At 34.8% G+C, this 65,878-nt stretch overlaps 3 protein-coding genes and 1 pseudogene across 5 annotated transcripts; 1 reads left to right on the plus strand and 3 right to left on the minus strand.

The window, feature by feature from the left end:
• The first annotated feature begins 44,804 nt into the window (after nt 1–44,804).
• LOC113298673 lies at nt 44,805–46,813 on the plus strand. Of its 2 annotated transcripts, none has more exons than XM_026547468.1 (8): nt 44,805–45,037; nt 45,266–45,339; nt 45,409–45,450; nt 45,553–45,594; nt 45,710–45,793; nt 45,942–46,029; nt 46,231–46,328; nt 46,424–46,813. In XM_026547468.1, the coding sequence occupies exons 1-8, from the start codon at nt 44,833–44,835 to the stop codon at nt 46,517–46,519; spliced, it is 729 nt and encodes a 242-aa protein (XP_026403253.1). In that variant the 5' UTR covers nt 44,805–44,832; the 3' UTR covers nt 46,520–46,813. The 2 variants fall into 2 exon arrangements, with proteins under 2 accessions (XP_026403253.1, XP_026403255.1); XM_026547470.1 differs by having other exon boundaries at nt 44,807–45,037; nt 46,429–46,605.
• On the minus strand, nt 46,811–48,968 carry LOC113298672 (annotated as a pseudogene).
• A 462-nt stretch (nt 48,969–49,430) lies between these two features.
• LOC113298674 (serine carboxypeptidase-like) lies at nt 49,431–53,232 on the minus strand. Its single transcript, XM_026547471.1, has 9 exons — nt 52,843–53,232; nt 52,158–52,329; nt 51,920–52,039; nt 51,249–51,392; nt 51,006–51,156; nt 50,721–50,809; nt 50,326–50,584; nt 50,070–50,203; nt 49,431–49,948 (listed from the first exon to the last, which is right to left on the minus strand). The coding sequence occupies exons 1-9, from the start codon at nt 53,175–53,177 to the stop codon at nt 49,832–49,834; spliced, it is 1,521 nt and encodes a 506-aa protein (XP_026403256.1). The 5' UTR covers nt 53,178–53,232; the 3' UTR covers nt 49,431–49,831.
• A 703-nt stretch (nt 53,233–53,935) lies between these two features.
• Nucleotides 53,936–56,856, minus strand: LOC113298675 (vacuolar protein sorting-associated protein 24 homolog 1-like). 2 transcript variants are annotated; one of them, XM_026547472.1, is made up of 6 exons: nt 56,502–56,856; nt 56,197–56,273; nt 55,393–55,495; nt 54,682–54,803; nt 54,422–54,607; nt 53,936–54,322 (listed from the first exon to the last, which is right to left on the minus strand). In XM_026547472.1, exons 1-6 carry the CDS (start codon nt 56,611–56,613, stop codon nt 54,242–54,244), a joined length of 681 nt encoding a protein of 226 aa, XP_026403257.1. In that variant the 5' UTR covers nt 56,614–56,856; the 3' UTR covers nt 53,936–54,241. The 2 variants fall into 2 exon arrangements, with proteins under 2 accessions (XP_026403257.1, XP_026403258.1); XM_026547473.1 differs by having other exon boundaries at nt 56,492–56,634.
• Between the last annotated feature and the right edge of the window lie 9,022 nt (nt 56,857–65,878).

A 65,878-nucleotide genomic window follows, 5' to 3' on the forward strand; every position in this document is an offset into this window, starting at 1 on the left:
GCAAATGGGTACGCATACTATAGCTCCCGGACTTCATCTGACTTCGCCAGTACGCATACGGGTACGCATACTATAGCTTCCGGACTTCAACTGACCATACGGGTACGCATACTATATTCCCGGTCTTTGAATAATCATGAAACAGTTAGCATACAAGTACACATAATGTGTTATATCCAATCATTGGTTAATCGTTCTAAGCTCCCATTTCAATCATTGAAACATTCTTAGAAGACGATAATAGCTGTCTCATATAAATTATAAGCTTTTAAACAATTTTCAAATGATCGAATGATCAATACGAAACATTCCGAGTCTACATCAAATGAATGTCTCACACAAATTATATAAGATGTTACCAGGTGATTTTCACATGATTATCTTTTGACTTTCGTCAAGGATCAAAGACGAACTTGGTTAAAATGAAAGCTTACCAACACATATTTCGAGAAATATGTAAGCGAGTTAAACTCAGCTCGAAATATCAAATGTATACAAATCGAATACTATATAGCTATACGACTTTTATGTCAAATAGGAGATAGAAAGATATAGAAATTTGTATGCTAAATGAGTTCAAGTCTCCACATACCTTTTGTTGATGAAGTTCCTCCAAGCTCACCTTAGCAGATCTTCGTCTCCAATTGATGAACGCCGTGAAGTCTGTGCTCAACTACACATTCTATCCTAGTCCCAGACATTGCTATAAGTATACTAGAAAGCAAGACTTATATTTTTGGCAACTAAACTTGACAAACAAGCTTGAGATAGCAACGCTTGCGAGTTCGACCGACCAATTTTCTAACATTTTCCATATTATCGTACAACAATTAGGGCCCTTCACCCAAGGTGCCACGCTATATAATGAGTGTCCAATCATTTATGTACGACAAATTTTGTTGATGAAGCTAAAGGAGAACCCGGAATTTTACAAGAAAATGTTGTGCGATGGGTATGCTAGTTTCAACGAGCAGTTTGTTAAGTATCAACGTCGTCTCCACGGGATAATCCAATCACAAGAGATCATTGGATGGGCATTCCGATATGTGCACACTTAATCGCCGACGCATTCAATTGTGTGGTTCACTATTTCTCAAATACATTTGATTCCTATACAACCATGGCAGCATTTTACTCCGCCGAAGATTTAGCAATCACCAAAGCGTGGTATGCGGAAAGTCGAGTTCTAGATCACACCTCGTTCGAGACCTTTTGGGCGAAGATACATACCAAATTTAGGCAAGATTATGGGAACCCGAAGAGAAGAAGTGTTCAACAAATCCATGATAGGCATCAAGTCGCCCTAGATGCGGTAGTTGCTTTTACCAAAATCCAACAACGGATTTTCAACGCTAGCCACTTAAGCTTGTCCCTTGAACAGTTTCTAAGTATTTTTTTTTTGTTGAAACAATCTATTTTTATCAATTTGTAACTAACAAAGTGAGTTTGTGTCGGTTTTTTGTATATCCTTACCACTCTTCCGTTGCCACAAGCTTCAATTACATCTTCCCATTTCTGAAAAACATGATAGCCATAGGTCTAAAGGACAATTATTTTTAAGTGAAGATTTAAACGGTGGGTTCTGGCCTAAAAAAATAAATTTGGTATTCGGAACACCTAATGGTTATAGGTGAAATATACTCCTTAAGATATGATAAAGTACATTAGTTGTAATTATAAAGGTGGAGAAATTGGGGGACACCCTCGAAAATTGAGGGATACTTTTATTGCGGTCGGTATGATTTTTCAATACCGACTGCAACAATCGTCATTGAAAAACAATGCTGACAGTAACAAAAAGTATCTTCCCGTTTGTGGAGGTATCTCCCAATTGTGGTTTTTTTATAAAAGGCTGTGACTAAATACAACCCAAGGATGAGTTAAATACAAGCTCACCTTAAAATTACAGTAAAACTTTTTAATATAATACTCGATAATACAATATTCTCGCTAAAATAATAAAATTCGATGGTCCTAACTCGGGTGCTTAGTAATAAAATAATAAAATCGATAATATTATGATATAATACATTGCAAAAATTCCCCTTAAATGTTAGTAGGTCCAAAATATTATATAAAATAATAATTCGATTAGAAAAATAAAAAATAATTTTCTTACATATCAAATTTCTCAAAATATGATTTAATATCGGTTTGATTCTCTTTAAAGTTCAAATCAAGTGGTGTTTCATTCTTGTATGTAGTACAATATTAATGTTTTTACAACTTCCAGTCATGAACTAGAAACTTCTATCAAGCTCGTCAATGGTTGCACATCGTAGGTATTTTGTATTGAACCACAATTGTTCAATTCAAAAAATATTAAAAATTATTCTTTTAAATTAATATATTATTAACATATTTATAAAATCATAAATTATCGATTATATAATATCTCTTTAAAATAATAGGATTAGGGTGGTCCCAAACATATTATTTTATTGAAGTTTTACTGTAAAATATTTTCTTATCCTAATTGGAGGAGGTAAAAACTACCCACTTTCTCCCTAATTTTTCACATTTTTTCTTTTCTTTTTTCTTTCAACTATCAACTACTTGGATCATAGTTACACCATTAGACCCACATGAATACATGATTATTTCATAATATTATTCTATCTTGTCCAATAAATATAAACAGACGTTAATAAGTTCTTTATCATGAAGTTTCAAACTTATCCACATAATAATTTTTAGGCTTTTGATTTACCCAAATATGATTATCAAATTAAAGCGTGTTTTAGATACTTCTAATCGAAGATGGGATTACAAGATGTTAAAGTTTATGATGAGTATATTATAAGATTTCTATCCAGAATCTAGAAAATAATGACCCTAATGGTGATTTTGTTAGAGATGAAAAGGGAAAAAAAGATGGTGTGAAGAAAAAATTAAGATGATGGTGGGCTTTCTCCACCCTTATGGAGGTAGTTAACAGATATTTTAATCTCAAATGAAGGTTATATTCAATCTTTATATGGGTTGTATTTAGTCACTATGGGGGTATGAATCGTGGGTTTCTTAATCTATGTGCATATATTGGTCGCTTATATATTTAATAAAGTAATGTTTTATCATATTTTTAATGCAAAATCTTAAAGATTTAAGAAAAGAACCACTCACAGTCACGTTGTCTTCGAATTTGAACAATTTAGCTTTTTCCTCCTGAAAATATGATACGAAGGAAAATGAATTTGCCAAATAGAAAAGAGATAACAATGATAGAAAATGAATTTGATAAAATAAAAGAAGTTGTTAGAGCATTAACCATCATGAATCAAGCAATATAGACCACAATGATCCAAGGAAAAAACGAAAAAAAAAAGAACCTAAAACCAAGAAAAAATATCGGACTCTCTCTTTCCCTCATTTTTTAATTGAGAGATCAAACTTATGAAAGCAAGAGGTGGTCCTAAAATTTTATTTGTCTAGACCTGTGAGAGGAGAGATACATAGATCTGACTTCTTAAAAGCACAACAAATCTTACTGGCACAAAAGAGACAAGCATTTACTCCCAATTTTATGGATTGTAACCATAACATATACACATATGCCAGTTAATCCATCTTACTTTCAATATTGTACAATAGTCATGTACAATAAAACTTCAATAAAATAATATGTTTAGGACCATCCTAATCCTATTATTTTAAAGAGATATTATATAACCGATAATCTAATAATTTATATTTTATAAATGTGTTGATAATATATTAATTTAAAAGAATAATTTTCTACTTTTTTTAATTGAACAATTGTGGTTTAATACAAAATACTACGATGTGCAACCATTGACTAGCTTGATAGAAGTTTCTAGATAATGACCGGAAGTTGTAAAAACATTAATATTGTACTACATACAAGAATGAAATACCACTTGATTTGAACTTTAAAGTGAAACAAACTAATATTGAATCATATTTTGAGAAATTTGATATGTAACAAAATTATTTTTTATTTTTCTAATCGAATTATTATTTTTTATAATATTTTGGACCTACTAACGTTTAAGGGGAACTTTTGGAATGTATTATATTATAATATTATCGATTTTATTATTTTAGCACTAAGCACCCGAGTTGGGACCATCGAATTTTATTATTTTAGCGACAGTATTGTATTATCGAGTGTTATATTAAAAAAGTTTTACTGTAGGCTTATTTTCAAATATTTCCTCAAGCTATTTGGAGTAGGTAAAAACTATCCACTTTCTTCCTAATTTTTCACGTTTTTGTTTGTTTGTTTTTTCTTTCAATTGTCAACCCCTTGGATCATAGTCACACCATTAGACCACATGAATACATGATTATTTCCGAATATTTTTCTATCTTGTCCATTAAATATAAACAGACGTTAATAAGTTCTCTATCATGAAGTTTCAAACTTATCCACGTAATAATTTTAGGCTTTTTATTTTACCCGAATATGATTATCAAATTAAAGCGTGTTTTAGATATTTCTAATTGAAGATGGGATTACAAGATGTTAAATTTTTGATGAGTATATTATAAGATTTCTATTCGGAATCTAGAAAACAATGAACCCTAATGGTGATTTTGTTAGAGATGAAAAGGAAAAAAAAAATGGTACGAAGAAAAAATTAAGATGACGGTGGGTTTTCTCCACCCTTATGGATCTCAAATGAAGGTTGTATTTAATCTTTATATGGGTAGTATTTAGTCACTATGGGGTATAAATTGTGGGTTTCTTAATCTATGTGCATATATTGGTCGCTTATATTTAATAAAGTAACATTTTATCATATTTCTATGCAAAATCTTAAAGATTTAAGAAAAGAACCACTCACAGTCACATTGTCTTCGAATTTGAACCGTTTAGTTTTTTCTTCCTGAAAATATGATATGAAGGAAAATGAATTTGTTAAATAAAAAAGAGATAACATTGATAGAAAATGAATTTGCTAAAATAAAAGAAGCCTAGTTTGTACTTACTTTACTTAGTTTGCGAAAGCGAAATTCTTTTGAAGCAGTGGAGTCGGGGGAGTTGAATGTCATCATCTCCAACTAAGCTTTCAATATTAATCACTAGGACACCACGAATACCAGATGATCCGACTGTTCTCGACAAAACAAAAAAATGAGGAGAGAGAGCGTCAGAGAGGGAGGAGAAAATTATGATCCAATCACTCATATTGATTCAAAAACTTTTGAATTTTCTACTCCAAAACTAGGAAATTAGGAAGGATACAAGATTGTGGAGGGGGGTTCTCATGGTTTAAATTTCAAAATTATCTTCTCAGCTGCCATTGGAGTATGGATTAGTGAAGTTATGAGAGAGATTATTCAGGCTCAAAATTGGAAAAAGAAATGGACAAACAGAGAAGGCAATTTTGCTTTTCTGATTGAAAAACTAAAAAACATCAGAGGAGAATTTCTCAAGATTGACAGAACAGATGAAAGTAAAGCTAGCGACAAAATTGGGTGGATAAGATTTAATGATCTAAACAAACTGATGGGTAGGAAATAATTTATTCCTCAAAGAATCCCGATGAGAGAAGCTCAGAGAGTTCATTCAAGAGATAGATCTGTCCGTACCTTTAGCTGTACTGCTTATGGAACCATTTCATGGATTTTGGTTGCAAAAGAAATTGAAACAAAGCTTAAATAGAACAACCATTTAAAGCTCACAGTCATAAACAGTTGACCAAGAATGGAATAGTTGTTGAAAACCAATTAAATGGTTCTGTAATGATACTAGCATTGAAATTAAAAGGTGGGTAGATGAAGACGTTACCATTAATGCTAGAATACTGAGTCTTGCTCAAAATTGGATCAAAATAAAAGGTCTTCCAGTACAATTATGGTCAAAGGAGACTTTTTATCATATTGGTGATGCAATGAGGGGATTAACAGAGGTAGACCATCATACGGTATGCAAAGGAATCCAACTTGTTGCAGACTCATAGTCAAAAGCACTGCAGAATTCATACCAGCAACTCTTAACATCATAATACAAGGGATTCAGTTGGTTATGGCCATTGAATGAGATTTCGCTTACTCACCGGAAAACAAGACGACGGTGCATTCTTACCGGAAAACTCTGCAATTACTAGATAACGTATAATTAATGCAAATTCAAATTCAAATTTTGAATGTTCTGGCACTCGTACAGTTGTAATATTTCAAAAAATAAATGGCCTAAAGTTAACCACAAGGAGAAGGGTACTCTTAATCCTCAAATAAAGGCGCCCATAATAATTACTGGCTTATACTTTACCCCCACTTCCCCAAACACGAAGCCACGAACTATCTAACTGCTAACAATTAAATAAAGGGTTTTTTAATAAAGCGGCCAACTTTTTAAACTATAATTAACAAAATGACTGTTTTTTGCAATTGTTATATAAAGTAACGGCAGTTAACTCAAACGTGTCAGTTGAAGAAGATTTAAAATCCTCTAAAACTTTGACTAACCTAAATACGTCTTCATATTTTCTTCCTTGACCTTCAATTCCTTCGGTTCATCTTAAAATTGAAACGAGACATATCTCCAAAAAACAGATATAAGTCTGATTTTTCCAGGATTACAATCATAGGCCCGTTTTTTTTAAAGATTACAAATCTAAGCTGGTTTTGACTGTTTTATTGAAAAGACGGCTAACGACAGTTATCTATCTTTTTAGCACCGTTAGGGTAGTTTAAAAATACCTTTAAGTCCTTCAACACATCAAGTTTCTTGTAACTCGGTTTTTACACATCACCATCAGTATACTCGCCAAAATATATACACATCTGAATAAGTCACCTGACTCACTGAGTCGACTTGCCTGAACCCGATTTTGGACAAATTATGACCGTTTTCTGGTAATTCGCAACCAGAATTAAAATGCCGAGCACACTAAAACAGCTCCAAATGTACGCCATAAAAATATGTTTACTATCTGATACATCAGCAGCTAAACGACAAGTTCTAGCATTAGAAGGATAAGAAATTGACAGTGCTGACTCCATTTTTGCTTTCTTAAATTAGAATTGAGAGCGCCATGCATACAGGAAAATAACTTGTCCTTTCAATTTTAGATTTAGTTCTGCATTGGATAAACTGCGAATGTTGTCATTTTGAATCCAAGAGCACCATCAACAGAATTAGTTCTAATTGCATAATCCAAGTCATCAATCAAATCATTTACATCCTCGATGCCCAAAGATATGCGAATAAATTCGGATTACAACACAGGCAAGAAATTTTAACGGAAATGGTAGCTAAGAAAAACTACTCCCTTATAATGCACCTGCTGCTTTTGAACACATAAAGCCATGTTTTTAATTCCTCGTAAGCAAACCCAGCAGTCAAACGGAGCTAAAACAACCCCTTCTTCCATTTGCAGGAAAGATTGTGATCTTTAACTCTCTCACTAATCTAAAAACTCTGACAGACTTCAAATGTACGCCATAAAAATATGCAAGAACCTGATTCCCTGAGAGATAAGTATTACCATTCATCACTGTGAAAATCGACGGAAGAAAAACAGTGCAGAAAACTTCACGACTCTCACCATTTTTACAATCCCTCTTTCTTAGCACCACACATCACCAGTTCTATTTAATTCTCACAGCAACATCATCACAATTCACCACCATTTCAACTCATCCCTATAATGCCAGTATCAAACATTCACTGAAATCATTACTATAATCCTACAATCACCATTACATCATTCATTCCACATCCATCACCACTTATAGTAATTCTTCAAGCAATTCAAATCACCAATACAGTTCAGGTCCATTAGTCACAGCTGCAATTTCACGCCATCTGCAACTACATATTCTAAGCATTCATCTAAGATTTCCATTCATTCAAAAACTCAGTAATATCACATCAACACCAGTTCAAAAACTCAATTCCATCCCTATCACCACTAACTCAATAACTATCTAAATCCACAGAAACAAACATAACAACATTTTCAAGAGCAAAATAAGCTTCAACCGTTCAATTAGATAAAAATAAAATAAAAATAGATTACCTCAAATCAGATGATCCTGATTCTTTTCTTTGCCTACAATGCAGGCGAACTAATGTTTTTCTTTGTCCTAGTGATGAATTCTGTTAAAATGTAAAGAATCTAAACCAAGCTACAGAAATCCCAATCCAAATATGTAAGTGTAAAGTGTATGTAGTACATTGAAGGAGTAAGGACAACCTAAACCTTGATTTTCCAGAGTGTCCTTGCAATATGATTTTACAAAATGTTTGACTAAATAATCAATTGAACAATTAGATTACAAAGTGCTCGACTAACCAATCAATTGAATCAATAAACTATAGGGTGCCCACTGAAAGTAAAAGTATCCCCTAAATTTGAATACAACATAAACCCTAGTTTAGAATTTCAAAAATTTACATTGCACATTAAACAAAATTAAAATCAGATACAAACCCAAGGTTTCCCTTTGATCACTGGAAAAAATCCCTATAACTCAATAAGCGAATTTAAATCTTCATCTCCATCTATCCGTCTTAGCTGGTGATTTTTGGAGAACAGAAAAAGGGAAAACGAAATCAAATGATCAGATGATTCCGATGGATAAGCTACTACTGCCTCTATAGTTTCATCATCGTGAATAAGATTACAATCGAGGCATCATGAAGCGGCTCGGGAAGAACATAGATGGAGAACAGAGAAGAATAACTGAAGGGATTCTGTATAATGTGTCATGTTAGATGCGGTATTATCAAGGGATATTAAATCCTAGGCGTTCGTTTTCATTGAGACAAGATAGATGCTCAACTTATAACACATGGCGGCACTATATTATGTTTTATCCGAGCCGTTAATTATTTCAGGGACTAACCCTAGTATCAGATCAAACAATAAAAATGATTACACGTGTATAGGGTATAAGAGTAAAGTGTGAGTCATTAACTCATCTCATCTGGGGAGAAATTGACCAAATTGATCGAGAAATTGACAAAAGTAACGGATTCGGATGGAAATATGGATGGAGGCCTAAATTTGCAAATTGGAAAAAAAACGGGCTTATGTTGTCTATCGGGTATAAAACTAGGCATATATATGTTTATAATCTTTTAAAGTATCCAAACATCAAAATAATTCAATTGAAAATGAAAACTTATCAGTTTATATAAATTTATAACTACCCAATTCAGGCAGTAGAAAAATAAGTTGATATATAGTAGATCATATAATCGATCTCATAATCAATTTCATCACTACCTCATTTTAAACATCATCAACAACACAAACAAACCAGTACTTTTCATCTTCACGATTCGATGCTTATGGAGCTAATACTTATATGGTGGTCAGATGAAAAATTCAATATTAACCAGCACTACGCATAGCAACAAAGAGAAACCACCAAGCTACCACCAAATCACAACGTTACTTGAACAACATTCCATCAAATGATCACCACATACCAAGATCGAAACCAAAAAAATCATAAATCAATAAACCCCCAATTTTGAGGAAACCTAAATTCATTTTCTACTCCATGTAACAAATTAATACAATTAACCATCCGATATACGAAGATAAATAGACATTGGATTTAATATACTTACTCCTTTTGAAAACCCATATTGCTTCAATTTAAAAGTTTCCTTCTTCGTCGTCTTCCTTTAATTTTAAATTTTGTGTATTGTAGTCGAACATTAAACTCAGGTAATACTCTTGGTATACCATTAAATATTATGAATAATCAGAAACAACTTTATTTTTTAATGGTACCCTAATCCTTGAAGATTTCTTTTAACTGTTTTTTTTTTGGTTTGGTTTTGATGGTAATAGCAAGAACAAAATGCGTAAGTGAAGAAGATGTATTATCGATTTATTTAATTGCTATGCATTTATAAGGATATGATAGTCATTATACCATGAAAAATTGACTTAGTCAATTAGGTAGATCAATCTGGTGGTCACAGATGTGTAAACTAATAGAAATGCCACTTTATAAAAGATTTAAATTTTTTGGACGGTTTATTAATTGATGGGAGGAAGTTGGTCAGTTTGTTAATTTACATACAAATCTCTGATAATATAAACTTCCCGCCAAACCCACCCACTGTAATCAAGCTTTGTATTCACCGGAAATATATAATCAGGGAAGGTATCAACTTCTTTAAGGTAAGTTTCATTTTCCGTCTCTCATAATTTTAGCTTTGGCATACTTAACTATCTAAACTTAACAATCATTGTAGGTTTCAGAAAGGCATTACGTGTGATTCTGTATTTTCTCCCTTATTTTGGGTAAGCATATAATTGTTTTTTAGGTATTTGTAGAGATGTTTCAGTTCTTGAATGGGATTATGATTTATAATCATAAATGATCAGTTTTGGGTTAATGGTATGATATTTTATGAGACCTTCTTTCTATAACTCTAACCATTAAAGATTTGCTTTAGTTGTTTTAGTATTTGTTAAAATGCGTTAGCGAAAAAGCATATTTGTTGCCCATGTTTTTGCACCAATCTTTAGACTTCATCTGTATTTTGCTGTATTGTGTGTGAAACTTACAACTGAGTTGATAGTTCGAGCGAATCAAATACACTCAGTATAGGAAATCGACTTCGCCTATATTTTTAAACTTCGCAATTGTTTGTTTTTCCTTTAGAGCCATATTTTTCTTTTACTATCTTACTAAATGAATTTTCTAAAATGTTTATATTAAAATTACTAGGGAAGTCGTTTATTATCAAAATGAAGACGCATAGAATTTGAGTTGATTATGTCCCTTATTCCGTATAGTTGGTGTTGATTTCTTAGCTACTATTATGCTTGTTAAGTTGGCATTATCTTGAACTATATAGATAATGGTCAAGGTAACACAATAGCTAAGTTTTGAAAGAATCATATTGAGTTTTTTGAGCCAGTCCTTTTTCTTTGGTAACTTTCTGTAGTGCTCAACATCTCAAGGTACTACAGATCCCAATGAGTGGAGTAACCGATAAGACGTCCGAGAAGCATGCCATGTCCTTTGTAAAGTTGACATTCTTGGACATCAGCAACTGCTTGCAGAGAACTTGAAATTCTAGAAAATAATTGCAAGTCTCTAACTTCTCTGAGGAGAAACATGCCACCACCAGACTGGGAAGAGGCTGAAAAACCACTTCCTGCAAAGGTTGATGATGGAGAAGCAATGGTTATAGCTGACACAATGACATCTCTTTGCCATCTCGAGCTTTGTTATTGTCGATTTGGTGATTTAGGGCTTGATGCATTGGTCACTAAGTGCAAGAATACCATCCATCTTGACATTCTTGGAGTTGTTTGTGTGCATATAGATGGTGATCTTTTAGACAAGTGGGAATGTTTTGCGGAGTTTAAGGGTCCTTGGGATAATTCCTATTCAGACGATGATGACGACAATAATGAAGTTGCGGTCTTATCATCAGACTCAGACTCATATCAGTGAGCTACTCGGCTTCTTGGTATGTCCTTTTTTTGAGGGTCTTGATCTTATATAGTCGTTCAATGTATCATGTGGTTAATGTGTAGTAGGTGGTGTGTTAGTTATACAAAGTACTCAGGTATATATTTTGGTTATTGCCACACCTTTTGTTTTACCTTTTTGAGGGAGGGATCTAGACTAATTAAATCATACAAAATAAAACTACAAAGAACCAACTTAATTAGACAGTATTGCATGTCAGGAGCTAAATAGACAAAACTAGCTATTTTTTCTTCTACTCCAGTTTAGGCAGAAGGTTTACATGAGCTATGAACATTCCCTTAATGGAAACTTACAATGCACTTTCAAATCTCATATGTATATGAAAATATTATGTTTATATTAAAGTGATTGACGAAGAAAGGTAATAATTCTCATTAACAACAACAAAAAAGAGAAATTTCTTTAAGTACAGACAAAGACTCAGATACAGACAGGTTGTCAATGACAACACACTGTTTTACGTACGGAAAACACTAAAAGGCATTCAATTAATTCAAAAGAGGCACTCAAACAGTTATTACTGAACATAATTGTCTTTCAGTTCATTAGCCCCCCCCCCCCCCCCCCCCCCCCCACCAAGCTGGAGAGGATGCATAATATTCAGCTTGTCCTTGAGAAAAGCAAATCTCGGTGCAGAGAGTCCTTTAGTGAAAATGTCAACAACTTGATGAAGAGATGAGATATAAGTAACCTGCAAGTGCTTTGACTGAACTAATTCTCTAACAAAATGAAAATTTATAGCTAAGTGTTTCATCCTGCGGTAGAATACAATATTTGAATATAGAGCAATAGATCCCTTATTATCACAAGCAAAAATAAGAGTAACTGATAAAAAGACATGTAGATCTTTCAGAACCTGACAGAGCCAAAGCACTTCTGCAGCAGTGGTAGCTAATGATCGATACTCAACTTCTGTAAAACTTATGGAGATAGTTGGTGTTAGAGCAGTGCTCGGTCAAACTTGCAAGCGTTGCTATCTCAAGCTTGTTTGTCAAGTTTAGTGATCAAAACTATAAGTCTTGATTTCTAGTCTACTTATATTAATGTCTCGGACTAGGATAGATTGTGTAGTTGAGCTTTAGACTTCACGACGTTCATCGATTGAAGGCTAAGAACTACTAAGGAGAGCTTGTGGAACTTCATGAACAAAAGGTATGTGGAGACTGAAACTCATCTATCACTCAAAAAGTTTAATTCTACTCTATCTCCCTTCTTGAGATAAAAGTCGTATTACTATATAGTGTTCGATTATGCACATTCGATATTTCGAGCTGAGTTTAACTCGCTTACATATTTCTCGAAATATGTTTTGGTAAGCTTTTGCTTTAACCAAGTTCATCTTATATTCTTGACGAAAGTCAAAATATGATCACATGAAAATCGCCTGGTAATATCTTACATGATTTGTGTGATACAGTCATTTGATGTAGACTCGGAATGTTTCGTATTGATTATTTCAATAACTTGAAAATCGCTTTGATGCTAATAGTTAGTGAAACAACTATTGTCATCCTCTAAGAAAGTTTCAATGATTGAAATAGAGTTTATAAAACTTAACCATAATTGGATTATAAACATAGTATGCGTACTTGCATATATGTTGATCCAAGACCGGTATAGTACGCGTACTGGGAAGGTCAGGTAAAGTCCGGGAGACGTGGTATGCGTACCCGAACGCGTACTGGCGAACTCAGTTGAAGTCCGGGAACTTTTGTATGCGTACATGTACGCGTACTAATTCAACTGCTGTTTGCATAACCGTTCGCATACTGTCAGACACAGTCCAAGTCCGGCTACTAAAGTATGCGTACCCGTTTGCATACTTGAGTGGGTTAAGTTCTAGAATCGGTTTGTTCATGAACTAATACATTTATACAATAAGGAAAGCAATCTTTTGCAAACCGTGGCTATAATGTTCATGACTTGATTCGAGTGAATCAAAATTTCTTTGCTTCAATTGTGTCTTGTATACTTCTATGAGAATATAAACAATTGATCAACTCTATAACTAGTTTCATTTGAGTTATTTTAACTAGTTGTGGTTAAGATGAATAAGGTTGATATGAAAGAGTTCATATGGCTAACTTCGGTTAACTATAGTTGACCAACAAGGTGCACATGTTTAGGTACGGTTACTCATATCTAAATGAAGTCACTTTTCATTTGTGTGTAACGAGCTAAGTTCAATATATCAGTTGAAAGATATTAGCTTGAGTCTAATCAGGTTTTCATCTAACGATGAATATTGAATGTTTTGTTACCAAGATAGCATTAATGGAAAACCATGATTTGAAGACTATATAAAGGAGAACTCTAGCAACTGGTAAACCTAATCCCCACAACTCTTGTGTGATACTAGTTGTATAAGCTAGAGTCAATTCTCCTTTAACCTTAGGTTTTTCATGAAACCCTGTAGGTTAACGACTTGAAGACTTCATTGGGATTGTGAAGCCAGACCCAACTATTTTCTCTGTAGTTGTGTGTTATGATATTGCCATGTTTTATCATATTGAGTATTATCTTCTTTAAGATTTGCTCGAGATTGATTATGCGATAGGCAAGATAAAAAGTAGTCACAAACATCTTCGTCTCATCGTGTATGATTCCATAATTTCTTGTTTCGCTACCATACGATTAAGATTATTGCGAGGTGATTGATATTTCTAGGTTGTTCTTCGGGAATATAAGTTCGGTATATCAATTGATTCCTGTTCACTTTGATTTATCAAAAGATGGAACAAAACTCATAGGTTTATATGTGGGAGACAAATTTATCTATTCTATAGACTTTTCTGTGTGAGACAGATTGGTTTATCAAGTCTTAGACTTTGGGTCGTAGCAACTCTTAGTTGTGGGTGAGATCAACTAAGGAAGTGCACATAATCTGGCGTGGTTGTAGAGGCGTAAGGAACGTGACTGTACCTTGATCAGTGTAAGATTTATTAGCGCTCAACTACATTCCAATCCGAAGTTAACTTGGAGTAGGCTAGTGTCTGTATCGGCTTAATATAGTGTGGTGTTCAAATCTGGACTAGGTCCCGGGGTTTTTATGCATTTGCGGTTTCCTCGTTAAAAAAACTTCTGGTGTCTATGTTATTTCTTTTCCGCATTATATTTTGCTATATAATAGAAATATCACAGGTTGTACGTTAGGTTCAATCAGTTCTTGAATCCGACCTTTGGGTTGTTGATTGAATTGATTGACACTTGGATATTGGTTTGTGATACTGTCTAAGTTATTTCTCTTATTCAATCGGGCTCACAAATTCCTATTTGTTTGATTACGGATTGAATTGAGAAATCGAGATACAAACTCTTGGATATATTTCCATTGATTAAGTCTGACTGTCTAGTTGATTCTCTTGGAATTATATTGGAGTTGTCCACACAGATTGCTAAGCGAAATATTGGGTGTGGTTGTTAGACCCCCTCCTTTTCAATTGGTATCAGAGCAGGCAAACACATTCAGGACCTCATAAGTCTGTGTTTGTAGCAATCTGACTATATGGACAGAGGCGTTATCTCTATAAACGTACCGCCAGTCTTCGATGGCTGGAATTACTTGTGGTGGAAAATTGCTATGTGTTATTTTCTTCAAGCACGTGATTTTCAATCATGGTTTTACGTTGTCAATGTCTATAATCCTTCGGTTGTTACAATAGGCACTGTAACTGTTCCAAAGGATATTGGTGATTATGATGCTGTCGAGATTCTTGCTGCAAAGCAAAATTTTGACGGATTGAATGCAATCTTCCATGCCATTACCCCATATCTTCATCACCATGTGAATACGTGCACTCGGTCTAAAGATGCTTGGGGTGTCTTAGAAACCATATTTGAAGGGAATGTGAAAAAGAAGCTAGGCTTCAAAACATAAATCTGATTGGGAGAACCTTCGTATGGAAAATGAAGATTCATTTGATGAGTTTAATCACAAAGTGTCTGAAATTGTTAATGCATCTTTTGCGTCGGGTAAGACTATTCCTGAAAAGGACATTGTGATAAAAATTCTCAGATCATTGCCATGTAGATACGATTCTAAGAAACATGTCATCGTTGAAGGAAATAACCTATATGTGCTTTCCAGAAACACTCTGGTTGGAAAGTTAAAGTATTTGATCATGAGCATTATCCAAATCTGGAAAGGATATTGCTTTCAAAGCACAAAAGAACATTAAATTACTTGATAAAAGTAAAAGTGTTGGCATCTCTGAAGATGATCTTTCCGAGACTGATTCATCAGATGAATATCTTGACAAGTCAGTCTCTTTGATCACAAGATAGTTTAGAGATCTTCTTTTGAAGAGAAGCAAACGGTTCACCTGAGACAAACCTAAGTCATCAGTTAAACCTCATAATCGTATTCCTCCTAAAAACAGGGATGCTGACGAAACTGATGACGAGGATATGCCACAGTGCTTCAAGTGTAAAGGTTTTGGTCATTTTGCGAATGAGTATCCAAATCATAGAAAATACTCTGTAAACAAAGGTTTTGCTGCAACTCTTGATGAAACGTTTGATCACTATGATTCTAATGAAGACGAAAAATCAAGTGTTGCGCTCCTCCGTGAAAATATTGATTTTAATAATTGTAGCAATACGTTCATCAACCTCAATATCCTTCCGAGAGAAACTTCAACCACTTTGGAGGATAAAATGGGTTTCTCTTTGTCTACTGGAAATTCTATTTCTAATTTTTCAGGTTCTACCGTTTGTCTAGTAGCATGCACAGCTATGACATCTGAACCATCCTCTGTAATGACATGTTTGTTAGAGCATTGCTCGGTTGAACCCACCAAGCGTTCGTATGTCAAGTTTGGTTTTCATATTTTAGTGAATCAGAACTCATTTAAAGAGTCGCTTGATTATTTACTAGAGTCAACTTCGTATAGGTTAGCTAGAAAGTTACTAGGATATGAGACTTACAAGTATTACATGAAGACTTGAAGAATGTGAAGAAGTAGAGAGCTACAACGAAGACATCATCCTTCCACTTGAGGTTAGTAATATTTAACTTGGAATGTTTCATTCTTAATGTATTTTTCAAGTCGTGCATATTGAAAAAAATAACTGGGAAGATGTGAATGATTATACTCTAGTTAGACATGGTATTAAGGAATTACAATACGAAGTATAACGTCTATCTTTTGAACTTCGTATATAAGACATCGACATAATCGTATGAATGCTATTGTGATTATGTGTATGGGAATGGGTGAAAATTTCATCCTAGGAAACAATATTTTACATTCGTTTAAAGGAAGTACAATTCATAAACTTTTTTTTATGAAACGAAAGGGAAATCGCTAGGCTTATTGGTATTTTTATTCATTGCAAATCTTTGGATTACCAATATGTGTGTTTAGTATAACCGCTCATAACTTGTTTACGTATCTTGGTAAAACTATTTACAATGCCTGACTTTTGTATTGGTATGACTTTTATTAGTGAAACTGATCCTAAGTAATCACATGAGATAATATGATCGATATTTGTAATTGGTGTGACCATTCCTAGTCATTGGGTGACCGATCCTAGAACTTGGTTGGGACTAATAACAAGATGTGTAATCGATCCTTGTAGTAGGTTAACAAGTTTTAGTAATTGGTGTGACTGATCCTATAACATGTGCAACCGCTCACAAGTAAGTAACATAAATAAGTGGTAACCGATCCTGGTACTTAGTTAACAATGTTTCTGGAAACTAATGTGACCGATCATAGTAGCCACTTGGAGGTAGAACTGAAACTTGTTTTGGTAGAACCGTTAAACCCATGAATGGTGATTGAATGTTTTTGATCAATCACATAGTTCTTGGAAATCAGATGAACCAATTCTAAACTCATTTGTAAGTGTGGCAAATCGGTTCCAAGATTGTAAATATAAAAAAGGATTTACAAAGTAAAGATGTCGACATTTTCCAGGAATTATGAAAACCGAATTTGGAAATATATTGCATATCTTGAGAATATTTTCGGTTTTGGAAATTCCTTGGTGTCCAAACTTCCTTGGTCTATAAATATTGAAGTTTGCATTTCGAGCAAACTAATCCTCAGAGCCAGCAAAACTACCTAGTTGTGTTGTTACTGGTGGACCGTCTATTCGGAGAGGAAAGTACCCTAATTAGGCGAAATCTCTTACGACCGCTCGTTTTAAAGACTTCTTTGGGATTGGGAAGCTCTATGAGTACCGTTGGTGGGAAACTAAATAATTGCAGTTTATTATTAGTTTTCGATTGATTTGATTGACTAACGGTGGTTGAACTTTAATTGCACCTAGTTTGTTTATGCTTGAGAATCTTCTCTTCTGATATAAGATTCACCCAAACTAGATCGAAGTATCGACGGGGATCTTTAGACTATTTGTATATCTAAATACGTCTTGTGATAATCCATTGTTAACAGACTCCATTCTGCTGTGATCGATCACAAGAGATTCAAGTTGGTTGTGTGCAGGTGTTTATTGAAGATCTAAGCAGATTTGAAGACAAAGAAGATTTGAAGACAAAGAAGATTGCTTGTTTGAGTTCATAATCTTTAATGTGCACAAAACTTGATCGGATGGGGATCCAACTATAATCGGTTTATTTTTTGATAGATTGGATTGATTAGTTGAGTAGATCAACATCAATATATTGTCTTTGTGACTAAGAGTATTGATTGCAAAATCTAGACAATTATTTCGGTAGTTGTATTAATAGATAGATCTAAGAACCTGACAAAGGAGTTTATTGGGATAAACGGAAGAGCCTTTTGTCAAACTCATATCACTTGTTTTAGTAGGTCGATCCTTATAGTAGGTCAACAAGTTTTAGTAATTGGTGTGACCGATCCTATAACTTGTGCAACCGATCACAAGTAAGTGCCATAAATAAGTGGTCACCGATCCTGGTACTTAGTTAATAATGTTTTTGGAAACTAATGTGACCGATCCTAGAAGCCACTTGGAGGTAGAACCGAAACCTTTTTTGGTAGAACCGTTAACCCATGAATGGTGATTGAATGTTTTTAATTAATCACATAGTTCTTGGAAATCAGATGAATCAATTCTAAACTCATTTGGAAGTGTGGCAAATCGATTCTAAGATTGTAAATATGAAAAAGGATTTACAAAGTAAAGATGTCTACATACTTTGAACATGTGCAGTAACTCTTATCTTTTATTATTCAAAGATATTCCTTAATAACTAAAGGAGAATCCCGGATCGAAATAAATTGAGAATCTTTTAATTAAGATTTTTAGTTTTATATGGATTTAATTTCCAGCAATTAAAATGCATATCTTTAAAAAATAAAAATTGGTAATGTGCATTTACTAATTGGAGATTTTCTACTGAGATTTCGGTCAATATTTGGACAGAACATTTCCAGGAATTATGAAAACCGAATTTGAAAATATATTGCATATCTTGAGAATATTTTCGGTTTTGGAAATTCCTTCGTGTCCAAACTTCCTTGGTCTATAAATATTGAAGTTTGTATTTCGAGCAAACTAATCGTCAGAGCCAGCAAAACTACCTAGTTGTGTTGTTACTGGTGGAGCCGTCTTTTCAGAGAGGAAAGTACCCTGATTAGGCGAAATCTCTTACGACCGCTCGTTTTAAAGACTTCTTTGGGATTGGGAAGCTCTATGAGTACCGTTGGTGGGAAACTAAATAATTGCAATTTATTATTAATTTTCGATTGATTTGATTGACTAACGGTGGTTGAACTTTAATTGCACCTAGTTTGTTTATGCTTGAGAATCTTCTCTTCTGATATAAGATTCACCCAAACTAGATCGAAGTATCGACGGGGATCTTTAGACTATTTGTATATCTAAATACGTCTTGTGATAATCCATTGTTAACAGACTCCATTCTTCTGTGATCGATCACAAGAGATTCAAGTTGGTTGTGTGCAGGTGTTTATTGAAGATCTAAGCAGATTTGAAGACAAAGAAGATTTGAATACAAAGAAGATTGCTTGTTTGAGTTCATAATCTTTAGTGTGCACAAAACTTGATCGGATGGGGATCCAACTATAATCGGTTTATTTTTTGATAGATTGAATTGATTAGTTGAGTAGATCAACATCAATATATTGTCTTTGTGACTAAGAGTATTGATTGCAAAATCTAGACAATTATTTCGGTAGTTGTATTAATAGATAGATCTAAGAACCTGACAAAGGAGTTTATTGGGATAAACGGAAGAGCCTTTTGTCAAACTCATATCACTTGTTTTAGTAGGTCGATCCTTATAGTAGGTCAACAAGTTTTAGTAATTGGTGTGACCGATCCTATAACTTGTGCAACCGATCACAAGTAAGTGCCATAAATAAGTGGTCACCGATCCTGGTACTTAGTTAATAATGTTTTTGGAAACTAATGTGACCGATCCTAGAAGCCACTTGGAGGTAGAACCGAAACCTTTTTTGGTAGAACCGTTAACCCATGAATGGTGATTGAATGTTTTTAATTAATCACATAGTTCTTGGAAATCAGATGAATCAATTCTAAACTCATTTGGAAGTGTGGCAAATCGATTCTAAGATTGTAAATATGAAAAAGGATTTACAAAGTAAAGATGTCTACATACTTTGAACATGTGCAGTAACTCTTATCTTTTATTATTCAAAGATATTCCTTAATAACTAAAGGAGAATCCCGGATCGAAATAAATTGAGAATCTTTTAATTAAGATTTTTAGTTTTATATGGATTTAATTTCCAGCAATTAAAATGCATATCTTTAAAAAATAAAAATTGGTAATGTGCATTTACTAATTGGAGATTTTCTACTGAGATTTCGGTCAATATTTGGACAGAACATTTCCAGGAATTATGAAAACCGAATTTGAAAATATATTGCATATCTTGAGAATATTTTCGGTTTTGGAAATTCCTTCGTGTCCAAACTTCCTTGGTCTATAAATATTGAAGTTTGTATTTCGAGCAAACTAATCGTCAGAGCCAGCAAAACTAACTAGTTGTGTTGTTACTGGTGGAGCCGTCTTTTCAGAGAGGAAAGTACCCTGATTAGGCGAAATCTCTTACGACCGCTCGTTTTAAAGACTTCTTTGGGATTGGGAAGCTCTATGAGTACCGTTGGTGGGAAACTAAATAATTGCAGTTTATTATTAATTTTTGATTGATTTGATTGACTAACGGTGGTTGAACTTTAATTGCACCTAGTTTGTTTATGCTTGAGAATCTTCTCTTCTGATATAAGATTCACCCAAACTAGATCGAAGTATCGACGGGGATCTTTAGACTATTTGTATATCTAAATACGTCTTGTGATAATCCATTGTTAACAGACTCCATTCTGCTGTGATCGATCACAAGAGATTCAAGTTGGTTGTGTGCAGGTGTTTATTGAAGATCTAAGCAGATTTGAAGACAAAGAATATTTGAAGACAAAGAAGATTGCTTGTTTGAGTTCATAATCTTTAATGTGCACAAAACTTGATCGGATGGGGATCCAACTATAATCGGTTTATTTTTTGATAGATTGGATTGATTAGTTGAGTAGATCAACATCAATATATTGTCTTTGTGACTAAGAGTATTGATTGCAAAATCTAGACAATTATTTCGGTAGTTGTATTAATAGATAGATCTAAGAACCTGACAAAGGAGTTTATTGGGATAAACGGAAGAGCCTTTTGTCAAACTCATATCACTTGTTTTAGTAGGTCGATCCTTATAGTAGGTCAACAAGTTTTAGTAATTGGTGTGACCGATCCTATAACTTGTGCAACCGATCACAAGTAAGTGCCATAAATAAGTGGTCACCGATCCTGGTACTTAGTTAATAATGTTTTTGGAAACTAATGTGACCGATCCTAGAAGCCACTTGGAGGTAGAACCGAAACCTTTTTTGGTAGAACCGTTAACCCATGAATGGTGATTGAATGTTTTTAATTAATCACATAGTTCTTGGAAATCAGATGAATCAATTCTAAACTCATTTGGAAGTGTGGCAAATCGATTCTAAGATTGTAAATATGAAAAAGGATTTACAAAGTAAAGATGTCTACATACTTTGAACATGTGCAGTAACTCTTATCTTTTATTATTCAAAGATATTCCTTAATAACTAAAGGAGAATCCCGGATCGAAATAAATTGAGAATCTTTTAATTAAGATTTTTAGTTTTATATGGATTTAATTTCCAGCAATTAAAATGCATATCTTTAAAAAATAAAAATTGGTAATGTGCATTTACTAATTGGAGATTTTCTACTGAGATTTCGGTCAATATTTGGACAGAACATTTCCAGGAATTATGAAAACCGAATTTGAAAATATATTGCATATCTTGAGAATATTTTCGGTTTTGGAAATTCCTTCGTGTCCAAACTTCCTTGGTCTATAAATATTGAAGTTTGTATTTCGAGCAAACTAATCGTCAGAGCCAGCAAAACTACCTAGTTGTGTTGTTACTGGTGGAGCCGTCTTTTCAGAGAGGAAAGTACCCTGATTAGGCGAAATCTCTTACGACCGCTCGTTTTAAAGACTTCTTTGGGATTGGGAAGCTCTATGAGTACCGTTGGTGGGAAACTAAATAATTGCAATTTATTATTAATTTTCGATTGATTTGATTGACTAACGGTGGTTGAACTTTAATTGCACCTAGTTTGTTTATGCTTGAGAATCTTCTCTTCTGATATAAGATTCACCCAAACTAGATCGAAGTATCGACGGGGATCTTTAGACTATTTGTATATCTAAATACGTCTTGTGATAATCCATTGTTAACAGACTCCATTCTTCTGTGATCGATCACAAGAGATTCAAGTTGGTTGTGTGCAGGTGTTTATTGAAGATCTAAGCAGATTTGAAGACAAAGAAGATATTTGAATACAAAGAAGATTGCTTGTTGAGTTCATAATCTTTAGTGTGCACAAAACTTGATCGGATGGGGATCCAACTATAATCGGTTTATTTTTTGATAGATTGAATTGATTAGTTGAGTAGATCAACATCAATATATTCTTTGTGACTAAGAGTATTGATTGCAAAATCTAGACAATTATTTCGGTAGTTGTATTAATAGATAGATCTAAGAACCTGACAAAGGAGTTTATTGGGATAAACGGAAGAGCCTTTTGTCAAACTCATATCACTTGTTTTAGTAGGTCGATCCTTATAGTAGGTCAACAAGTTTTAGTAATTGGTGTGACCGATCCTATAACTTGTGCAACCGATCACAAGTAAGTGCCATAAATAAGTGGTCACCGATCCTGGTACTTAGTTAATAATGTTTTTGGAAACTAATGTGACCGATCCTAGAAGCCACTTGGAGGTAGAACCGAAACCTTTTTTGGTAGAACCGTTAACCCATGAATGGTGATTGAATGTTTTTAATTAATCACATAGTTCTTGGAAATCAGATGAATCAATTCTAAACTCATTTGGAAGTGTGGCAAATCGATTCTAAGATTGTAAATATGAAAAAGGATTTACAAAGTAAAGATGTCTACATACTTTGAACATGTGCAGTAACTCTTATCTTTTATTATTCAAAGATATTCCTTAATAACTAAAGGAGAATCCCGGATCGAAATAAATTGAGAATCTTTTAATTAAGATTTTTAGTTTTATATGGATTTAATTTCCAGCAATTAAAATGCATATCTTTAAAAAATAAAAATTGGTAATGTGCATTTACTAATTGGAGATTTTCTACTGAGATTTCGGTCAATATTTGGACAGAACATTTCCAGGAATTATGAAAACCGAATTTGAAAATATATTGCATATCTTGAGAATATTTTCGGTTTTGGAAATTCCTTCGTGTCCAAACTTCCTTGGTCTATAAATATTGAAGTTTGTATTTCGAGCAAACTAATCGTCAGAGCCAGCAAAACTAACTAGTTGTGTGTTACTGGTGGAGCCGTCTTTTCAGAGAGGAAAGTACCCTGATTAGGCGAAATCTCTTACGACCGCTCGTTTTAAAGACTTCTTTGGGATTGGGAAGCTCTATGAGTACCGTTGGTGGGAAACTAAATAATTGCAGTTTTATTAATTTTTGATTGATTTGATTGACTAACGGTGGTTGAACTTTAATTGCACCTAGTTTGTTTATGCTTGAGAATCTTCTCTTCTGATATAAGATTCACCCAAACTAGATCGAAGTATCGACGGGGATCTTTAGACTATTTGTATATCTAAATACGTCTTGTGATAATCCATTGTTAACAGACTCCATTCTGCTGTGATCGATCACAAGAGATTCAAGTTGGTTGTGTGCAGGTGTTTATTGAAGATCTAAGCAGATTTGAAGACAAAGAATATTTGAAGACAAAGAAGATTGCTTGTTTGAGTTCATAATCTTTAATGTGCACAAAACTTGATCGGATGGGGATCCAACTATAATCGGTTTATTTTTGATAGATTGGATTGATTAGTTGAGTAGATCAACATCAATATATTGTCTTTGTGACTAAGAGTATTGATTGCAAAATCTAGACAATTATTTCGGTAGTTGTATTAATAGATAGATCTAAGAACCTGACAAAGGAGTTTATTGGGATAAACGGAAGAGCCTTTTGTCAAACTCATATCACTTGTTTTAGTAGGTCGATCCTTATAGTAGGTCAACAAGTTTTAGTAATTGGTGTGACCGATCCTATAACTTGTGCAACCGATCACAAGTAAGTGCCATAAATAAGTGGTCACCGATCCTGGTACTTAGTTAATAATGTTTTTGGAAACTAATGTGACCGATCCTAGAAGCCACTTGGAGGTAGAACCGAAACCTTTTTTGGTAGAACCGTTAACCCATGAATGGTGATTGAATGTTTTTAATTAATCACATAGTTCTTGGAAATCAGATGAATCAATTCTAAACTCATTTGGAAGTGTGGCAAATCGATTCTAAGATTGTAAATATGAAAAAGGATTTACAAAGTAAAGATGTCTACATACTTTGAACATGTGCAGTAACTCTTATCTTTTATTATTCAAAGATATTCCTTAATAACTAAAGGAGAATCCCGGATCGAAATAAATTGAGAATCTTTTAATTAAGATTTTTAGTTTTATATGGATTTAATTTCCAGCAATTAAAATGCATATCTTTAAAAAATAAAAATTGGTAATGTGCATTTACTAATTGGAGATTTTCTACTGAGATTTCGGTCAATATTTGGACAGAACATTTCCAGGAATTATGAAAACCGAATTTGAAAATATATTGCATATCTTGAGAATATTTTCGGTTTTGGAAATTCCTTCGTGTCCAAACTTCCTTGGTCTATAAATATTGAAGTTTGTATTTCGAGCAAACTAATCGTCAGAGCCAGCAAAACTAACTAGTTGTGTTGTTACTGGTGGAGCCGTCTTTTCAGAGAGGAAAGTACCCTGATTAGGCGAAATCTCTTACGACCGCTCGTTTTAAAGACTTCTTTGGGATTGGGAAGCTCTATGAGTACCGTTGGTGGGAAACTAAATAATTGCAGTTTATTATTAATTTTCGATTGATTTGATTGACTAACGGTGGTTGAACTTTAATTGCACCTAGTTTGTTTATGCTTGAGAATCTTCTCTTCTGATATAAGATTCACTCAAACTAGATCGAAGTGTCGACGGGGATCTTTAGACAGTTTTTGGATCTAAAGACGTCTTGTGATAATCCATTGTTAACAGACTTCGTTATGTGTGTGATTGATTACAAGAGATTCAAGTTGATTGTGTGTAGGTGTTTATTGGAGATCTAAGAAGATTTGAAGACAAAGAAGATTGCTTGTTTGAGTTCATAATCTTTGGTGTACACAAAACTTGATTGGTTGGGGATCCAACTATAATCGGTTTATCTTTTGATAGATTGGATTGATTAGTTGAGTATATCGACATCAATATATTGTCTTTGTGACTAAGAGCAGTGATTGCAAAATCTAGACAATTATTTTGGTAGTTATATTAATAGATAGATCTAAGAACCTGACAAAGGAGTTTATTAGGATAAACGGAAGAGCGTTTTGTCAAACTCATATTACTTGTTTGAAAAGAGTTGTTACCGAACAGATTCTTTGTTCCTTTACTGTTTGGAATACGAACCAAAGGAATTGTTCCAAGTGCGTGACTTATTGCATATTGGAGGCGCATGGATACAGACGGAACTAGGTGAACTATAGGTTTAGTTGCTTGGTCTCAACTATAATAAGTTGGTTTAGATTTTGTATAGCGGCTTAATCCTGAGAGTATTTAATTTTGGACAAGGTCCCGGAGTTTTTATGCATTTGCGGTTTCCTCGTTAACAAAATCTTGTTGTGTATTTTACTTTTCTATTTCCTCAATTTTAATTATTTTTATTATAATTAGAAGTAAAATACACAAACGTTAATTCCTAATTACTTGATAGCAATCCTATTGTGTTTGGTTAAGTCCGAACCTATTATCAAGTAATCATACTTCGTTGTTGTATTGTCTCGATCTTGAATACATAGTCAATCACACAAGTTATCTTGTTGTCGTATTGTCTCGATATCGTATCCATAGACGATTGCACGAAGTGTGGATTAGTTGTATTGTCTCGACTCAGTCCATAGACAATCACTTTCGTAGAAAGGACTTATAGGTGGAAAAGTTTTAGATTGAGGTATATTTGGGTGCCCTCGTATTTTCAATTGGTATCAGAGCAGGAAAACACGAAAAGATCTAACAATCTGTGTTTGGAGCGATCTAACCTATAAAAAATGAACTCGAGTTCTCATGAATCGACTTCAATTAACGTACCGCCAAGATTTGACGGAACAAACTATCTATGGTGGAAATCTTCTATGAGATATTTTCTTCAATCACAAGATTTTAATGCATAGTTATTAGTCGTCGATGCACTACACCAAATTCCCGGCTTTGTGGCCGTTACAAAATCCCCGTTACAAATGGCCGTTACGAAAAGTCTAAATGATTGAACCCTGAACGACCTAATAAATTTATTAGCTAGGATGTTAAACATCCAAGGCCAATGATTGTTGCTCCTTACAGGAGTGCTACTTCTGTTGTCAGGGGAGCTGGTGGTAATTATGTTTTTTCATGTTACTCCAATACCAGCAACACCAAACCCAACTTAGGTTCGAGGGTCCTATTATTGTTGGGTCTTTAATAATGATATAATAATACCAATGAGTAAGTCTAAATGATTTTCTTTTCATTCTTCAAGTGTCATCTACGGAATGTGTATATAATTCTGAAAATTCTTACCTATTTGTCTTCCAAGTTATGAAGACATCGTTACTCTAACTAGTTATGTCCTCGTAATTGTCCAGATCTTTGCTTTGTAAGATAGACCACAACCAAGAATTTACTCCAAAAAAAAAAAGTCTTGTTCCTAATTAGTTTGAAAATGTCACGTTTCAATAAATTTTGTAAATTTGGTTGTAGATATATAGATTGTCCCTTGATTTATTGACATGTATCTGGAAGTGTAAATTGAGTTGGGAAACGTTGTTGATTTATTGACACACAGACATAGAATGTTTTGACACGAAACTGTGTAGTAGGAGATGATTGGCTTTAATGTGTAGGGAATTTAGTTTGTGCAAGAGATGTTAACGAGATCTCCAGTTCCCCTCGAGCTGCATCTGAATCTGTGAGACAAAGGGCTAGTACTGTTGCATCTCCGCCACCTCCACCTCCACCTCTACCATTGAAGCTTTGGTTAAAAATCGGAAAAGTCGGACATTGCAAAGGCATTTAGTTGGTAATATCTAGCTTTAGTGTACATTCCCATCAGCAGCAATAAAACTTTGTTTATCAAGTTCTGGTCTATTCCAATTACTGGGTTATACGAGCTTGTATCTTAGATAGACAAATTGATGTGGAAATAGAAGTCCCCATTACCTACCTTTTACTGTCATCACTGCTTTTTCTACATTTAACTCTATCTTAAGTTCTCTCCATCTTAGTTCTTTTGTTCGACTTCTCCCATCACTTTAGATTTCAAAGCACCAGTTGTATGCACTGACCAACGGCTACCCTAAATTCACAACATTGAATATCCTGAATTTCCCTGAATTTGCACCAGTTATAGGTCTGTAGATGTGTGCCCATGTTTATGAACGTCTATTCGGTGGATGTTTTTTTAATTATTATTATTATTTGTTGCATTAGGATATTGGTATTTACATTCTCTTTCGGCCAGGGGATTCCGTTGTCAAATCCATGTTTGGAGTACATAAAGCATATCATATTCCCATGGTTTCAGGAGTTCGAAGTAGAGCGTTTCGAAGAACATGGGGGGAATAAGTGAGTCATCCTAAAACTAATCCGACTTCTTCTCTGTTCAGGAGTGGTTTCTGGAGTCAATGGGGTTGATAGTCTTCTTCTCTTGCCAGTGATTTTGATTTGTATTTAATACGACTTCTTCTCTGTTCAGGACCTTCAAAAACTAAGAAGATCTAATTACTAATGGCAACTGCAAGATGAAACTTAGCTTATATAAAGACAACTATCTTTATTGATGTTTAGAAAATCTCTCAAAACTAAACACAAGCTCTAATCTTGCTCATATGATCAACCACAACTTTGGTGATCATATATATATAGAACTATGAATTCCTTTTCCTAGTCCTATTACCTTATTACATGTCTTTATTTTTCTTAGAACTAGATGACTTCTAATTCCCTTAGGATTACATCAATTTCCTAATATTGTCCTAACCAGCTTGTTAGTGACTTCTATGTTGAAGTTTAACTAACATTCTCCCCGTTAAGCTTCAACCTTACCCATGACATATCTTGTACTCCAATCAATTGTCTCATTTCTTCAAACTTGATCCGAGCAAATGCCTTTTTCAATATATTTGCTTTCTGCTCAGTTCCTGGTATGTGTTCAACGTTGATGATCTCCTTCTCGATACATTCTCGTATGAAATGATACCTTTTGTGAATGTGTTTCGTCTTCCCATGAAACACTGGATTTTTAGTGAGTGCAATTGCAGACTTATTATCAATATTGATGAGAACTTTTGCAGGTTCTCTTCCTTTGATTTCACCCAACGGTTCTTGAAGACATATTGATTGTTTAGCTGCTTCTGTTGCAGCCATAAACTCAGCTTCACAGGATGAGAGGGCTACAGTGTCTTTCTTCTGTGAACACCATGTAATAGGTGTTTCATCTAGATAAAATATATGACCAGTTGTACCTTTTCCATCATCTTGGTCAATATTATGACTGCTGTCACTATACCCAACAATTCCTTTTCATCCTCCTCGACCATACTTCAATCCACAGCTGATTGTTCCTCTTAGATATCTCAATATCTGCTTTATTACATCACCATGAGACTTGCGTGGACTCTGCATATAACGACTTGCTACTCCCACAGAGAAAGCCAAAATCTGGTCTTGTGTGTAATAAGTATCTAAGGCATCCAACATTTCTTCTATAACTCGTTGAATCAATCTCTGCTTCTTCTTGTGCCTTTGAAACTTTAAGTCCAAACTCCATTGGTATCTTAGTAGGATTACAAGTTTCAAGTCCTGCTTCTTTCAGAATTTTCCGTGCATAAGCTTCTTGTTTAATCTGAATCCCATCTACTCCTTGATGGACTTCTATGCCAAGGTAATAAGTGAGTTTTCCGAGGTCTGACATCTCAAACTTTGATGACATTTCTCTCTTGAACTCATTGATCACCTTAAGGGAGTTGTCAGTCAAAAATAGATCATCTACATAGACTGCAATCACAAGAAGCGTTCCCTTTTCTTCTCTTCTGTATACTGATGTTTCTTTAGAGCACTTAACAAATCTGATTTCTCTTAAGATTTGATCTAACTTTGTATTCCAGGCTCGAGGAGCTTGTCTTAGACCATATAGAGCTTTTGATAACTTATAAACCTTATGCTCTTGTCCTTTTACTTCAAAACCTTCTGGTTGTTCAACATACACATCTTCTCGCAATTCACCATGTAAGAATGTTGTCTTAACGTCTAAGTGGTGAATTTCCCATGAGTTTGATGCAGCTTCTGCTATTAAGAGACGAATTGTCTATAGTCTAGCAACTGGTGCGAAAACTTCATCAAAGTCTATGCCTGATTCTTGAACGTATCCCTTAGCTACAAGTCTTGCCTTATATTTGTTAATAGTTTCATCAGCATTTCTTTCAACCTTGAAGATCCACTTGAGGCCAATCATTTTTACCCCACCTGGCTTATCAACTAGAAACCAAGTCTTGTTTCTGTTGATTGAAATAATTTCTTCTCTACATGCTTGTGTCCATTTAGTCGAGACCTTTGCTTCCTGAAAATTCCTTGGTTCATCATTAACAGAAAGTAGCATAATCTCACATTCTTCTGCAGCTTGAAGAACATAATCCTCCAGATATTGTGGCTTTTGTATCTGTCTTGTTGATTTTCACAGTGGAATGGGTTGAGTTATTTCATCGATCTCCTCTTCTTCTTCTTCTTCTTCGTTATTCTCAATGTTTTCATTATTCTCTTCTTCTTCTTGATTAACATCACTGTTTCCATTGGTATTGATGATTATGGGTCCTTTGCCTTCATCAATTACTTGACCCCATCTCATGTGAAACATTCCTGGATCCCTACTTGGTCCATCATTAGTTTCTTTCCAGTTCCAGTTTGCTTTTTCATCGAATACCACATCTCGACTCACTATTACTCTTTTCGTTGTTGGATTGAGTAATCTGTAAGCTTTGGATCCAAGCTCAATTCCTAGATTCACAAGAGTCTGAGATCGATCATCCAGTTTCTTAAGAGTTGCAGAATCAACTTTTGCGTATGCTTTGCAACCAAACACTCTTAAATGATCTATGTTTGGTTTTCTCTTTCGCAAACTTTCATATGGAGTCATGTCTTTCAGAGCTTTCGTAGGTATCCTGTTTATTAGGTATGTGGAGTGTCGTACAGCTTCTCCCCATAGATAATTAGGTACCTGCATAGCCTTTAAAGAACTTCTTGTCATCTCCATTAGAGTCCTGTTTCTCCTCTCCACCACTCCGTTTTTTTGTGGTGTATATAGTGTTGTGAGTTTCCTTTTGATTCCATTTGACTCACAAAACTTGTTGAACTCTAAGGAAGTGAACTCTCCTCCTCTATCAGTTCTAAGCACTTTGAAACTTATGTGTCCTAACCTTGCGTGCCAGTTCCATGTATGATCTTCCAGTCTTATATTCAGACACAATGGCCTTCCAATCATGAGACTTAGCTTGTAGAGTCTATTCTGTGAGCGTGAGACTCTAACTAAAAGTCTTCCACTTGGGTCATGAACTGTTAGATAATCTTGTCGTATTCTAACATCACATCCAACTTCTGTAGCTTGTCCTAAACTTAGAATGTTGCTTTGTAAGTTTGGGATGAAGTAGATGTTTGTGACAAGCTTCTGTTCTCCGGTCTTGCTCTGAAATAGAATTGATCCTTTCCCTTCAATTTCTACAGAAGATCCATCCCCAAACTTCACTTGTCCTTTGATTTTCTCATTGAGTTCAGAAAAGTAGTGTCTCTTACCAGTCATGTGATTGCTGGCTCCATTATCTAAATACCAGATTCCTTCTTCTTCATCCTTTGATTCGTATTTCTTTGGTATTAGTTTCCCTTCGTTTAAGAATAAAACTTCGTGCATGAAAAGAGCTGTATCTGCTTCCCTTGTTTCATTCTTGTTTGCTTCTTCCATCTTTTGTATTCTTCCAGGGCATACAGAGGAGAAGTGTCCTGGTTTATCACATTTGTAACAAATAATGTTTGATCTATCCTTCTTTTCTTTCCCTTGGTTTTGATCATTCTGACTTGTTGTTCTATCTTGTGAGTTAAACCTTCCTCCCCTTCCTCGGCCTCTGTTTACTCTACCACCTCTTCCACGACCTCTTCCTCTTGTCGCAGAGTTTTGTTGGTAAGAGTTTGTGTACAAGAGTTTTCCTTAAGTTTCTCCATTGTTTTATTCATCAAGGATTCTCTCTTCATATGCTTTTAATCTTCCAATTATATCTTCATAGCTAGTCTTCTTTAAATCTAAGACTTGTTCGAGAGAAGCTATGATATGAATATACTTGGATCTTGGTAAACTATTGAGAAACTTCTTTACCAGTTTATCTTCATCAATGGATTGTCCAAGTGACGCAGCTTTTGAGGCTATCTCTGATAGCTTTCCTGCTAAGCTATCAATAGTATCAGTGTCTTTCATCTTCACTCTTTCAAATTCAGATATTAAGGTTTGCATACGGGCTTCTTTAACTCGATCAGCTCCGAGATTTCATGCCTTTATTGCATCCCAAATTTTCTTTGAAGTTTCCTGTTCACCAACTTGTAGAACAAGACATTCTGGTATTGCTTGAAAGAGTAATCCAATGGCAACATTGTTTTTGTCTGGGTCCAATGTACCAGGATAAATTGTTTCCCAAACTTTGTAGATTTTCATCAGTACCTTCATTCTTATGGCCCATACTGTGTAGTTTGTGGCGTTGAGGATTGGAACTTGTATTGATGGTGGCGTGAACTGTTTTACACCCACAATGGTGGTTTCGTTTTCCATGGCTCAGAAACAAGCTCTGATACCAATTAATGGCAACTGCAAGATGAAACTTAGCTTATATAAAGACAACTCTCTTTATTGATTTTTAGAAAATCTCTCAAAACTAAACACAAGCTCTAATCTTGCTCATATGATCAACCACAACTTTGGTGATCATATATATAGAACTATGAATTCCTTTTCCTAGTCCTATTACCTTATTACATGTCTTTCCTTTTCTTAGAACTAGATGACTTCTAATTCCCTTAGGATTACATCAATTTCCTAATCTTTTCCTATCCAGCTTGTTAGTGACTTCTATGTTGAAGTTTAACTAACAATTACCTACTACCAAAACAAGAAACTGCATCCTGCTGACCTGAAGCTGGCACTTGCTAAGGCGCTGAATAGAATATTGAAGGTAATACATTTATACTTAACCCTTTATGCAATTTGAATGTCAAAGCAATGACTGAAAGTTGTGAACCTTATGCTTTTTTCCCCTATTTTTGTAGCTTGTTTGAGATCACTTCAATAATGACCTTGAAGCAAAAGCCCTTTTGGAAAAAGTGAAGGTAAATCCGGTCTTGCGCCTGATCACAATCACTTTTATTGTTTTTTTCTTCTCTAGTCAAATTTTTCATACAAATCTTTTACTTCACAATCCCCTTGATGCTTTATGCTTCCTTATCTGATTTTTCTTTCTCTTTTTTCTTCAAATTCATTTTTGTTACACGAAATTGAGTAATTATGTTTTGGTTTTCTGCAGATATACAATGTAACGAGATGATGTTTAGGAGGAGCCTTTCAATGTATTTAGATTAACAACGACAAGTTTTTGTAAGTTTCTATGTATTTTCCTTAGAAATTTGGAACCTAGTAAGTTTCTATGTATTCCCCTTGGAAATTTGATACTTAACAAAAATTTAGTTCTTTTATATGAATGTGATGAATGGATTTGATATGAATGTGAATTTGGATGATGAATGAGTATTTAGAATATTTGGAATTTCGGCAGAAAATGAACTGCCAGTCAAATTGACCTGGTCAAAGTTGGTCAGTATTGTCCAATTCTGACTAGGTCAATGTTGACCGGCGGTAATTTTTTTTGCTGTTATGAAAAAATTCGTAACGGCTGTAAGCTGTTACAACTTGCCATGTAGTAACGGCTGTGGCATGTTACTGATTTTCCACGTAGTAACGGTTCTGGCATGTTACGACCTCGTTGTCACAAAAACATTCGTAACGGCCAACAACTCTTACCACGTGTCAATTCGTAACGGCTCGTAGCTGTTACTATGAACGTTACAACCAAAATTCGTAACAGCTCCATTGCCGTTACAAAAAAATGTAACACCCACTTTTGCAACAGGCAAGAGCCGTTACAACCCGTTTTAGTAACGGCTCACTTCTGTTACTAATCCCATAATTTGGTGTAGTGATGGTTATAATCGCCAGAAAGTAGAAAATTCGGAAACTGAGTTTAAACGCTTAGTGGATTTTTCAAATGAAGAAAAGGCTTTTGCTAAGCAGAATTCAGATGGTTTGAATGCTATTATACATGTTGTAAGTCGTGATCTACAATATCATGTATCAATATGTCAAACTTCGAAAGAAGCTTGGGATAATCTTCAGATCGTATTCAAAGGAAATATATCAGAGAAAGAAGCTAGACTTCAAACTCTTACGTCCGATTGGGAAAACCTTTGAATGGATTACAACGACACTTTTGAAGAGTTTTATATCAAACTCTCTGAGATGGTAAATGCTTATTTCTCTCTTGGAAAGACTATTTCTGAAAAATATATACTGTGCAACATTCTCAGATCATTGCCATCTAGATACGATTCTAAGAAGCATGCAATCATAAAAGCAAATGATCTTTCAACACTCTCATGAAGCACACTCATTGTAAAGTTAAATATCTTTGATCATGAATCACAGTCTATTCAAACTAAAGGAATCGCTTTTAAAGCTGCAAAAAATCCGAAAGCTCCAATGGAGAGGAATAGAAAGACGGATGATTCAGATGAACAGATTGCAGAAAATTCTGATGATGAAATTGAAAAATCATTACCATTGATTACTAGAAAGTTTCGAGATCTCTTAAAGAAAAGAAATAAGAGATTCATAAAGGATACTCATCGATCTTCTCGTCCACATGATCGAGTTCCTGTCAAAAAGGATCAGGAAGAAGATGATGAATATCAACCTCAGTGCTTTAAGTGTAAAGGGTTTGGTCATATAGCTAAAGACTGTCCCAATCTTAAAAAATATACGGGAAGCAAGGCTCAAGTTGTAACTCTATATGAGACCTCTGATTCATATGATTCTGAAGAAGACGAAACAGTTAATATTGCATTAGTTGTTATTAGCTGTTAATCTTATTTCTTCCTCCTCCATTAGTGATTAACCCATTTTAAAAATGAACATGTCTTCCGATGTTATTAAATCATCTAATGGTAAAAGGAAAAATAAGGCAAGATGCAAAAACTGTCTCAAAAACAGAATTGCTAAAAGTTGCATATGCAACCCCAGTCAATCTCAAGATACTTCGTTAGTTCGAGGTAACAAAAAGAGACTTTCTCATACGATACGAGGTCAAGGACACTCTGGTTGTTCAAAATTCCATAATGAGAGAAAATCATACTAATACCACCTGGTCGGTATTAGAATTCTCTCCTCACCTCGTATGCCAAATTTTTGTAAGGAAGAAGAAAGATCAAGGCACTTATGTGTAGATTATGGAAATAAAATCTAGTAATTGAAAATATTCGTATCTTTAGGAATACTATATTTTCGGAAGTATAAAAATTATAAAAAGATCATTCTCTTTTCTTGATCATTCCTTGTCCGAACTATGAGTCTGGATCCAATGTCGTCTCTTGATAAGATGCTAGATCAGAAAGATCACTTTAAGAATAAGTCTGCATCTTCTCTTGATATAGAGAAATCAAAGAGAAAAAATCAAAAAGACAGATTTGCCTAGCAAGAAGGGAAAATAGAATATGCTGAAGAAATATCAGGCGCAGGGATACAGACGGAACTAGGTGAACTATAGGTTTGATTGCTTGGTATCAACTATACTGAGTTGGTTTAGATTTTGTATAGCGGCTTAATTCTGAGAGTATTCAATTTTGGACAAGGTCCCGGGGTTTTTCTGCATTTGCGGTCTCGTTAACAAAATCTTGCTGTGTCTTTTACTTTTCTATTTCCCCAATTGTAATTGTTTTTATTATAATTAGAAGTAAAATACACAAACGTTGATTCCTAATTACTTGATAGAAATCCTATTGTGTTTGGTTAAGTCCGAACCTATTATCAAGTAATCATACTTCGTTGTTGTATTGTCTCGATCTTGAATCCGCAGTCAATCACATAAGTTATCTTGTTGTCGTATTGTCTCGATCTCGTATCCATAGACGATCACACGAAGTGTGAACCGATTAGTTGTATTGTCTCGACTCAGCCATAGACAATCATTTTCGGAGAAAGGACTTATAGGTGGAGAAGTTTTAGATTGAGGTATATTTGGGTACCCTCGTATTTTCTATGTTCTTATTGTACTCTCAAGGGTCATGAACTCTCCAAATGTTTCAATTACAAACATAAGATAAGATATGTCAATAAACTTCAACGAAGAGCAAATCGATTAGCAAACAAGCTCAAACTTATTAAAAAGTCGTATGAGGTATGTAATCTCTTCTCTTCCCCTAAGAAGTTAATTTCTAAAGAAACAATTAGACCTCTAGAGAAAAGAGTACGGTCTAAACTGTCTGAGAAACAGGGTTCTAAGAATTCTATTCAAGAAGGTTTTGGTGGAAAGATTGTTGTTCACCCTAGCACAACTTAAGTATGTTGGTTTTGCATCTTGTCTCATGTGCCTGGTTCAAGAGAAAACGTTTTTTGTTTTGGTTTCTTCCTTTTTTTTTCTTGCTTTTGCTGGTTTGGAATTCTTCAATCTTTTCATATCTAAATTGATATTGAAAGGGGTTTACTCTGTTTAATCAATAAAAAGAGGGTTAATATCGACAATTCTGCCTTCCTTAGGGTCGTGAGTTGTGCTTACGTGAATCCTTTTGAGTGTATAAAGGTTCCGTAACCCTACATTCCCTTTTCCTTCTCTGAAAACTTCTTTTTATCACAAGATTGCTTGTTGAGTCTGATTTGTGAATTCCTCTCACAATCTCATACTTGTATGGAGATTCTAAGCATTATGTCTTCTGATGGAAAAGATGTTAATATGATTCTTAATCCATCAATCATGAAGGAAAAAGATAAATCTCATGTACCTTCAACTTTGAAAAGAAAAAGGAGGAATGTGAGAAAACCAAGAGTTGTTCCGTCAAATCAACAAAAGTTCTCTGGGGTTATTAAAGAGTTGAAGGAAACAAGAAAAGAGATTCAGGAAAGAAAGGCTATTATTTTTATGACTCTCGAAATTCAGAAGGCCCTGGTTCGACATCAGTGTAGAGGTTTGTTGGAATTGACTCCTTTCTTCATGAACCTTATGTTCCCGTGGCTGTTGACGGAAAGGAGTTCGGGGACGATGAAGAATTTTTTAGGGGCCTTAATGTCTAGGAATTCTTATGAGAATTTATTATGTGTTTTAAGAAGGATAACTAGGGTTTGGAATAGCCACTATTGTGAGTACACATAGCTATTTCCAACGATTTTCATCTTGCAATTTTTTTAGATTTATTTATTTAAATTCTAAAGTTCATTTTGAAGATGATTTTGCGGTATTAATCTTTATGGTTTCATATATTGCAACTTGTTATGTAATATGTGTGTTTGCGTCCGTGAACTATGATTGTCCCATACATGTCAAAAGTTAAGCCTATTATGTCATTATGCAAATATTGATGGAAGATAGGATGAACTTTTGTCTACAAAGATTAAGTCAATTATATGTCTCTATGCAAATAGTAATGAGAGATAAGATGAATCTTTGTCTATTCCGTAGTATTGGTCTTCCCTGACCCACATCGTTGTGTAAATACTGTGTGGCTCCGTAAGTTCTCTTATGTGAGCATTTCCGACTAAGTTAATCATGGATTCTCTTGTGGTTAATTTAATTGAGATATTTGGATACAAATGCATGTTTCATGTAATTTGTTAATGTCCAAAGAAATCCTTCTTTTCTTGAGAAAGTAAAGTCGCTCTTGTTGTTCTTTCGGGAATGATATCTTATGGGGGAGAGTTCCTCATTGAACTTGTGCTTAATTGCAAAATATTTGTGGGGAGTGCGGATGTGAAATATTGTAGGAGTTATCATGTATCTTATAAACTCCTTGATGAATGCATTTAGTTTCGGTTATATGATTGCATCTAAACAAAGTTGATATGTTGTTCTCTTTTGGTCATGAAGTATCTCTATGGAAATTTCGTTAGGATCCCACTAGTTTTCGCACCTTTGCCAATTTTATTGACAAAAAGGGAGAGAATTAATGTGTAGTTCACACTAAAAATACATATGGTTTACGGATCATTATGTAAGGGAGTGTGGTTTACATGTGAGATGAAGTATTGACCAAGGGGGAGTGATACATATCACCATAATATTGTTGTCAGAGTTGTGATACAATTTGACTTTGATGATGTGTAACAATACTATGACGTTGTATAACAATGATTGAGAGCAACTGTTTTCTCATTGTTATAGCTACGGATCTTCAACAACTATGATGATGAGTTGAACACCTTTAGAATCATGGAGTACTTGGAAGTGACGAATATTTCGAGTAATGTTGAAGAACCAATGAGATCAAGCATTTGGATGAGAAGCTACAAAGTCTATTTATTTTGTAATCCATATATATTGATAGTTTTGTCACTAAAATTGACAAAGGGGGAGATTGTTAGAGTACTGCTCAGTCGAACTCGCAAGCGTTACTATCTCAAGCTTGTTTGTCAAGTTTAGTGATCAAAACTATAAGTCTTGATTTCTAGTCTACTTATAGTAATGTCTCGGACTACGATAGATTGTGTAGTTGAGCTTTAGACTTCATCTATTGAAGATGAAGAACTACTAAGAAGAGCTTGTGGAAATTCATCAACAAAAGGTATGTGGAGACTGAAACTCATCTATCACTCAAAAAGCTACTTTATCTCCCTACTTGAGACAAAAGTCGTATTACTATATAGTGTTCGATTATATACATTTGATATTTCAAGTTGAGTTTAACTCGCTTACATATTTCTCGAAATATGTGTTGGTAAGATTTCGCTTTAACCAAGTTCATCTTATATTCTTGACGAAAGTCAAAATATGATCATATGAAAATCGCCTGGTAACATCTTACATGATTAGTGTAATACAGTCATTTGATGTAGACTCAGAATGTTTCGTATTGATTATTTCAATAACTTGAAAATTGCTTTGATGCTAATAGTTAGTGAAAACAACTATTATCATCCTCTAAGAAAGTTTCAATGATTGAAATAGAGTTTAGAACACTTAACCATAATTGGATTATAAACATAGTAATGCGTACTTGCACATATGTTGATCCAAGACCGGTATAGTATGCATACCCGTATGCATACTAGGAAGGTCAGGTAAAGTCCGGGAGGCGTGGTATGCGTATCCTTACGCGTACTGGCGAACTCAGTTGAAGTCCGGGAACTTTTGTATGCGTACCCGTACACGTACTAATTCAACTATTGTTTTGGATGTGAGATAGTACGCGCACCCGTTAGCATACTTTCAGACACGGTCCAAGTATGGCTACTTAGCTATGCGAATCCGTTTGCGTACTTGAGTGGGTTAAATTCTAGAATCGGTTTGTTCATGAACTGATACATTTATATAATAAGGAATGCAATCTTTTGCAAACCATGGCTATAATTTTCATGACTTGATTCGAGTGAATCAAAATCGATTTTGCTTCATTTGTCTCTTGTATATTTCTATGAGAATACAAACAATTGAACAACTCTATAACTAGTTTCATTTGAGTCATTTGAACTAGTTGTGGTTAAGATGAATAAGGTTGATATGAAAGTGTTCATATGCCTAACTTTGATTAACTATTGTTGAGCCAACAAGGTGCACACGTTTAGGTTCGGCATATCTAAATTGTCACTTTTCATTTGTGTGTAACAAGCTAAGTTCGATCTAACAGCTGAAAGATATTAGCTTGAGTCTAATCAGGTTTTCATCTAACGGTGAATATTGAATGCTTTGTTAACAAGGTAGCATTGATTGCAGACCCTGATTTTGAAGACTATATAAAGGAGAAATCTAGCAACTGGGAAACCTAACCCCCACACCTCCTGTGTGATACTAGTTGCGACTAGAGTCGATTCTCCTTTAATTTTAGGTTTTTCACGAAGCCATGTAGGTTAACGACTTGAAGACTTCACTGGGATTGTGAAGCCAGACCCAACTATTTTCTCTGTAGTTGCATGTTATGATCTTGCCCTGTTCTATCGTATTGAATACTATCTTCTCTAAGATTTGCTCGAGATTGATTCTCTGATAGGCAAGATAAAAAGTAGTCGCAAACATCTTCGTCTCATCGTTTGTGATTCCACAATATCTTGTTTCTCTACCATACGATTAAGATTATTGTGAGGTGATTGATATTTCTAGGATGTTCTTCGGGAATATAAGCCCGCTATATCAATTGGTTCTTGTTCACCTTCATTTATCAAAAGACGGAACAAAACTCATAGGTTTGTCTGTGGGAGACAGATTTATCTATTCTATAGACTTTTCTGTGTGAGACATATTGGTTTATCAAGTCTTCGACTTTGGGTCGTAACAACTCTTAGTTGTGGGTGAGATCATCTAAGGGAATTAAGTGTGCACAATCCGGCGTGGTTCTAGAGGCGCAAGGAACGCGACTGTACCTTGATCAGTGTGAAATTGATTAGGGCTCAACTACATTCCAGTCTGAAGTTAACTTGGAGTAGGCTAGTGTATGTAGCGGCTTTATACAGTGTGGTGTTCAAATCTGGACTAAGTCCCGGGGTTTTTCTGCATTTGCGGTTTCCTCGTTAACAAAACTTCTGGTGTCTGTGTTATTTATTTTCTGTATTATATTTTGTTATATAATAGAAATATCACAGATTGTGCGTTAAGTTCAATCAGTTCTTGAATCCGAACTTTGGGTTGTTGATTGAATTCATTGACACTTGGATATTGGTTTGTGATACCATCCAATTTATTTCTCTTATTCAATCAGGATCGTAAATTCCTATTTGTTTGATTGCGGATTGAATTGAGAAATCAAGATACAAACTCTTGGATATATTTTCATTGATTGAGTCTGACTTTCTAGTTGATTCTCTTGGAATTATATTGGAGTTATCCATACAGATTGCTAAGCGAAATATTGGGTGTGGTTGTTAGACCTCCGCTTTTTCAGTTGGTTGTTTCTTGGAGGACCAGGATACATGATTGGATCCAAAAAATATGTAATGTCGACTGGTTTATCTTTTATCATCTGGATTACCATCCCAGTCAGCATCTATATATCCCTTGAGAGCAGTAAAACCATTAGAAAAAAGAATACCATAGCCAAGAGTTTCTTTAATGTATCTCAAAACTCTTTTAGCATCTGTAAGATGTGTAGTTGTTGGTGCTTGCATATGCTGAAAAATCTGATTTACAACATAGGAAAGTTCTGGTCTTGTCCATATGTGAGATACTGGTGAGAACCTACTGGATCTATATTCAGTAGGATTAGCTAGTAACTCACCATCTGAAGCAGATAATTTGAAGTTGTCAGAACATGGTGTATTACAAGGCTTAATCCTAAGAAGATTTGTCTTGTTAAGAAGACCCACTGCATATTTAGTATGACAAAGAAACAGTCCCTTGGAACTTCTGTGCACTTCAAGACCAAGAAAATAATGTAAGTCACCTAGATCCTTGACTGGAAAATGAGTACCAAAATGAGATATCAAGGAAGCACAATAATTAGTGTCACTTCCCGTGACGATAATATCATCTACATAAACCAGAACATAGGTAAATTTAGAACCAATTTTCTGCACAAAAAGACTAGAGTCAGCTGGTGAAGGAATGAAGTCAAGACCCACTAAAACATCGACCAGTTTCTCATACCAAGCCCTTGGTGCTTGTTTAAGACCATATAGTGACTTGTGAAGTTTGCAGACATATTTGGGATGCTCAGCATCTTGAAAACCAAGTGGTTGTGTCATGTATACATCCTCTTTTAAGTCACCATGCATAAATGCATTAATTAGGTATAACTGAGTAATTTTCCACTCAAAATTTACTGCAATGGATATGACTAATCTGATTGTAGCTGGTTTCACAACAGGGCTGAAGGTATCAGTATAATCAAGACCTTCAAGCTGATGAAACCCCTTAGCAACTAGCCTTGCTTTGTGTCTTTCAAGTGTACCATCTGCATTATATTTAGTTTTAAAAATCGATTTGCATCCAACCAAATTTTGGGAAGGATCAGGAGGAACTAATGACCAAGTACCTGCATCTTTAAGAGCTTTGTTCTCAACATGCATTGTATTTAATCAAACTGGTATTTTAGCAGCTTGAGAAATAACAAGTTGGTGTAATGGATACAGTGTCAGCCAGATAAGCAGTGGGAACATGATGTCTGGTACAAAGTAAAGATTTGGGTTTGAAAATGCCATGTTTAGATCTATTAAGCATCTGATGAGTATTGTGGTCAATTGAGAGTGCAGTTACAGTGATATGAAGATGTGAGGGAGTAGTAACTGCAGGAGAAATATTGGTAGTAATGGAATGAGTAGATGAAATTGGAGTAGATGGAAAAAAAGATGATGGAACACAAGTTATGATAGTGTCTAGCTTAGCTACAGATGTCAAGGTCAGAAATAGAAACAAATGAAGTGGATGTAGTAAGAGTAGTGTATGGAAAATTGGATTCAATGAAATTGACATGTCTAGACACATAAATTTTACTTGTGACAGGATTGAAGCACCTATACCCCTTTTGTTTTTTGCTATAACCAAATGAAAATGCATTGTTCACTCCTAGGTGCTAATTTATAAGTAGAATATGGTTTAAGCCATAGAGAATAAAGACATCCAAAACTTTTAAGAGAAGAGTAATCTGGAGTTTTATGAAATAACACTTCAAAAGGAGATAAGTGAGAAAGCGATCTAGTAGGTAGTCTGTTTATAGTGTAATTGGCAGTGGATAGAGCTTCAAACCAGAATGAAAGGGGAAGAGAGGATTGAAGTAAAAAGGTCCTAATAATATCAAGAAGGTGTATGTGTTTTGACTCGGCAACACCATTCTGTTTAGGTGTGTTAGGACAAGTTATTTCATAATTGATACCATGAGTAGAAAGAAATTTATTAAGCTCATGATTTACAAACTCACTCTCTCCATCAGTTCTTATGCATTTGATCAAGCAAGACAAAAGATGCTCTACTAAGGATTTTAACTGTAGAAATTTTGTTTTAAAGTCGGACTTGTGTGTAAGAGGAAAAACCCAACAAAATTTAGAACATTCATCAATGATATTGACATAATATTCGTGACATGACAAAGAAGTAACAGGAGCAGGGCCCCATACATCAAGATGTAGCAATTGTAAAGGTGCAATGGAAAAATTAGTAGAAATGGAAAAAGGTAGTTTATGGATTCTACCTAATTGACAATGAACACACATAACAGGATTTGTCACAATATTTTCAAGCTTTATTGTTTTACAGACTCTATTAAAAGACTAAAAAGATGGATGTGCAAGTCTTTTATGCCACACCGAAGATGAAGCTTGAACACAAGATATTGTTGTAGGTAAAGGTGAAATTGGTGATTTGTAATTGAAGATAGGATATAAACCATTTTCACTGGGCCCCTGAAAAAGAATGTTCCCCGTGTGAAGATTTTTAATACAGAAATCAAAATAGGTGAAAGTTAGAGAACAATTGTTATCTCTAGCAAATTCGTTACTGAAATAAGATTTTGTGCAGCTTGTGGAACATGAAGAATTTGATTTAAGTAAACAATATGATTAGGAACAGAAATTTTAGATTTCCCACAATGCTTAATTGACATACCTGCACCATTTTCTGTACCAATAACATCAGAACCAGAATAAGATGTAGAAGCTTCAAGATTACCAACATCAGATGTCAAATGATTATTAGCACCAGAATCCATGTACCAAGGGTTTTCACCAAATATTTTAGCTACAACATGCATGGCATGGATGTTTCTTGGAGGCTGACGACCTTGATATGCAAAATTCATGCGATTCCAACATTCACTAGTATCATGACCATATTTTCTACAGATTTGACATGTAGATCTATCTCCAGAATAAAGATCAGAAGGAGGTAGTCTTGCAGAAGGATAAGTTGGTGTTGTAGATGGAGAAGGAATTGGAAGAATACCAGATCCAGAACCTTTACCAAAGGAAAAATTATGTTGAGTACGGCCACCACCACCACCTCTATGAAAGAAATTATGACCACGACTACCACCTCTACCTGGTGGTCTGTAAGAAGCACCAAAAGCTCTATTGCTTGATTCAGCAACTAAGAACTTGTTTCTTTCAGATACTATCATTTCTTCACTAATCAACAGATTATAAAGTTCAACACTAGATACAGGAGGATTTCTAATTCTGATGGAAGTAATAAATGCATTGTAATCTGAATTTAAAGCAGATAATGTGACAACAACAAGTTCATCAGCCGTTACCTTAGATTCGGCTGCAACAAGCTGATCAGAGATTGTTTTAATCTCATTAAGAAGGGAAGAAATTGTTTTGTCACCTTGTTTAAGAGACATAAGCTTTGTTCGTAATTGAATTGAATGTGTTGATGATGATCTTGCAAATATGTCTTCAATACTTTTTCACAAATCATATGAGGTAGAAGATCCTGTGAAGTAAGGAATCACAAAATCAGAGATTGTAGAGTTAATCCAGAGAAGAATAGTAGAATCTTCATCAATCCAATCTAAATACAAAGGATTTTCTATTCCATTGAGTTCGTTTCTTGGAGAGGTAAATTGAGCAGGACATGGACAAGATCCATCAAGATAATTCATAATTCTGAATTTTCGAATTACATGAATCATTAGTGATTTCCATGTGAGAAAATTATCATCTTAGAGTTTAAGATGAACAATACCAGTTAATTGATGAACAGGAACCCTAGAAATTGAATTAGAAGTTGGATTTTCCATTATAACAGTAGAGGAAGATGATGAAAAAGCTGAAAAGAGACTGTTAAAGAATTTTCAAAAAGAGGTCAAAGATCAAGAAAATTTTAGAGTTGAAGATCCATATGGCTCTGATAGCATAGAGGGATTGATGAAGAAAGGAAAAAAAATCTCATTAACAACAACAAAAGAGAGAAATCTCTTTAAGTACAGACTAAGACTCAGATACAGACAAGCTGTCAATGACAGCACATTATTGTCCGGACGCAAAACACTAAAGGCACTCAGTTAATACAAAAGACGCACTCAAACAATTATAACCGAAAATAACTGTCTTTCAGTTCACTATATATTAGTAAAAGTTTGTTAAGGTTTTCTAAGATGATTGTTCATTTACCAACTCCGAATAATTCAACACTCTTCGTCTTCAATATGAAATTAATTTTGCAACCCCTGGGACATAATTAGCAGGGGGTGCTTTTGTGTGCAGCCACGATTGGGCGCCACGTCGCTTATCCTCTCCTTTTTTTTCCTGTCGTATATTTGGACCATCTTTTTTGCCTTTGCTTTTGCCGGACGTTTAGCATTTTCCGTTGAGAAGTGAGTTCGCGAATCTGGCAAGTCTATTATAGCCTCTGATTTGCCAACTCCATAGGACTTGTCCTCAACATATATGGTAATTTTTCTTTTTGAAGCATTCATTATATGGTAATGGGTCCCACGTAAAGACAAACTTTCACCATTCAGTTTGAGGATAAAGTTTGTTGAACTGTTATAAACTTGCTAAAACTTAGTAATGGCTTCCGTTCTACAAATTGCAGTACAGAACTCTTGTTTACAATTCTCTACAACTAATCGTAGCATAAAACTCCGCAGATATTTTAAGTCGACAGTTCTCGACATCTCTGGTTCTGCAAAAATATCTCAAATATCCACATTTTCTTTACCAGTAAATTCTCATAACTTGACCATCAAACACATCTCCCGGGCATCACCTGAAGGTAGTAATTTCAACTGAAATCCAACTTTTCTCTGTTACTTTGCACTGCTTTAAGATTTTTAAAATTGGGTTTGTCTTAGCTAACCTATAGATTCCATGCTCACAAGTCAATAATTCAGCAGCAAGAAGCTAGAACTGTCTTAGAAGGGAGTTATGCTCAAAAACAGTAAGCGAAATTTCCTTCCATTTGTACTTATTGATATCTTGTTTTGATGGTACAATGCCACAGAAATTCCTGGTGAGTTACATGATGATTCAAAATTTGTACCTTTGAATGCTGAAGATCTTCAATACGGTCCTCCAGTAAGTGCTTACTTCAATGTGAGGTTTCCAATGCGCATAAAGCTTCAAATAATTGCGTTCTTGTTGTAGGCTCTGTTGTTGCTGGGATTCGCAGCCGAGGAAACAGGGCTGGTAATGTCTAAATTTGTGCTCCTACACTTGATAGTATACAATATCACTCCAGGTCTTCCGATAACTTAAGTTACACGAAACACTGTCGTTAATTTTTGACAGATCCAACAGTTTCTCAAAGCGATAGGTGGAGAATTCCTGAAGGTAAACAACAAATTTCACTCTACCTGGAATTATCACCATCAAACTCTTTCCAGGTACCTACCTAGTATATCCAGAATGGTTTTCCCTAGAAATCTAAAATTTTCTGTTATAATAGGTTGTTCATTGTACTGAGGATATGATTACTCGATCATTATGGGAAGCAATCAACACAGAGCAACCCAATTTGGAAGAAGTACAGGTTAACGGTTTCACCTTTTACACTTATGAATCAAGATAGTACTTCAGTAGTGTTTAACATATCCTATTAAAACAAAGCATTTCAAAACAGCAGTTCAACACCAGGATTCAGTAATCTTCACGTAGTTACGATCCCAATTCTATTGCAGATAGCAAAATCAGTTCCACGTGTTTGTTTCTTATCTGGTCTAACTGGGGAGGAAATGATGATGCTTATAGAAGAATTTCCAGAAATTGGTATGCAAACTTCCCTAATCATTAGCAAATATATATCTAGTCTACATATCAGCATTCATAAAGATAAGCTATCTGAAACTGAAATTCATTCTGCCATAACATGCTGAACAGAAAGATATAACTCAAGTATAATTGATAACTGCTGGTATGCTTCCATTACAAAACTGTACAAGATTACCTGAAGAAAACTGTTGAACGCAGGACTGGAACCTGTGGTATTTGCTGCTCTTGTTCCTAACAGTGCAGATAAGCTGTTACAAGAGGTGGTTGAAGAGGTTATCGGGGACCATGAAATGATGGTACGCTATTAAGCTCTTACTTCAATCTCCATAATGCTATTGCTGCCTGTCAAAGTGTTAATGACCTCTGTAACAAACTTCTTTGTTTCCTTCAATGCAGATTGCACAACAATCAGACTCAACATAGGCACATTCAGTTAGAAAGGGTAAAGACAGCCAATGCATACCTTCGTTCAGTACCTGAATTTTGACAGTCGAAGTTGGCAATGGAGATGCAAGATTTTGTTCCGACTTCTGAAACAAGGTTGCCAACTATAGCTAAAAAAAAGTTAGAATGGCAAACACTCCCAATAAGAAAATTACATGCTGACAATTTGCTGCAGACATTTAAGACATGTATTCCAACTATTCCCGTCCTACTGCAGTCGCCAGGATTACATTTGTCAGCTAGATAAATATCCAAACATCATATTTGGAGATCTGTTCATAAACGTACAGTGATGCATTAAGCTGAAAGGTCAAATATTACTTTATGGTTCCTCTCAGCAATAATCTTTACAGGATCAAATCCCATTTGTAAAATGATGAAATCTGATCGTATCCCTCAAAATAATTTCTCTACAATAAACGTCGGAGAAAATCTTTAATGCAGCGTGACAATCCCCACATATTCTAAGATTCTTCACTATCCGAATAGTGGCTTCAGGACCCAAATTGATCAACCCAAATGCCAAAGCCAGTTTTTCACTGTGATAAGAAATGACAGTTTCTTTTTCTTCATCATCTATATCGAACAAAACACGGGCTGTATCTGGGACATACCCAGCCGATTTTAATCTCTTGGTTACCTTCTCCAGTGTCAGCTCAATCTCTTTCCTTTGTGGGTGTGATTTATCACTTGCCACAAATTGGTGTAGTGTACCATTCAGTTCAATATAACTCCAATCAGGTGGCTTCTGGATTCCTCTCATCCATAACCTTCCTCACTGTTCTTGCATCTTCCCATCGATTCGCATTGCTAAACATGTTAAATAAGAGAACATAACGGGCTCCATGATCAGGATCTAATTCGAGAAGTCTTTTGCCTGCAATCTCACCCATTTCAACATTCCCATGAATTCTACAAGCACCCATAAAAGATCTCCATATTATAGGATCGTTATCAGTCGGCATTTTCTGGATAAATTCATAAGCCTCCTTCAAACGCCCACTTCTTCCAAACAGATCAACCATGCAGCAATAATGTTCATTTTCTGGTGTGATACCATGGACCATAAGCATTGAGTCAAATAACTTCGTTCCCTCTTCAATTAGACCTGTGTGACTACAAGCACTTAAAATTGCTATAACCGTAATCTCATCAGGTCTCAAACCATCCGACTCCATCTCCAGGAAAATGTCTATTGCTGTATTTCCAAGGCCATGCTGAGCAAGAGCTGAGATGATGGCATTGAAGAGAAAAACAGTTCTTGATTTCCGTGGAACTTCATGGAAAATATTGACTGCAGTTTATATGCTTCCACACTTCCCATACATATCTATGATAGCTGTTATGACTATGGGGTTAAAATTAAAGAACTGTGATTCTATGCACTGTTGATGAAGCTTTTTCCCTAAATCCAAAGCACCCAACCTCGCACAGGCCGAGATTACAGTAGCTAAGGTCACTTCATCTGGTTTTATGCCAAACTTTTCCATTTCTTTGAAAAGTTCTAATGCCTCCTTGTACTTCCCCATCTGACAGTAACCGCAAATCATGGCTGTCCAACAAACTAAGTCTCTTTCTTCCATCTGATTAAAGAGTTCCTGTGCCATATCAAGTTCTCCAGACCTCACATAACCTGATATCATAGCACTCCAAGCTTCAATGCTTTTACGCATTCCCATTTTACTGAAAACCAAATGTGCCATTTCCATCAATCCACACTTAGCATACATATCAACAAGAGCAGTCTTCAATAGAACACTAGTCTCATTGAAATTCAAGTTCTTGTACGCCAGCGAATGAATCTGCTTGCTAATCTTCTGAGCACCCACCCACGAGCAAGCAGAAAGTAACGCAACTATCGTGTACTCATCAGGATGAATACCAGAACCCCTCATTTCATTAAAAAGACGCAAAGCTTCATTAGGTCGACCACCTCTTGCATACCCACTGATCATTGTGTTGAATGAAACAAGATCTCTGTTACAACATTCATCAAGTAGCTGGCGGGCGTAGTCTAATTTATCCACAGTCGAGTAGAATGCAATCAGAAAATTCCTAATAAAAATATTTGATTCAAACCCAGTCTTTATTATGTATGAATGTATCCCTTGTCCTGATTTAATACTCGATGACTTCGCACAGGAGTTGATCAAAAACGGGAAAGTGAAGTTATTGGGAGAAACAATACCTTGGGCGATCATAGATTTGAAAAAATAGACAAGACTCTTGAGGGGATTCACTACGAGAGTGACCTCGAATCATGGTATTCCAAATGAAAACATTTGGTTTATCAATTTGATTAAAAAGACGACAAGAATAATCGAGGCCAATGGGCGTACCCGATAGCGAAAAGAAGGAAATGAGTCTACTAATAGGGTAAATGTCTTTATGAGAGCCATTGACTATAATCTGAGCACGGGTTTGGAGTGCTTGTTTGATAGCAGTGCAAGAATCGAGAAGAGAAACTGGTGAAGGGTTACCCATATACCTGTAGTCTACATCAGTTTTCAATTAGAAGCCTTCTACCTTGAATCCGTGCTAGTGTTCTCTCCTTCGTAAAAGAGTTAGGCAAAGAATACATGAAAAAAAAATGAAAAAGAAAATGCAGCAGAAAACAGAGCTGAATTTCGTTTGTCCGTTGGTTCAAATTTGAATGTTATGGTTTAACTTGGAGTATTTGCCTTTTACTCCAATAAGTAACCTCCAAAAATAATCAAAGTTGAGTAATCCTAATCCGTGAGCATTGAACCAGCAGTAATTTATGTGAGCTTGCCCCCGTTTGTCGAAACGGCTACCAGAAGGATGTCAGGTTTCTAGAGTACCCTAAAAACCAAAACCGAAGGGCCAAGAGGCACATCATCAAGCTACAACTAAAGATTTGAGAGTTAACCAGTACAAGGAAACGACTCTGATCCATCACGCCAATTGCCTTATCTGGGATCTTACAATGTAGGTAAATATACAGCCTGAAATCTTTTAAAAATTTATATACAGCCAAATACATTCCAACCAAGAACTGACCACAAACATCAGCTTGTTTCAGTCACTACCAAGTGCAACTGTGCAACGATAGTAAAACTACAAGCCTTTACAGTTCGATGTGCACAAATATTATAAACAAGAAACCAGTCTACTGTATAAGAATTGGGCTCGAAAAGGCGACGTGTGTAAATCAGGACCTGCTTTGAATATTATAATCAACCCCAAGTTTTTACACAAATAACGCAGGTCTGAAACCGAATATCTACAGTCTGTTTCTAACTACCTTTAAACCATGTATCCAGTCTATACCATTGACAACAGACAGAAAACATAACAGAGAAAACCAAGCACGAATGACGGAAAAAAGAGCCCATTACATGATTTCAGCCCTGCCTTCTGCTTCAGCAAGTTTGCCTCCGGTCCATCTCTTTAGCATCTCTAAGGCAGCCTTAGGTTGATCCATTGGAACCATGTGGCCAGCATTATGGACCTGTTCAGTTATTCAAAGCAGCTAAGCGTTAGTTCGACGCTTTACTTCGATTGCATAGGCGAAAAGTTTCAGATATAAAATTAACAAATCTACAAGCTTCTGACAGATGAGAAAGAAGGACCTTGAGGAAACTGAGAGGACCATAGCTTTTCAAGACTCCTGCTTCCGCTCCATCTACTACAAATGGAACTTTTGGGGATGCCACATACTCTTGATGGCCAGACCACTCCATGGCTTCAACCCACCTTGAATTCCCTGACAAGAACACAAATTCCTAGACGATCAAGTACAATTTGCTAAACTTAAACAACAATCCTGAGGACCAAGGTTGCTCACAGGTAATGAAAATTGAGTCATACAGTGAACTAAATAGTTACCTAGCCAATTGCATATGAGATCGTACTCTCCAGCATAAACAAGGAGTTGGATTCCATCTTCAAGTAGAGTAGGGATGCCAACCTCCAGATTCCTCATCCAGTCCATCAGCATGCCCTGGTACACAGTAGGGCTGCATGAAACAAATTCAATGTCCCCAACCCCAAGAGCATCCCTGACCTTTCTCTGGTTTAGAAACTTATCCATATTTGAGAAGTCATAGCACAACTGCCCTTTGCACTGAATTCTGATATCATAATGCTGCAGGCAGAGTAAAAAATAAAAATAAAAATAAAAAACTATAAGAACTTAATAGAACATGCTCGCGGTTCTTTTAACGCTTAATACACTTCATAATTGCATAAAGATTGAGACGTGAAATTAATTCATATCTTACATTTATATTCCCAGCAATCAATTTGATTCTACTAAATATAGTATTGCAAACAAGATATGAGGCCAGGCAAGCGAGGGTACCATCAGTACCTAAAAAGAAAATACGATACGATACCACGTCAGGGACTCAACAGCAGCTAACAGCCAACTAAATCAATTAAGAAACCATAAATTATATACAGAAAATTGCCATAGAGTTACTTTTTCATTTTTCCTTTTTTGTCCGTTTATAATTTACAACTAACTTACTGGACAATGAAAAGAAAATTCAAGACTAAGAGGTTACCACAAAGCTTGATTGCCAATTCACATGTTGGAAGGATCTTGTTAATGCTCTTCTGCTGAGATTCGTTAATTAGTCCCATATCTAATGCATAATCTGTATATGCCTTGTATTGGATGGCAGGATCAGTAAGTCCATTACCAATAGCAAATCCCTGTTCAACACATCACAAATGATGAAATCCGATCCAAGCAAAGTGACGGACCAAATTGAAATACCGAATCAGGTAGAAGAGAAGAAAATCACCTTTAAGTTTATATGGATCCCTTCTTTAGCCTTGTTACCTTGGTGGACTCGAGCAGCAAAAGCAGGTATGTAATGCCCAGCATATGATTCTCCAGTGATGAAAAAATCATTGTTTACGAACTGCGGGTGCTTCTGGAAAAAAGCCTGGATTCATAGAAAATTAACTCAGTTTCAAGTTCTAAATAGCAAACTTCTAGGAAAAGAGGCTGAAACCTTAAATGAACTTTGAGGGCAAGAAGAGAAAAGAATCAGTATCACCAATGCATGTAGAAATAACATGCAATTGAGGTGTTAATGCTACTGCAGCTAATCTAGCCATTTTCTAAAACAGATAGAATACTGCTTTTAGGAATTAAAAGGTGCTTAAAGCAAGTGAAAAGATATCCATCTGCAATGGCCGAGTGTCTTCTTGAGCGTTTTCTTTTTTTTTTTTTTTTTTTTTTTTTTGAAGCAATCTTCTTAAGTGTTATGTGGTTAAAGCAAGAAGGTTATCAAATATAAGTGATACACCAAACAGAATCTAAAGCATATTAGTAGACTAAATAACAATGGGGTACAAGACTCGGTATAAAGCATGAGTGGCTTGAGAAAATCCAAATATACTTTAAATTAGATGCGAATCTGGAAACTAAATACTTATAGCAGCAACAGACTAAAAAGGGACAACATACCTGCAAGAAGTCATAGAGATCGTCACTAACACCCGTTTCATCGTGACGAAGATCACGCTTATCAGAAGTATAGCTAAAACCAGTCCCGGTGGGTTGATCGACATAAATAAGATTTGATGCCTGCAGGTTATCATTATAAAATTCAATTCTCACATAAAGCAACTCAAAACTGCGAGCCATTTCTGAGATGCTCAAGAAGAACAGATACAAAAGAAAAGTGAACAGGAAAAATTCTCACCTTGTCCCAACCATATTCATTCAGCACAAGGGACATGTTATCTGCAATCTTAAAGGGTCCATTTTCATAAAATAGAGCCAATTCACTACTACAGCCTGGTCCTCCAGTCAACCATATCACAACAGGATCATCCGACTTGTTACCCCGAGATTCAAAGAAAAAGTAGAACATCCTACAATTTCAGATTAGACAAATTCTTTTTAAAAAAATGGCAAACAAAAAAGAAACAGTAACTACTGCCTTACCAAACTACAAAAAAAGTTACACAAAAACATGATAAAATTACTCCAAAAATTGGTAGATTACAATAGCTTCATCATAAAAAATTATAATATATTGTTCAAAACTTCAGCTACCATTGAACCATTTTATTTATTTTTTTGAATTCCATAATCAACATCCACATTTCCGTCCAACAAATATAATAGAAACCAATATCCACGTAAAAACCCACAACCCAAAGTCTCATTCCACCGTGGTATTACCCATACCCATCTCAGTTTCTTAATCTCTACTTACCCAATTTGAGTTCAACATTCACTTCATAATGAATTTTAACAGCATTCCTAATCTAAATTCCGTTCGTACCCCCTTAGAACCCCATTAACTAACCATTTAATAATATTAAAAAAAAAAAAAAGCTAATCCATACAAATTCATCAGAATCTAGGGTTATAAACCATACCTTGCAGCATGAGAATGTTCAAGTTTATAGTAACCAGCATGATGACCAAGATCTTCAACAGAAACACCATTAGTATCAATCAAATTTGGAAAAGTAAAACGTTTCTCAACAATCTTAGGAACATCAGCAGTTAGAGATTGTTCGTCAACAGGTTCAGCATCTTTAGGTATAAGATTAAGTTGACGGATTAGTCTTTCTGCTTGTGATGTTGTTCTTTCAATTGATTGTAACCCTAGAATATCAGAAACTGATTTTGCAGAACAATAAGTCAATGCTGAGATAAGAAGAAGAAGAAACAAGGAGAGACTAAGCAGTGATGAGATTCTTTTCTCCATTTTTTTAGGTGAGAGAGAGATGAAACAATGAAGAGGGAAGTCTGGCGTTGGAGGCACACGGACTCACGGAGTATTTATAATACTTCGAATGAACCGAAAATATCTCAGTTAGTTGTTGACACGTGTTTACGTGGCTTCTTTCCCTAGAGGCCTATTGTTGTTCTCGAATGCAACACGTTGCACTTGTGTTGAATCAGCATTTACAAGTACCAATACCACTAACCAGCAGAAAGATATTGACTTGTGCGATTCTAGTATGAAGGATCAAAAGAAAAACTACCTTTAGCTTTGTGTTTTATTATCAAAATGGGATTAGTACTCTAAACTCACTCTTTCACTAACTCGGAAACCATTAAACGCACCGCTCTACATTTTCTTTTCCAAGCTTGGATTCCACGATTAGACTTGCTCTAAGTATTTAACTTGGCAACTCTTCAACACTCATAAAATAAACAAAAAGTCTTCTCCCTTGTTCAACTAACATTATCTCCTCTGTTCAACCGACACACGTCAACCATGATCACTTTAACCTCAGATGAACAATTGATAAAAGGGAAAATGCTACTGGAAGCTCCGTCAACAGTGCAAAGTGCAACGCCACTTTAGTCTGAGACAGATACATTAAACATACACCACCAATCGTCACACAACCATCACCACAGGCTCATCCAAGACATGTAAAGAAAATCCTGAGCACAGTAACAAACCGTAATAGCTAGCTAGCACAGTTGATTTAGATCTCGGTCAAGAACTTCACATGACATGGGGAAGTACTCGTGATTGAAAAGTAGCAATAGAAAGACAAGAACATTTGACATGCAGTAGTTCTAAAAATCGCCAAATACATATGGATTTATAAAAGAAGCTAAACTCAGAACAATATATTACAGATATTCTCTCTCTTTTTGGTTGTAATTTAACAACTGTTAGATCCAACAGTCATGTTGCTGATAGCTCTCTCGTATGAGGAACGTGCAGAACCTTGGTTACGAATTCAAATTCAAATTCATTGAAATTAAGTAAGATGAGGATGAATGGGCAAGGGACGATTATGCATCTATGACCTAAGACCTCACTTTGGCAAGTCTTGCTCGTATTGCTTCTAGTTCTTCCTCGTCATCAGATCCCTCGGCTATAGCCTCTTCCTGTCAGGTAACAGGGAAATTTTACACCTTTTAGATCGATTCAGACACAAGGTAACAACAAATAGAGGATGGATGGATGTAGTTGAACGGTGAAAATACCTCAGCTGCTGTTTGGACAGGTTGCTTTAATTTTTCTCTTCTTGCTGCTACAGGAAGCTGTGCTGCAGTCTCTCCAGCAATTTCTGTCAAAACCTTCTCAACTTCTTGTTCGGTCTCCTCCTCGATGTCTTCTGAATCAAGTGCGTCGTCAAGAGCGTCATTTACCATTTCCTCAATTACTCCCGCCTGAAAGTGCATGATTAATGAGGTAATTCTTGCAGGTAAAGAAGATGCCTACTCGAGGTAAGAGTATGTATTACCTTGGTCATTTCTTTGCTGAATTCCTGCATTGTTGCGGCCATTTCTGGGGCCTTCATGAGGTTATTGACAAGCTTCATAACCTCAGTGCTCTTGGACAAATGACCTACTGTTCGGGCAATTGCTGCAAATCCCCACCAAAACACATAGCACCATAAAAAACATATTCTTAAAACGTTCCTGTAAACATGACTGGAACAAAATCTTAAGAACATATATATTTCACTACATACAGGGAATCATATATTACAAGGATATGAATCGCGCATGGCATCAAAATACAAATCTCTGACTAATGTTGTACCGGATTTCAATTCAATTTCTTTGCAGTACAAATATCAGAGCCTCAAAGGGGATGTAAGTTAATTTCCTCCAAAAACATTTACAAAGAATACTTATCCTCCGAAATCAAAAGGACGTTTTTTACAGTTATTAACGAGAACATCCACCAAAGAAGTAGGATCGTAACACAATTTCATGCTAGGCGATTCCTGTGCAAAGAATGGGCAAAGTGCTTAATATTGAACTAGTGACAGATGGTATTCTTAAAACCCTTGATCATATGATTAAAGTAAAGTCTTGACTTTTGTAGCAGTGCACACTATTAAAAGAGTGAAATAGACAAAACAACTTGCATATACAGGTATTTGCGTAACAACTTGCATGGACATGTATTAGAAAATACCGAAGTTTCAGTTAATAAAGCATCGTACCAACACTTTCACCAAGGTGCATCGAAATCGAGTTCATTTGTGCCTTATTCTCATGAAGTCGGTTCACTGCTTTTCTTGAACACACAATTTCCTTCGCAAGCGCCTAGTTAATATTTCAGGAAATGAGACTAGAGTATATATATTTTTAACAAAGAAAAACAAAAAATGTAAAGACAAGAGCTTTAAAATGGCAGGTGTATTGCAGCTCCGTGAAAAACATGGCAGAAATTGAGTCACTACTATAAGAAAACATACTAGAAACAAGTGTAGCCTTCTTAACCATCACTCGACCAAAAACAAATCTAGAATAAGGGGAAGTTACTAGAATGAAGTAGCGTATATGAAAACAGGATGTAAGATACTCTCTATCTTTGCAGTGTTAATTTAAGGCCTATATGATTCGAATCCATATACATACAGTTTACTAATACTACAGATGAAAGTCGTGACTGGCAACAATACGGTTTGGGATCATACTACATGCTCACTGATAAACCATGGTACAGTTACTATAAACCTACATACAGGTATTCCTATTTGCAGCTACATCAACCGGCCATTCCTTTTAACGAGAGGCTTAAGTACTGTACCACTTCAATGCATTATTCATTATACTGTAAACTCAACAAAGCAGAAATAACCTTGATTTTTTTTGTTGTGGATTAAAAGTTAGCTACTACCATAACCCTTTCAGTTATCGACTATCAATCTCCCTTGTTTACTCTACTGTTTTGCATTCTATAAAACTAACATAGAATATTAAGCATTCCTCAATCTCAACAACTCTTACTATAAATTTGTTACCTTTGCTGAGACCATATCATTTCTCTTAGCAGCTTCTCTAATTGCCTTCTGCACAGCTTTCTCTTCTCTCTCCACATCTAAGACGTTTAAAAAGATCAGAATTTAAAATCGCAAATTCAAAAACCTAAATTCACAACAAATTCGGGTATAATTTCTTCAAAACCAACAAAATTTAACAAACGAATTAACCATGAACCACACAAAGGTCACGAAGTTACAAAGTTTATTAAAAAAAAAAATCAATTTGAGACCTAATACATGGAGAAACAAGGTTCTGTGAAAAATACAACTTTACCTCTAATTACCTCTAATTTGTCTTTCAATATTACGGCATTCCTGTCTAAGTTTTCTTTGCCAATCTCTTAATTGCTGTTGAGGGTTTGCTTTTGGCTTCAACAAGTTCTTCACTTTCTCCATTACTTTGTCTATAAATAAAAACCCAAATCACAATTGATGGAGAAGAAGGGAAATAATAAAATCTACACTTGATATACCGCTTAAAACCGAAGCTAAATTTATTCCCCACTAGTCTAAATTCTGAAATCAATTTCTCTTCTTTTTTGGTTTACAAGTCTGCTTTCGAGTTCCAACTTTCAACGACTAATCTGCGGTTTTTGGTTTTTGCTGATAAACTTAACACGGTTTCCATTAGTAGTCATTACGCACCATTAAAACGCGTTGCCATCATTCATTTTCTTTTCAAGATAAATTTATGGCCGTTGATTGGTCAAATAATAAAGTTTTGGGTGGGCTTAAGCGAGGCTACGAGAGAGCTCCATCTATTCAAAAAGCAGCCCAAATCTCCCAATCCAAGACAAACGGTTTGTGGTAGACGTGACCTGTGTTACGAACTTTTTCCCTCGGACAGTGATGGAATACAACCCACATTTTGCTTAAATACAACCATAATAAATACATAATTAGCTGAATACAATCTTAATTATTTTTTATCAATTCTTTTATATGCCGCCACCCGTACGTTTGACTGATCAGTATAACTCGTACTGGCGTAATAACTTGCACTATCACCATCAAAATTCTGGACTTTTCGAAAAGAAAAAAAGATTAAGACGTCTTGGCACCACCAGTTCATTAGCCTATCTGATCCCAATAAGATAGGAAGCATGCATAGAATAGAGCTTAAGAGCTCCATTTTTAACAGGACTAAGTACGAACTTGTTAAAATCAAATGTGCTCAACCCATACCTGTTGTCACATTGATTAGATAGATTTTACTATTGATTGAGTGGATATTGACTGGGTGGTTATGATCTTATCAAAAATAAAAATTACATTATTGATTAATCAAGGACAAATTAGGAGAAAAATCCATGTAGATGGTTTCGATCTTCGTAACTAATTTTGAACATTAACTATCGATAATTTTTTTGTGTCCTAAGATCAAAATGATTATACGATTCCATGATTGAATTTTTTTTCTTCTTCTGAATGAACTGTTTCCACGATCATTAATGAAATTAATTAAAAATAATATTCACGAAATATGGATGTTTCGGACAACAGTCGAAGACTACAAATTCGTTCGGATTTTTTATATTTTTATTCCATTTACTTGATTGTAGTATTAAGGGCAGGAGAAACCCTAAAACAATAAAGAAGAGATGATATAGTTGGCTTGACCTTTTAGGGTTGCATTTAGTCCCTTTAAAAGAAAAGTGCAAAAAAAATTGAAAGTAAATTATCGGTTGTATTTAACCCACGGGGCTTGTATTTAGTCACTGCCTTCCCTAATTCTTTATTGTGTCCCTTGATTATATGTTTTTTGTATTCTATTTTACCCCTTATTACCCCTTACAATTTGCATTACGCTGATAATCTGTACTATTATAATAGATCTGATACGAAAACCAAATTTCATATGCATTATTCATTTTTATGTGAAATCACTCAGTTTTTTTGTCAAGTTTTAAAACTCTCAAACCAAGAACGGTAAGATGACATTATGGTGAAGCAACTTCTTATGTACTTTAGTAGCCAAATAAGTTTGAGTATTACCTAATATGAAATAATACAACAATATCGTCCCAATCATAAAAATAAGTTTAATCATGTTATTTTCTAATAGAACAGATGAAGAACACGGCAGAAAAATTCATATGTTAAGTTCCAAAATAAAGGACGGCGCTGAACCTGTGATATATGGAATGAGGAGGCAACTGTCAGATTTCACAATTTTTTTTCCAGAGAGTCGTTTGTAATACAACTCTATTTGTCGGCCGAACCATGTTTATTGAACATTTTATGTCAGCAAATTACAGTAATTGATTTCATCAATTAAGGTAACATACACAGTAGGAATCATGTCTATATAATACATTAACATCATTCTACAAATTATAATGTTTGTCTTGTTTTCTACAAGGAGGGGACTTAAAGAAGTGTTAGAGGAGATTAAGATGACCGTTGAACAGTAAAAGAAAATTTTCAAATTTTGTATTAAACACGTGTATCATTTGATCTCATTTATACATTTTTAAAATTATTTAAACACAAAATAAGACAAAATTAAGACAAAATATTGTAGAGTTACCCTCATCATCACCCCAAAAGACTTCAGGCCATTGTTAAACACGTTTTCTCTCATGCTTCAGTTGAACCAAAGTGACGCATTTTCCATCAACATTTTATACTATCATTCTTCATCAATAGCTTAAAATCATCTAGATGCTTGAAACAAAGCATAAAGACACTGCAAGCATATCTTGGATGAATCAAATTAAAAAAATTGGTTATCGAAGTGATAGTCTTTCACAAGAACATAAACAAAATGGTCTCTCCTCAAAATAGCAAAGCACTCATCAGAAATAACAAGAATTTTGTAACCAAAGCACCCTAATTTCTGAGAAATATCGACAAGCTAAAGAAAATATGAGAATTTTGAATGATAAACTTTTTCAGTAATCCCAACATCAATTTATATAGAAACCTTAGACATAAATTAACCATTTCAAAATTCCTAGAATGTTTCGTCTACCTAGATTTAATATATACCCTTACTTTCTTAGTTCTGAGAAGTATTAGGTTCAGAGAATGTAATGGTTGCGAGAATAATTGTACTTGGTGGAGCTCTAATTAAATGTAACCTATAATTAAAAAAAAATGTTGGAGTAAATAATCTAAATCGCTGAATCTAACCTGTTAAATACAAGGGTATTGTGTGTTCAGAAGTTATTATCTTAGCATTCCGAACCAGTCCTGGATATGTTACTGGCACCCTGACTCCGCACTGCCAAATGCCAAGCATGCATCCACCCCTCCACATGTTAACTGAAATATGAAATGATTGATTTGATTAGCAAAATAAATAAATAAGTGATACAAGTAATCCCATAATGTAAGAGATGTATGATCGTTCAATCCTATATGGGATGTATCCCAATCAACATCATTAAATAGGATTATGTTGGATGTATCTCAATTTAAGATGATGCGCTAATTTTTCATTTAAAATGAAAGAAAAAAACCAGTCTCAACACACTTTCTCAATCACAATTTCATTAGTCAAATAACATTTTCAATTAATGATTTGCAATAATTCATATCACACCCATGGCTAAAATAAAAGGAAGCAATTATCCTAAAGTTCATATATACGAAGATAAATTCCACCTGTTTTCGTGTCTGATAGCGTGCAACCAGTTATATTGGTGTTAATCAAAACCAATTCCATAACTGTAATGGTGGTGAAGTGATGCATCGGAAAATCGAATTTGATTAACCACGGGTATACGGTGCACTATATAAGGACAATGGTAAACAAAGATCGTTCCCACGAGGAGTGTCCAACACTATTTCCAATCAATACGCGTTAATTTCAAGTCAAGGATGATTCAAAGCGAAGATTTCATAATTTCAATACTACGAAAATAAGCTAACAAATGAAATAAATTGAATTTCAATGGATGTTGTCAAGGATGTAAACGTGGCAAGGCTTCTGAAACCTTTAGTAGGCGAGGTTTCACTTGTATTCAATCGCAGGGATTTTGGGATAGCTCATGTAAAGTAACAAACCTAGTTTCTTGTGCATGGAAGATACGACGGTTAAGATTTGTTGACAAGGATTATCAAAATATGTTTTTTCTCAACCTAAGATATAAATCCTAATAACCATTCATACAAGGCATGACTAGTATAACAATGTTCATAAATCAATTGGTAACAAGTTTCAATGAGAATTTTTATTAACCGAACAGTAGAATATACATGGTATGGAATATGAAAAATTAAATAGAAAATAAATCATTGAAGAGGCACAAACATTTATCATTAAGCTTTTGCAGTCAAAAACCTTTGTTTGTGGACACAAATAAACAAGATTACGAGTTCATCCTTTCAATGATTTAGCTAACCATGATTTTCTTAAAATCCATAAAAATGATTAAGGAATATAATATGCTAAGCAAGTCGAAAAACAAACCTAAATAGTTAAAACCTAGTTTCTTCCCTGAAAAACGACCTCTTCTCCTTGCGTCTGAGTATGGTATATTTATGTGTTGCGAAGAAGTCCAACTGGACCATGTAAGCATCGTCAAAGCCCAATCCGACTTCCAAATTCAGGTCTCTCCCAATTCCGACCACAACAAACTTCTTGTTTTCTGACCATCTCCCAAATTCATTGTTGTTGCTATCAAATCCCCATTAAATCAAGAACATGGAAACGTCTACTGAACATACATCCTCAACTTGTTATTGTTGTGTTTATGTCTCAATCGAGAAATGCCATTTAATTCAATTTTAGACCGTAATCAGGATCCCCCAAAACCAAATTCAACTCATCCATACTGTTGAGAAACATATAGAAAATGAAAGCTACAAATTAAATCGACACCAATTGCACATCAGACCCCATTCAGAAGACACCACCACTGATTTCATATAGCGTCGGTTGTATATTCATCACCAGTTCAAATTAATTTCGTATTCACTTGCATCTCAAAACTCAGTAATTGACACTATTAATTGATGCCAGAATTTGGTAAAAACCACCATCATAGCTACCACTTGTTTGACCTTCTATTTCATTCCTTTAACATCTACAGATCTATATACAACCATCATTCCAATCCAAGCTTCTGATATGGCCACCATAACCAACACCAATTTGAGAATAAATCCCATATTCTCTCTTGCCATAAACCCTCTCTAATCATCAGTATCTATGTCCTAACTCAATCTCACACCACCGTTTAGCTCGGTATTCACCGGGATGACAGAATGAAAATGATAGCAATCTCATGAATAACAAAACAATAATTTTACAATGACTGTGAGAAATATCGTGGGTATCCACGGGGCCAGCTATCTGTACACCTGTCTAATTCACGTTGGATAGACACGTTCTCGGTCAAAATTACTTTTCATATTTTAATGTTAATTAATTTTTTGTCTCTCCCTTTACACCGTTGACTTTTCTCGATATATAACACAACTAAATAATAAAAAGCCAAATCTAAACCTAGATTCCCAGTTTCATTTTTGAGGTTGAGAAAGAAAAATAGAGAATATTTTGGCTTAATTATTTGTTGAAGATGTTCTGAGACCAATAGGTAATTTACATAGAATTTGTATGCATAGTCTCTCCATATATATTAGGTTTCGATTTGTTTCTTTTCACATCATTTAAAAACGAAGAAGACCTGGGTTTCTCAAGTTTGATCCAAAAGAGTGAGTCGAAATTTGAGTAAGTTTTAATTCATTTGTTTGTTCCACAAAATATGTTGCTGTTAATTTTTTTTCTTGGGCATATAATTGAAAACTTGTGGTTGATGATTAGAAAATATATTAGACAGGAACCCATCAACCAATATTTAGCTACCGGATAGGGTTACATATGGAACACCTGCAACTGTCCTGTTTTAATGCTTTCAAAAACATGTTAGCGAGGATTTGGTTTACAAAACAAAAAATAACAACTTTACATAATTGGATGTTTTTGCTTGTTGGGTGGGTACTGAATGTTATTGATTTTGTGTATATATCTCGTAATGTAAGAGATGTTTTTAGGTGAAATTAAACCTTTTTTTTATTATTGTTCGATCATTTTTATTAATCTGTTTCATTAAGAATTTTATGCATTATCCACTAATGTGAATGAACTAATTTATCTTGTTTGTATGATTATACATAACTCCATTGCTTAGATATATGATGATTTCCTTTAATATTAGATGTAGGGTATGTTTTATGCAGAAAGTATTGCATATATGTACTTTTTGAGAATTTTTTTGTATTGTTGGCTCGATGATTATATGCTTTGCACATTCAGTATAGGTTATTATAGTTATCTATTTGTAACACCCCGAGTTCTGGACCAGGATCAAACCTAATGGAGATCTGAACTGAAGCGTTACAGGTCGGAACGAGACTTATGCATGTATATTTCTTACTTAAATTTTTATATTAAAAATGATTAAATCTTTATGAAACAAGAATTGATGCATATGAATTTACTAAACTTCTGTAGCGATATTTTAGTTCAAATCTACATATCAAGTAATACAATAAAACAATACACTCATTAAATTAACTTCTTAGTTCAAGAAATCTGTCTAGACTAAGGCAAAGAAAACAATAACCTAAGCTAATTTTGGCAAAACCCGGCCTGAATCGGTAACTAAAAATACCAGGTATTATATTTTACCACCCTTGAAAGAAATTTTGTCCCGAAATTTCGAATATACTTATAATCTCAAAATTCTATATAACAAAAATAGTATTATAAACAACATGACAGTTCAACTCATCACGCAACTAATTAGTCACATGTATTTCCCAAAAGCCAACACATACAACTTATAAGATGAAACAAGCAATACGACAATCAAATCAAACAAGCATGGACGACATATAAAATAATTTAATGACGCTCTCATTCAAGATCTAAATCCTAGATCTCTGGTACCAACTTGTAACACCCCGAGTTCCTGACTGGGATTAAACCCGAATAGAGATCCGAACTCGAAGCATTACGGGTAGGGGCGAGCCTTATGCATATGTTTTAAAAAATTTTATCAAACATGATTAAATCTTTATGAAACATGAATTGATGCATACGAATTTACTAAAACTTTTTAACAACATTTTCGTTCAAATTTACGTATCAAGTAATACAATAAAACAGTACAATGATTAAACTAACTTCTTAGTTCAAGCAATCCATCTAGACCAAGGCAAAGAAAACAATAACCTAAGTAATTTTGGTAAAACCCGACCCAAACCGGTAACTAAAAATACCGAGTATTACATTCTACCACCCTTAAAATAAACTTCGTCCCGAAATTTACAAGATACTTATAATAATAAAAATAATATTATAAACATGACAGTTCAGCACAGCGCATAACTATTTGTTCACATGTATTTCCCAAAAGCCAACACACACAACTTATAAGATGAAATAAGAAATACAACAATCAAATCAAACAAGCATGCATAAGGACATAAAAAATAATTTATCGACACTCCCATTCAAGATCTTAAGCCTAGAGCTCTGATACCAACTTGTAACACATGAGTTCTAGACTAGGGTCAAACCCGAATGGAGATCCGAACTCGAAGCGTTACCGGTCGGAACGAGACTTATGCATATATTTCTCTTACTTAAATTTTATATCAAACATGATTAAATTTTTATGAACCATGAACTCATGCATATGAAAATTTACTAAACTTCTTTAACAATATTTTAGTTCAAATTTACATGTCAAGTAATATAATAATTAAACTATCTTCTTAGTTCAAGCAACCCATCTGGACTAAGTCAAAGAAAAAAATTACACTATTGTCTTCCCCAGGTCCTGTGTTTATTTTGAGGTTCTTAAGGATCTTGATTGTAATGTTGGCTCAATGATTGTAATGTGCAGATATGTTACTGATTTTGTAATTTTAATGTGAAGATATGAATGTAAATATGTTGAAAGGAACTGAATATCCGAAAGCCGAAGTGAAGGTTGTGGTGGAGTAAATAAACTCTAACTTAAAATCTTGGATTAGAATCAACAAAATCTTTGATGCATTAATGGTTCAAGTAGATGAAAATGAAAAGCTTACATTTAATGAGAAAGATGTTAGAAATATGCCTCAGGAAGATATGTAACTTAAATAGTTTGTTTATTCTGCCTAAAAATATGTCTGTTACTATCAATCAATACCTAACTAAAGGCTTCTCTATTATGTAAAATTTACATTTGTTTTTAGTGTAATTGTCAATTATAAACCTTGCTTAAGTTTTTTATTCAAATGCAATTTTTTTTTTGTTAATATCTTGTTTTTTTTTTTTTTTGTGCATAATCATTGGAATATAAGCAGAACAATAAAGGAAAGAAATCAGTCTTGTTACAAGTGTTTTGAATTTTGTAAAAATTGTGATTGAAAGCTTTCACATTACAGATCAATGTTCCTAAAATAACTAAAACATCATTAATATATTCTGTGAATCCAAACAATAAAAAAAGTGTAATATGCAAAGAAGTTTTACACTGTTATCCCAGGTTGGCAAAATAATCCAACCGCCATTGAAACCAATTAAACAACCGGAAAAATGTCGCCAATGCGCAGATAAATTTCTATATTTTGCCTACCAAAACAAATACTGTACAAATAGGTTTTCAATGTTACAATCACGTCAGAACTTGAAACTTCAATCTGCCTTACCCCAAAGCTATGTGGTTGCACCCCATACCATTGTCCTCCATACTTAAATAGAGGTGTCATGCTCGCATTTCAGTTATTTATTTCTTATTGTTCATTTATCTCGTATACAAGTACCATATTCAAAAATTGGTTACTTGTTTATCACTGATGAATTCTGGCATACATAGGTTCCAAACTTGCAGAGTAAATTTTTGGTTCACCTTGAAGAGTTATGTCATATGCAGGTGCAATGTCCACTGCGCTACCAAGTCCTTGGAAATGATTTGGAGGAAATTGTTGTACATACATCATACATACAAACATGTTAATATCAACACAACACACATCAACCAAAAAGCATAAAAATCAACCAAGTCAACAATTCTTAGATTCTTACCAACACTTGGAGGTATTGATCATAAGTAAGGCTTGTTGCTGACTGATTAACTTTTGATGATTCAAGCATATTGGACATACCTTGTAGAATAAGATTTTGAATGTTTATCTATAGGAAGTAAATATTAGACTACATTGTATGTCGGTTGCGAATTTGTATATATAATGAAAACTAATTGTTTAATTAACTATTTGATGTTTACCTGTATTTTTTTTTTGATCTTTTAGCATATGTTATAGGCTTAGATATGTTTTGCACGGCCGACCTTTTTTGTTTCCTCTGGGTGGATTGCTCATCTTTTGTAATTTTAATTGGTAGAGAGCTAATAATTTCTACTCCTTCAGTTGTAGGCTCTTCATTAGAATCGACCTTCAATTGTTATTTTGTCCAGTTCTTGATAACAGTACTCCTAACATCACCTGAGGATGCTGCATTTGCAAGCTCGGGAAAGGAATTGCATAACTCTTTGTACCGTGTTTGCTTAGCAGTCAATTGCCAAGCATTAGAGCTGACTTGTATGTTTGTATGTATTTGTTCTACATCTTTTCTCCATATCTTTAGAAGGTATCTTTTTTGGAAGCAAGAATATATCATTACGTTGTAACGCAATTACTGCACGCTTGCAAACAATTC

Source organism: Papaver somniferum, chromosome 7 (assembly GCF_003573695.1).
Source record: "Papaver somniferum cultivar HN1 chromosome 7, ASM357369v1, whole genome shotgun sequence".
Lineage (NCBI taxonomy): Eukaryota > Viridiplantae > Streptophyta > Magnoliopsida > Ranunculales > Papaveraceae > Papaver > Papaver somniferum.

Bases quoted from the DNA above. Each gene is read 5' to 3' on its own strand.
- LOC113298675 (XM_026547472.1), bottom strand. From the start codon at position 56,613: ATGGAGAAAGTGAAGAACTTGTTGAAGCCAAAAGCAAACCCTCAACAG. The intron at 55,496-56,196 runs GTAACAAATTTA...AATATTAACTAG, and splicing joins ATGATATGGTCTCAGCAAAG to GCGCTTGCGAAGGAAATTGT. The intron at 54,804-55,392 runs GTACGATGCTTT...GGGGATTTGCAG, and splicing joins GCACCTTGGTGAAAGTGTTG to CAATTGCCCGAACAGTAGGT.
- LOC113298674 (XM_026547471.1), bottom strand. From the start codon at position 53,177: ATGGAGAAAAGAATCTCATCACTGCTTAGTCTCTCCTTGTTTCTTCTT. The intron at 50,585-50,720 runs GTAAGATATGAA...CTCTGCCTGCAG, and splicing joins TGATTGCTGGGAATATAAAT to CATTATGATATCAGAATTCA. The intron at 50,204-50,325 runs GTAACTATTTAG...TGTTCTTGTCAG, and splicing joins TCTCATATGCAATTGGCTAG to GGAATTCAAGGTGGGTTGAA.
- LOC113298673 (XM_026547468.1), top strand. From the start codon at position 44,833: ATGGCTTCCGTTCTACAAATTGCAGTACAGAACTCTTGTTTACAATTC. The intron at 45,794-45,941 runs GTTAACGGTTTC...ATTCTATTGCAG, and splicing joins CCAATTTGGAAGAAGTACAG to ATAGCAAAATCAGTTCCACG. The intron at 46,030-46,230 runs GTATGCAAACTT...TGTTGAACGCAG, and splicing joins AGAAGAATTTCCAGAAATTG to GACTGGAACCTGTGGTATTT.